Genomic DNA, 69988 nt, shown 5'->3' with positions numbered 1-69988 from the left:
CCCCACTTTCTCCCCTATTTCAGATGCCAAGAGTTTGGCCGAAATGCTCATCAGGTGGGTGACCCGTTCTCCTGGCTGTTTTTGGATCTGCGTGGGGCACATTGGTGCAAGTGGTGCGCTCTCAATGCGGTTGCCCTCCTGGCATCCATGGGCACTGTGTGTGTGTGTGGAGAGGGGGTCTGTCTCTGCCTCTGCTGCATTCTCAATGGGCCTCCCCACCCCTTCCTCTACTTTGCAGCAAGAACAACCGGAGCTTCGACACTCCGGTAAAAGGACCCCCGCAAGGCCCTCGTCTGCACATCGACATCCCCCGTGTTCAGCTCCTCATTGAGGACAAGGAAGGCATCAAGCAAATCGGTGAGTAGCGGTCAACTGCCTCTCTTTTGCCATGGCTACCTTACGGACATGAGAGCAGCCTGGGCTTGGGGGAGGGTCTGTACAGAGCCCACAAAGCTAAGCATCCCACCCACTTGGCATGCCTTCCATGTGTGGCCACCTCCCTGGACCAAACCTGCACCAAACGCTCCCACCTTGGGATGGTGGCCGTCTCCTGCACTCAGGTAGTCCTCTCGTTCTCATCCAGGAGATGACAAGGCCACGATACCCGTGACGGACACCGAGTTCAACCAGGCGGTCAACCCACAGAGCTTCTGCACGGGCGTTTCCTTGCACCACCCAGCACTCATCCAGAACACAGGCCCCCTGATCGACATGTCCGATATCCGCCCCGGGACCAGTAAGTGTGACAGCCTGCCTCCAGATGATTCAACATTCTGGAATTATCCATTTGTGGCTTCTTCCTGGAGGCTCTCCACCCTCATGAGATGCAGTGAGGAGGTGGTGGTAGCAGTGGGAAGGAAGAGTGGCCCACTGACTGCAGAAGGAAGCCATTTCTGGGTGGCTCCTTCTGTCCTTTGCACCATGCGATGACTGTGGTCTCTCTTGGGAGAACATCCAGGTTGCCTGTGCATAGGATGTCTGTGCACATACATCTTTACATGTACCATGAAACAGACTAAAGATGTGGTAAGCACATGGGATGACTGGCCCTCCCTGAAGATGGGGAAATATGGGAAAGAACAGTGTAAGACAGTTCTCTCCAGTAAGTGATTTTGAATGGGTTGTGTAAGTTTTTCAGACGGTCTGGCCATGTTCCAGAAGCATTCTCTCCTGACGTTTCGCCTGCACCTGTCAGGCATCCTCAGAGTTTGTGAGGTCTGTTGGAAACTAGACAATTGGGGTTTATATATCTGTGGAATGATGTCCAGGGTGGGAGAAAGAACTCTTGTCTGCTTGAGGCAAGTGCAAATGTTGTAGTTGACCATCTTGATTAGCATTTAATGGCCTAGCAGTTTTCAAGGTGTGGCTTCTTACTGCCTGGGGGAATCCTTTGTTGAGAGGGGATTAGCTGTCCCTGTATTGTTGAAGGCTTCCATGGCCGGAATCACTGGGTTGTTGTAGGTTTTTTGGGCTGTCTGGCCATGTTCTAGCAACATTCTCTCCTGATGTTTTGCCTGCACCTATGTTAGGCATCCCCAGAGATTGTGAGGTCTGTTGGAAACTAGATAATTGGGGTTTATATATCTGTGGAATGATGCCCAGGGTGGGAGAAAGATCTCTGTCTGCTTGAGGTGGATGTGAATGTTTCAGTTGGCCACCTTGATCTTCATTTAATGGCTTAGCAGTTTTCAGGGTATGGCTTCTTACTGCCTGTCATGTTGCCAGGGCTCTGCCTTATTTAAGTAGAGATGAACCAAACCCCCATTTTTATCAAACAGTTTAATTAAAACAGCACTTACTTGCTGGCTGTTTTTATACTCCAAAATATAAAACACAAAGATAGCTACAGAATAAACAAAAACTGATCGCAAAAATAATTTCGTAGTCAAAAGGGTCCGGTCCAATGGTCAAATGCCGAGAGTTCAATAAACAAAGTCCAGGGATCAAGAGTCTATACCATAGTCAAAAGCCAGTCCAAAGGTTCAAGGTTCCAGGATTCCAAGATTACAGGAGACAGGTCGGGATACCGAAAATCCAACAGACCTGGGGGGAAAACCAGCAGCATCCACCACCAAAATACAACAGATACTTTTCTCCCAAAGATCAGTCTCAAGGTTAGCTCCTTAAATCCAGGAACACCCAGCTGCAACCCATCTCCTGCACACCTCCACCCCTCATTGCTTTCACCCATGAACTCCCACTTACAGATTACCAAACCCTCTAGAACGAATACTCACATTAAACCTTCCATCACCAACCATCAACAGCAGAACATATGACACTGCCTGGGGGAATCCTTTGTTGAGAGGTGATTAGCTGTCCCTGTATTGTCGAAGGCTTCTATGGCCAGAATCACTGGGTTGTTGCAGGTTTTTTGGACTGTCTGGCCATGTTCTAGAAGCATTCCCTCCTGACGTTTTTCCTGCACCTATGGCAGGCATCCCCAGAGGTTGTGAGGTCTGTTGGAAACTAGGCAAATGGGGTTTATGTATCTGTGGAATGAAGGCCAGGGTGGGAGAAAGAACTCTTGTCTGCTTGAGGAAAATGTAAATGTTGCAGTGGACCACCTTGATTAGCATTTAATGGCCTAACAGTTTTCAAGGTGTGGCTTCATACTGCCTGGGGGAATCCTTTGTTGAGCGGTGATTAGCTGTCCCTGATAGTTTCGTGTCTGGATTTTGAATGGTTTCTCCATCCATTCTAGTCATTAGGAACACCTTTCGGGGGTCAATCTAGATTGCAAAGGTGGGTCACTCATGGTCACCTGCACCTCAGTTGTAAGATGCAGAAAGGCTTCAGAAAAGCTGGAGAGGTTCAAGCAGAGGCTGAGGCCCTTTCAGGGTGCATCTGTGGGGAGATGGGTCTCAAGGGATCCTAGCGGGGAGATGCTTTGTCTTTGGGGCTGACACCCCTCCCCACCTCTCCTCTGCCAGACCCCGTTTCCAGGAAAAGTGTGAAATCTGCACACAGCACCAGGAACAGATACTCCAGCCAGTGGACCCTCACCAAGTGCCAGGCCTCCACTCCCGCCCGCACTCTCACTTCCGACTGGAGGACTGTGGGCTCCCAGCATGGCATCACCGTCACGGAGAGCGACAGCTATAGCGCCAGCTTGTCCCAGGACACAGGTGAGCTGCGAGGGGCATTCCGGAGTGAGTGTGTCACGTGGAGTACTCCACGTGGCGCCCCAAAGACGGTCTTCCTTTTCCTTCCCCAGACAAAGGGCGAAACAGCATGGTCTCCACAGAGAGCGCCTCCTCAACTTACGAGGAGCTGGCGCGCGCCTACGAGCACGCCAAGCTGGAGGAGCAGCTGCAACACGCCAAGTTTGAGATCACAGAGTGCTTCATCTCGGACAGCTCCTCGGACCAGATGACCACCGGCACCAACGAGAACGCGGACAGCATGACTTCCATGAGCACCCCTTCGGAGCCCGGCATTTGCCGCTTCACCGCTTCACCCCCCAAGCCGCAGGACAGCGACCGGGGCAAAGGGGTGGCGGTGCCCATCCCTCACCGCGCCAACAAGAGTGAGTTCAATCAAACTGTTAGAGATTGTCCCAGTATGACCACGGCAGGTGGAGGTGGACTTGGAGCTTCAAGGACCTTTTGCTCCTGCCATGGTGCTGTTGCTTCACACACTTTCTTTAGCTAGAAGTGGGGAGGGAAACATAGACATTGGGGGTGGCACCTACCTGGCCAACATGAGAGGGAATTAGGAGAAGCCACTCAGGAACCAGGACGAGTGGAGCACCCATGTTCGCTGCGGGACTGTGCCAACTCCATCTGTACCACCCCATTTCCCTCTTGTTGCCCCTATAGCAGTGGTTCTCAACTTTCCTAATGCCGTGACCCCTTAACACAGTTCCTCATGTGGTGGTGACCCCCAACCAGCAAATTATTTTGCTCCTGTTATGAAGCATAATGTAAATATCTGAAGTGCAGGATGTATTTTCATTCACTGGACCAAATTTGGCAAAAATACCCGATACACCCAAATTTGAACACTGGTGGTGTTGGGTGGGGGATTGATTTTGTCATTTGGGAGTTGTAGTTGCTGGGATTTATAGTTCACCTACAATCACAGAGCATTTCAAACTTCACCAAAGATGGAATTGAACCAAACTTGGCACACAGAATACCAATTACCAACAGAAAATACTGGAAGGGTGTGATGGGCACTGGAGTTTTGGAGTTGTAGTTCACCTACATCCCGAGAGCAGTGTGGACTCAAACAATAATGAATCTGGACCAAATTTGACATGAAAATCAATATGCCCAAATGTGAACTCTGCTGGAGTTTGGGGAAAATAGACCTTGACACTGGGAGTTGTAGTTACTGGGATTTATAGTTCACCTACAATCAAAGAGCATTCTGAACTCCACCAAGGTTAGAATTGGGCCAAACTTCCCACACAGAACCCCCATGACTAACAGAAAATACTGTGTCTTTGGCGACCCCTCTGACACCTCCTCGCAGCCCCTCCTGGGGTCCCGACCCCTAGGTTGAGAAACGCTGCCCTATAGCCCTTTCCCTGGAGGATGATTCATGGTGGCAGCTCACCTTTCAAGGGACATGGGTTGCTGTAATGCTTCCTTAGGCCTCCTCTTCCATCTTTGGACTCAATAGGAAATAATAATAATAATAATAATAATATTGGGAAGCAACTGGAAAAGCTTACACGATATGAGGATTTAAAGATCAAACTACAAAGACTCTGACACAAGCCAGTCAAGGTGGTCCCAGTGGTGATTGGCACACTGGGCGCAGTGCCTAAAGACCTTGGCCTGCACTTAAAAACAATCAGCGCTAACAAAATTACCAAAAGGCCACCCTACTCAGATCTGCAGGCCTGTAGCGAGGGGGTGGTTTTAGGGGTTCAAACCCCCCTGAAATGTTTCAGATTTTTTTAAAAAAACCTGGTTTACTCATTAATTTTAACTGGGTAACCAATTCCCCATGCTAAGTCTATGAGATGCAAAAAATTAAGAGTCCCCCCAGAACTGTAAGCACTATCTCAAGCAAATATTGACAATTTATTCACACTGTCATTACTTGCAGCAATAGCCGATGTAGCAAAGCAACCAAGTTGGGGGCCAGACTTGGTGGAGGTGGTTGACAAGGGCAGAGCTGCAGGCTATTGAAGGTTGCTCTGCCCCCTGCTGTGCTCTTTGCTTCAGCGTGAGCTAGGAGGCAGGTTTCAACCCCCTCTCCCCGAAATTTTCAACCCCCCCCCGAAATTTTCAAACCCCCCCCCCGAAATTTTCAACCCCCCTGCCGAAATTGTCAACCCTCCCCGAAATTTTTTTCTGGCTACGGCCCTGCAGATCTGCATGCATTATTTGCCAATACCGAGGAAGCTCTTCTCTCACGCCCACCACCATCTTAGGGTCGACTGGTGGGGACGAGGGATTTAGGCCTGCATCAATAGGAGCCTAGTGTCTAGGTCCAGGGAAGTCATGCTCCCCATGCTCTATTCCGCTTTGGTTAGACCACACCTGGAATATTGTGTCCAATTCTGGGCACCACAATTCAAGAGAGATATTGACTCTAAGCTGGAATGTGTCCAGAGGAGGGAGACTAAAATGATCAAGGGTTTAGAGAACAAGCCCCATGAGGAGCGGTTTAAGGAGCTGGGCATGTTTAGCCTGAGGAAGAGAAGGCTGAGAGGAGATATGATAGCCATGTATAAATATGTGAGAGGAAGCCACAGGGAGAAGGAAGCAAGCTTGTTTTCTGCTTCCTTGGAGACTAGGACGCAATGGAACAATGGCTTCAAACTACAAGAGAGGAGATTCCACCTGAACATGAGGAAGAACTTCCTGACTGTGAGAGCTGTTCAGCAGTGGAACTCTCTGCCCCAGAGTAAGGTGGAGGCTCCTTCTTGGAAGCTTTTAAACAGAGGCTGCATGGCCATCTGTCAGGGGTGATTTGAATGCAATATCCCTGCTTCTTGGCAGAATGGGGTTGGACTGGATGGCCCATGAGGTCTCTTCCAACTCTTTGATTCTATGATTCTATGAGAGGGCCTTCTCGGTGGTGGCCCCTCATCTCTGGAAAACCCTCCCCAGAGAGAAAAGACAAGCCCCGTCACTTGCCTCCTCCCACAAGGACGTGAAAACTTGGTGGTTCCAGAAGACTTTTGGAAATGATTAACCCCAGGACTCTACCTGGCTATTAGTTAGGTCCCCGCTCTGTATTCTACACACTCCCCCGGCCCTTTGCTACTAGCCCTGGTCCAGCCCTATTATAGCTGGGTTGTTGTAGGTTTTTTCGGGCTATATGACCACGTTCTAAAGCCATTCTCTCCTGACGTTTCGCCTGCATCTATGGCAAGCATCCTCAGAGGTCGTGAGGTCTGTTGGAACTAGGAAAAAGGGTTTATATATCTGTGGAAAGACCAGGGTGGGACAAAGGACTCTTGTCTGCTGGAGCTAGGGGTTAATGTTTCGACTGACCACCTTGATTAGCATTTGATAGCCTGGCAGTGCCTGGAGAAAACTTGTTGAGAGGCGATTAGATGTCCCTGATTGTTTTCCCTCTGCTGTTTTGCTGTTTTAATTTTAGAGTTTTTTTCAATACTGGTAGCCAGATTTTGTTCATTTTCATGGTTTCCTCCTTTCTGTTGAAATTGCCCACATGCTTCTTGTGGATTTCGATTATAGCTATTTAGCAAGCCCTGGAAATGAAGAGCCCCAGGCACCACCCTGGCCATTAGTTAGAGCTTTGTCATGCACTTTACCCACTTCCCTGGGTCTATGTTTTCTCCATTGGTTATGCAGCAGACCTTGGAAATAAATAGCTCCAGGTCCCACCTTGACCATCAGGTCGGCCATGCTTGCACTTGACCCACTTGCTGGACCCTAGTCGACTTTGTCGTACTAGCCCAGCCCGCTCATAGTTGGAATCTTGACCATTGGAAGCTGAGCTGCCCAATATAATTAGTACTGAATTGTTTTTTAAATTTTAAATGTGTACGATTGGTATATAGTACTATGTTTATGTTTCCTATAATGACTTTTTGTATGTTTTTATGTCGGCAATTGCAATGCTTTACTATGCTGGAAATTCTCTTGCGCCCCCTTGTGGAGATAGAGCAGTATATAAACAAAGGTTTGTTTATTTACACAGTGTTCCTTCACTTATTGCGGGTGTTACGTTCCAGGACTAACCGCGATAAGTGAAAATCCGTGAATTAGGGACGCTATATTAATATAGGGCTTGTTCTCCAGACCCTTGATCATTTTAGTCACCCTCCTCTGGACACGTTCCAGCTTGTCAAGATCTCTCAACATCACACAGTCCTAGGCACTTGGAAGTTTTCGGCGTGTGTTCAATACAAAAGCCAGCATCGTGATCATGTTTGTTGTGGACTCTTATTGTTATGCATCAGATAATAATAATAATAATAATAATAATAATAATAATATGGAGCCCCTGGTGGCGCAGTGGGTTAAACCCCTGTGCCGGCAGGACTGAAGACCGACAGGTCGCAGGTTCAAATCCGGGGAGAGTCGGATGAGCTCCCTCTATCAGCTCCAGCTCCTCATGTGGGGACATGAGAGAAGCCTCCCACAAGGAGGATAAAAACATCACATCATCTGGGCGTCCCCCGAGCAACGTCTTTGCAGATGGCCAATTCTCTCACACCAGAAGCAACTTGCAGTTTCTCAAGTCGCTCCTGACACGACAATAATAATAATATTTTTTCAAATGTTGTTACTTAGTGTTACTAATTAATTAATAGGAGCCCTGGTGGGTTAAACCGCTGAGCTACTGAACTTGCTGACCAAAAGGTCGGTGCTTCAAATCTGGGGAGCGGGGTGAGCTCCTGCTGTTAGCCCCAGCTCCTGCCAACCTAGCTATTCGAAAACATGCAAATGTGAGTAGATCAATAGGTACCGCTTATGCGGGAAGGTAATGGCACTCCATGCAGTCATGCCAGCAACATGACCTAGGAGGTGTCTATGGACAACGCTGGCTCTTTGGCTTAGAAAAGGAGATGAGCACGACCCTCCAGAGTCAGATGCCACAAGACTTAATGTCAAGGGGAAACACACACAAAATCTTTTGTGTGTTATTGCTTATATGCTTATATGTTCCTGACACGACAAAATAATAATAATAATAATAATAATAATAATAATAATAATAATAATAATGTTTTTATTAATACCCCACCACCATCTCCCAGAGGGACTTGAGGCGGTTTACAAAGCACTCAAAGGTGCAAACACATAAAATGCAAAAATTGTTAATCCCCCACCACTCAAAAAATACCAAAATCAGCCCCAAAACAAACACCCCCTAAAGGACAACTGGTCAGGGAATTGGGGAGGGGGGTGTTGTGGCTACGGAAGTGCCCGAGTCCCTTGGGAAGCTCTTCACCTTTTCCTTCTTCTTCCTTTGACAGGCGATTACTGCAACCTGCCCTTGTACATGAAGTCGGAGACCTTCTTCCGCAAGCCGGACCTGCACGAGCCGTGTCCGGTGGTGCCGCCGCGCGAGGCCTCCATCCGCAACCTGGCTCGGGCCTACCACTCGCAGGCGGCCAGGCACCTGACTTTGGACTCTGGTGGCGCGAGTGGCGGCAGCGGCGGCGGCAGCAAGACTGTGGTGGTGCCGCACGCGAGCGCAGCCACAACCACCTTACCTCAGAGAACGCTCGCCATGCCAGGGCCGCCGGGCGCCACCGCCCCCTCCGCCCCTTCCGCCCCCGCGGCCGCCGCCGCCCCCACCATCACCGCCCCCACCGCCGCCGCCGCCACCGCCCCTGCCTCGGCCCCCACCTCCGCCCCCGCGGCGGCCACGGCGCCCACCCCCGCGCCCGCGGCCGAGTCACGCCTGCCCCACCAGACCAAGATGGGGGGCTCCAGGGACTCGCTACTAGAAATGAGCACGTCCGGCCTCGGCCGATCCCAGAAGCCCGGAGCCGGCGCCTACTCCAAATCCTACACGCTGGTGTAGCGGCGGACGGGACAGAAGGCGGCAGAGACTGGGCTCTTTCCCCTAGTTATTTATATTGAAATAAATGAAGCTCTTGTACAGAAAGGACCTTTTTTGGTATAAATGAACCTATTTTCTTCTCCTCCCAACACAAGGGGAACGTGATGGCGGGAGCCGAGCGCCCGGGAAACGCCCTCCGCGGCGTCTGGGCAGAGGCCCCCAGTCTGCGGCAGCGGCGACCCCCCTCCCCCCCCCCTGGCGGTTTTGAAGCGATTTCTTGGAGACACTGCATGTTGTTTTACTGTTTGGGAGACCGTGGGAATTTGCATCTGCCTCTGTGTTAATACCTTTTTCTATAAAAAACAAAAAGCCAGCGCAGTGTGCAATAAAAGCTATGTTTCTATACGACCCGAGCCCTTTGTTTGGGGTGGAGATCGAAGGAAGGCCAAGGGCAGGCCCCCAAAGAGGCCCCCAAAGAGGGACCTTTTTCCTTTCCTTTCCTTTCCCTTCCCTTTCTTTCCTTTTTCCTTTCCTTTCTTTCCCTTTCCTTTCCTTCTCTTTCCTTTTTCATTTTGTTTCCTTTCTTTCCCTTTCCTTTTCTTTTTCCTTTCCTTTCTTTCCCTTTCCTTTTCTCCTTTCCTGTCCCTTTCCCTTTCCTTTCCTTCCCCTTTCCTTCTCTTTCCTTTTTCATTTTGTTTCCTTTCTTTCCCTTTCCTTTCCCTTTCTTTTTCTTTCCTTTCTTTCCCTTTCCTTCTCTTTCCTTGTTCCTTTCCTTTGGTTTTCCTCTTTCTTTTCTTTCCCTTTCTTTTCCTTTCCCTTCCCTTTTTTCCTTTCCATTTCCTTTTTTTCCTTTCCCTTCCCTTTCTTTTCCTTTCTTTCCCTTCCCTACTCTTTCCTTTTTTCCTTTCCCTTTTCTTTCTTTCCCTTTCCTTCTCTTTCCTTGTTCCTTATCTTTGGTTTTCCTCTTTCTTTTGCTTCCTTTTCCCTTTCCTTTTCCCTTTCTATTTCCTTTCCTTTTTCCTTTCTATTTCCTTTCCTTTTTCGTTTCCTCTCTTTCCCTTTCCTTTCCTTTCCTTTTTCCTTTCCTGTCCTTTTCTTTCCGTTCTTTCCTTTTTCCATTCCTTCCCTTTCTTTTCCTTTTCCTCTTTCCTTTCTCTCTCTTCCCCTTTTCCTTTCCTTTCCTTTTCCTTTCTTTCCTTTTCCCTTTCACTTCCTTTCTGCAGGAGGCAAAGGAGCCCACGCCAGGCCAGGAGGGGGAATGTGCTGCCCGGTGTGCCCTGAGTGGCACCTGGACTCCTTCAGCCCACTTTTGGCATCCCTCGTGCCCCTTGCATCCATGCGCTGCAATGTGGAAGAGCACCCAACAACCTAGTGATGACTTTGCATAAGCGTAAGGCTCTTAAGAGAGGGCCTGAAAATAACTTAAGTGTTTTGATGGAAATTTCCATTGTGGGATCCGCGATGCCCAGTGGGGCAGGGCAAGAGAGAGTGCGAGCGCCGTTCTCCAAAACGATTTTCATGCGCAGGGATGCCATGAGTGCCCGCCGGGAGGGAGCCTTGCCTGTGTCCCAGAGAGCCAAGTGTGGGGCTGACTGCCCACCAGTCGGGTCTCTTGCTTAAGCACAAGCCGTGGCTCTTTCTGTTTTGCCATTATGGTGCTTGCTGAATGCTTAATTAGAGAGTGACGGGAGGAAACTTCCAAAATCGAGTGGGTGAGCAGGGCATGGCACAAGTGAGATACCAAACAGGTTTCGCAAAGTGGTTTAGTATGGATACAACGAAAACGCGTGCCCCACTGATCCATACTCACAACATCCTCATGTCCCTGCCTTTCAGAAAGGGCCAGGATGGGGGTCAGGGGGGGCTTGGAGTGGGGCTCTATCATTCATGCTGGTGTGGGTGGCGTTTCCAGTCCATTAGATGGTCGGAGGAGTCTTCTCGGATGGATCTCCCGGTTCGGCGCTCCCAGCGCCATAGGAGTCACCTGGGGAGACAGTGGGGAGAAAGACCGGCTCACCAGGAGGTCCAGCCAGGGAGGAAGGAGTGCATTCACACACGCGCCGCTGCCAAGCCGCCCACCTCCGCCGCCTCCTCTCATCCAATTATGGGGCAGTGGGCAGGCACCAAGAATAGCAGCAGGAAAAGCCTCTTTGCTCAGGTCATGACTCGGAATGGCCATTGAAAGAGTTCCTCTTCCTCCAAAGGTTGGAGCGAACCATTTCCCCAACTCCACCCCCTCCCAACTCACTGGCCCTGGATCGGGACCCTCCACTCACCTTTCCGCCCAGGGGTCCCATAGATGCTGTTGTGTCGAGAGCTGCCCGCTTTCTGGAAAAAGACAGAAAACCAGTTAAGGGAATCAGCCCTGAATGAAGCCCAGCAGACAACGCACGGCTTCCTCTGCCACCTTGCGCAAGGTGCTGGTTTGTCAAAGACCACCGTTCCTATATATAATAATAACTAGCCGTCCTCTGCCACGCATTGCTGTGGCCCACTCTGCTGGTCATGGGGGTTCTGTGTGGGAGGTTTGGCCCAATTCTATCATTGGTGGGGTTCAGAATGCTCTGTGATAGTAGGTGAACTACAAATCCCAGAAACTACAACTCCCAAATGTCAAGATTCTATTTTCCCCAAACTCCACCAGTGTTCACATTTGGGAATATTGAGTATTCGTGTAGAGTTTGGTCCAGATCCATCATTGTCTGAGCCCACAGTGATCTCTGGTTGTAGGTGAACTACAACTCCAAAACCAAATGACACTGCTCAGCAAACCCTTCCAGTATTTTCTGTTGGTTATGGGAGAACTGTGTGCCAAGTTTGATTCAATTCCATCTTGGTGGGGTTCAGAATGCTTTTTGATTGTAGGTGAACTATAAATCCCAGAAACTACAACTCCCAAATGTCAAGATTCTATTTTCCCCAAACTCCACCAGTTTTCACATTTGGGCATATTGAGTCTTCGTGTAGAGTTTGGTCCAGATCCATCATTGAGTCCACAGTGCTCTCTGGATGTAGGTGAACTACAACTCCAAAACCAAAGGACACTGCTCACCAAACCCTTTCAGTATTTTCTGCTGGTTATGGGAGAACTGTGTGCCAAGTTTGATTCAATTCCATCATTGGTGGGGTTCAGAATGCTCTTTGATTGTAGGTGAACTATAAATCCCAGTAACTACAACTCCCAAATGACAAAATCAATTTTTTTGAGTGAAGGGCATACATTGGGTTGTTAGGTGTCTTGTGTCCAAATTTGGTGTCATTTCATCCAGTGGTTTTTGAGTTCTGTTAATCCCACAAATGAACATTACATTTTTATTTATATAGATAATAACAATAATAATAATAATAATAATAATAATAATAATAATAATAACTTTATTTATACCCCGAAGGGACTCGGGGCGGCTTACATGAGGCCAAGCCTGTCAAATACAATACAACAATACATCCACAAACAAGCAAGCAAATAAAGCAATACAAATAATACAATTGAACATATAAGCAATAACACACAAAAGATTTTGTGTGTGTTTCCCCTTGACATTAAGTCTTGTGGCATCCGACTCTGGAGGGTGGTGCTCATCGCCATTTCTAAGCCAAAGAGACAGAGTTGTCCATAGACACCTCCAAGGTCATGTGGCCAGCATGACTGCATGGAGCGCCATTACCTTCCCGCATAAGCGGTCCCTATTGACCTATTGATCTACTCACATTTGCATGGGGCTAACAGCAGGAGCTCACCCCGCTCCCCAGATTTGAACTGCCGACCTTTTGGTCAGCAAGTTCAGTAGTTCAGTGGTTTAACCCACCAGTGCTCCTATTAATTAATTAATTAATTAACACGAAGTAACAAAATTTGAAAAAAAATTATTATTATTGTCGTGTCAGGAGCGACTTGAGAAACTGCAAGTTGCTTCTGGTGTGAGAGAATTGGCCGTCTGCAAAGACGTTGCCCGGGGGACGCCCAGATGATTTGATGTTTTTATCATCCTTGTGGGAGGCTTCTCTCATGTCCCCGCATGAGGAGCTGGAGCTGATAGAGGGAGCTCATCTGCCTCTCCCTGGATTTGAACCTGAGACCTGTCGGTCTTCAGTCCTGCCGGCACAGGGGTTTAACCCACTGCGCCACTGGGGGCTCATTAATTAATTAATTAATTAATTATTAACACTAAGTAACAAAATTTGAAAAATATTATTATTATTATTATTATTATTATTATTATTATTATTATTATATCAATCATGGCTTGGAAGTGTTATTTCCTGTTTGCATGTTTTCGAATTGCTAGGTTGGCAGGAGCTGGGGTTAACAGCAGGAGCTCACCAAGCTCCCCACATTTGAACCACTGACCTTTTGGTCAGCAAATTCAGTAGCTCAGCGGTTTAACCCACCAGGGACCCCTATCAATCAATCAATCAATTAATTAATAACACTAAGTAACAAAATTATTATTATTATTATTATTATTATTTCAATCATGGCTTGGAAGTGTTATTTCCTGTTTGCATGTTTTCGAATCGTTAGGTTGGCAGGAGCTGGGGCTAACAGCAGGAGCTCACCAAGCTCCCCAGATCTGAACCACTGACCTTTTGGTCAGCAAATTCAGTAGCTCAGCGGTTTAACCCACCAGGGACTCCTATTAATTAATTAATTATTAACACTAAGTAGCATAATAATAATAATAATAATAATAATAATAATAATAATAATATCCATCAATTGACCCCAATTATAATTTAAACAGCAATAAAACCCCTATTAATTTAAGAGATACTATAAAACCCAGGAAGCTACAAAAATAACGGCTGTATACAATAGCAGTGCCCACAAAGTGCAAAAGTGAAGCAACTTACCAAGTTCTCAAATACAGTAGTTAAGGCCATAATCTATAAACATGGTCAAAGGATTGTCTAAACAGCCATGTTTTCAGGTGTTTCTGGGAAAACTTAGAGAGTAGGGGCTATCCTAATCTCTCGAGGGGGGGGGGCATTCTGGAGGCAGGGAGCCACCACTAAGAAGGCTCTCTCTCTCTCGTTCCCACCAACCGTGTTTGAGACGGAGGTGGGATCAAGAGGAGGACCTCCCTGGCAGAACTTAGAGTCCACACCAGTTTTTAGGAGATGTGGTCTTGAAGATAGACTGGACCCAAACCATATAGGGCAGTTTCTCAACCTGGGGTCGGGACCCCTGGGGGGTCGCAATGGGATGTCAAACGTGTTGCTAAGACCATCAGAAAACACAGCATTTTCTGTTGGTCATGGGGATTCTGTGTGGAAAGTCTGACCCAATTCTATCTTTTTGGTGAACTATAAATTCCAGCAACTACAACCCCAAATGTCAAAGTCTATTTTTCCCAAACTCCACCAGCATTCACATTTGGGCATATTGAGTATCCGTGCCAAGTTTGGTCCAGATCCATCATTGTTTGAGTCCACAGTGCTCTCTGGATGTAGGAGAACTACAACTCCCAGACTCAAGGTCAATGCCCACCAAACCCTTCCAGTATTTTCTGTTGCTCATGGGAGTTCTGTGTACCAAGTCTGGGTCAATCCTATTGTTGGTGGAGTTCAGAATGCTCTTTGATTGTAGGTGAACTATAAATCCCAGCAACTACAGGTCCCAAATGTCAAGGTCTATTTATCCAAACACCACCAGCATTCACATTTGGGCATATTGTGTATCTGTTCCAAGTTTGGTCCAGATTTATCATTGTTTGAGTCTCTGGATGTAGGTGAACGACAATTCCCAAACTCAAGGTCAATGCCCACCAAACTCATCCAGTATTTTCTGTTACTCATGGGAGTTCTGTGTGCAAAGATTGGGTCAACCCAGCGTTGGTGGAAGGCTCTTTGATTGTAGATGAACTATAATGCTTTTTGATTGTAGATGAACTATAAATCCCAGCAACTACAACTCCCAACTGCCAAAAAAATACCTGACAAAAAATCCACCAGTATTCAAATTTGGGCGTATTGGGTATTTGTGCCAAATTTGGTCCAGTGAATGAAAATACATCTTGCATATCAGATGTTTACATAACGATATAAAAATTACAGTGATGAAGTAGCAATGTAAATGATGTTATGGTTGGGGGTCACCACAACATGAGGAACCGTATTAAGGGGTCACAGCATTGGGAAGGTTGAGAAACACTGCTATAGGGCTTCGTTAGGTAATCACCTGCACTTTGAATTGGGCCCGGAAACGCGTCGGCAGCCAGAAGAGCTGCTTTAGTGGGGGCATGGCATGCTCCCTATCACCAGCCTGTTAGTAATCTGGCTGACGACCTTTCCACTAATTGCAGTTTCGTTGCCGTCTTCAAAGCCAGCCCCACGTAGAGTAGGGACATGTTGGATATGCCACATCCACATCATGGGATTTGTAGCCCCCACTTTCTCCTCTTGCCAAAAGGCACCCATGCCACGCTCCTTCTGTTTTGCCAAATTCCCAGGACAAAACATGGAGCTGGATGGATCTCTCGTGCCACGTCCGGCCCCGACATCCGGCACTGGGCGTCAAGGGGTGTCCCAGGCCCAGAACCAAACTCTCTCCTCCCCCCACAAGTGCCTCCATTCTTGCCCAGACACCGGCCCCGAATGCCTGGGATTTGTAGCCCCCACTTTCTCCTCTTGCCAAAAGGCACCCATGCCACGCTCCTTCTGTTTTGCCAAATTCCCAGGACAAAACATGGAGCTGCCTGGATTTCTTGTGCCACGTCCGGACCTGATATCCGGCACTGGGCGTCAAGGGGTGTCCCAGGCCCAGAACCAAGCTCTCTCTCCCCCCCCCCCACAAGTGCCTCCATTCTTGCCCAGACACCGGCCCCGAATGCCTGGGATTTGTAGCCCCCACTTTCTCCTCTTGCCAAAAGGCACCCATGCCACGCTCCTTCTGTTTTGCCAAATTCCCAGGACAAAACATGGAGCTGCCTGGATTTCTTGTGCCACGTCCGGACCTGATATCCGGCACTGGGCGTCAAGGGGTGTCCCAGGCCCAGAACCAAGCTCTCTCCCCCCCCCCCCCACAAGTGCCTCCATTCTTGCCCAGACACCGGCCCCGAATGCCTGGGATTTGTAGCCCCCACTTTCTCCTCTTGCCAAAAGGCACCCATGCCACGCTCCTTCTGTTTTGCCAAATTCCCAGGACAAAACATGGAGCTGCCTGGATTTCTTGTGCCACGTCCGGACCTGATATCCGGCACTGGGCGTCAAGGGGTGTCCCAGGCCCAGAACCAAGCTCTCTCCCCCCCCCCCCCCACAAGTGCCTCCATTCTTGCCCAGACACCGGCCCCGAATGCCTGGGATTTGTAGCCCCCGTTTTCTCCTCTTGCCAAAAGGCACCCATGCCACGCTCCTTCTGTTTTGCCAAATTCTCAGGACAAAACATGGAGCTGGCTGGATTTCTCGTGCCACGTCCGGACCCAACATCCGGACGTGTCCCAGACCCAGAACCAAGCTCTCTCCTCCCCCCACAAGTGCCTCCATTCTTGCCCAGACACCGGCCCCGAATGCCTGGGATTTGTAGCTCCCGCTTTCTCCTCTTGCCAAAAGGCACCCATGCCACGCTCCTTCTGTTTTGCCAAATTCCCAGGACAAAACATGGAGCTGGACCCGACATCCGGACGTGTCCCAGGCCCAGAACCAAGCTCATTCCTCCCCCCACAAGTGTCTCCATTCTTGCCCAGACACCGGCCCCGAATGCCAAGCCATACCCCGCTGTCTCTGCGGCTCTGCGTCACGTACTGGACCTGCCAGGGCAAGGGCTGGTGGACCAGGTAGGGCAGCGGCTCCTCACGGATGAGGCTGTTGCCAAGCTGGAGAGAAAGTCAGAAAGCGTGGGTCAGAAAGAGAGGGATGCCCACCGTCCCCCAACACAAGGCTCAGGCCAAAGGCAGACCCTCCATGAAAGCAGCAAGGTGCAAGGAGGGCCGTGCCCCCCGAGAGAGGGGGAAATGGTCCCCGGGTCCCCTTTCAACTGTAGGTGGAAAGCAAGACAGAGACCAACCTGTCGGAAGGCTTTCACCATGAAGAAGAGTGCCGTCATGAGCGTTGCCAACATGGTCACAGGCTGGGAGCTGCCACAAGAGGAAGAGAGGTGTCTGCCGGCGCTGGGCTTCTGCTGCGACTGGCAAATGGCGGACAAATGGCCTAATGAGCTTAGGCTAGGGAAGGCCGGCGCTGCAGTTGCCAAACCGCTAAGCCCCAGCTCTAGCCTCCAAGGCACATCCCCATCCTTATCTCTCTGCCTGTTGTTGTTCATTCGTTCAGTCATCTCCGACTCTTCGTGACCTCATGGACCAGCCCACACCAGAGCTCCCTGTCGGCCGTCACCACCCCCAGCTCCTTCAAGGTCACTCCAGTCACTTCAAGGATGCCATCCATCCATCTTGCCCTTGGTCGGCCCCTCTTCCTTTTGCCTTCCACTTTCCCCAGCATAATTGTCTTCTCCAGGCTTTCCTGTCTCCTCATGATGTGGCCAAAGTACTTCAACTTTGTCTCTAGTATCTTTCCCTCCAGTGAGCAGCCGGGCTTTCTTTCCTGGAGGATGGACTGGTTGGATCTTCTCGCAGTCCAAGGCACTCTCAGAACTTTCCTCCAACACCACAGCTCAAAAGCGTCTCTCTTCCTTGGCTCAGCCTTCCCGAAGGTCCAGCTCTCACATCCGTAGGTGACTACAGGGAATACCATGGCTTGGACTAGGCAATGGATCTTGGTTGCCAGTCTGATGTCTCTACTCTTCACTATTTTATCGAGACTGGACATTGCTCTCCTCCCAAGAAGGAAGCATCTTCTGATTTCCTGGCCACAGTCTGCATCTGCAGTCATCTTTGCGCCTAGAAATACAAAGTCTGTCACAGCCTCCACATTTTCTCCCTCTATTTTCCAGTTGTCAATCATTTTTGTTGCCATAATCTTGGTTTTTTTGATGTTTAGCTGCAACCCGGCTTTTGCGCTTTCTTCTTTCACCTTGATTAGAAGGCTCCTCAGCTCCTCCTCGCTTTCGGCCATTAGAGTGGTGTCATCTGCATATCTGCATCTCTCTCTGCCTAGTCTAGTACTAATGCACTGGCAAGTTCTTGGTGGTATGTATGGGGATCCTAAGCCACCTTGTCTCTCTCCTGAGGAATCCGTATCAGGACCAAGTTGCAACAGTCAGAACTGACCATGGAACAACAGACTGGTTCAAGATTGGGAAAAGTGTACAGCAGGGTTGTCTACTCTCACCCAACCCATTCAAGTTGTATGCAGAACACATCATGCAATGTGCGGGGCTTGACGAATGCAAGGCTGGGGTGAAAATTGCTGGAAGAAACATTAACAACTGGGTTGTTGTAGGTTTTTCCAGGCTATAGGGCCATGTTCTAGAGGCATTTTCTCCTGACATTTCACCTGCATCTGCGGCAAGCATCCTCAGAGATAGTGAGGTCTGTTGGAAGTAGGGAAATGGGTTTATATATCTGTGGAATGACCAGGGTGGGACAAAAGACTTTTGTCTGCTGGAGCTAGGCGTGAATGTAAACAATCGTATTCGACCATGTTGGCCGAAACTAACAAAATGAAGTTCAACAGTGACAAATGCAAGATACTCCACTTTGGCAGGAAGAACGAAATGCAAAGATACAATGCCTGGCTCGAGAGCAGTACGTGTGAAAAAGATCTTGGAGTCCTCGTGGGGAACAAGTTAAACATGAGCCAACAATGTGATGTGGCGGCAAAAAAAGCCAATGGGATTTTGGCCTGCATCAAGAGGAGCCTAGTGTCTAGATCTAGGGAAGTCATGCTCCCCATGCTCTATTCTGCCTTGGTGGGACAAAAGACTTTTGTCTGCTGGAGCTAGGTGTGAATGTAAACAATCAGGCATATCAAATCACCTCTCAACAAAAGATTCCCCCAGGCACTGCCAGGCCATTAAATGCTAATCAAGGTGGTCAGTTGAAACATTCACACCTAGCTCCAGCAGACAAAAGTCCTTTGTCCCACCCTGGTCATTCCACAGATATATAAACCCTTTTTCCTACTTCCCACAGACCTCTCTACCTCTGAGGATGCTTGCCACAGATGCAGGCGAAACGTCAGGAGAAAATGCCTCTAGAATATGGCCATATAGCCCGGAAAAACCTACAACAACCCAGTGATTCCAGCCATGAAAGCCTTTGACAATACACTGAACATTAACAACCTTAGATATGCAGATGACACCACTTTGATGGTTGAAAGCAAGGAGGAGCTGAGGAGCCTTCTCACCAAGGTGAAAGAAGAAAGGGCAAAAGCTGGGTTGCAGCTAAACATAAAAAACCAAGATGATGGCAACAAGACTGGTTGAGAATTGGCAAATAGAGGGAGAAAACATGGAAGCAGGGGCAGGGTTTGTATTTCTAGGTGGGAAGATGAGTGCAGAGGCAGTGAAGCCAGGAAATAAGGAAACGTTTCCGTCTTGGGAGGAGAGAAAGGAGCAATCTCGATCAAAGGGTGAAGAGTAGAGACATCACACTGGTAATGAAGATCCACATAGTCAAGGCAATGGTATAATAATAATAATAATAATAATAATAATAATAATAACCCAAAATGCAGACTGTGCAAGGAAGTTGATGAAACCATGGACCATGAAGGGTGCATTCTTCCTTCTCACAAACCTCAAGCAGGAGGACAAGGACCAACAGGGCCAGAGAGGTACAAAAAGTAGCTTTATTTGATATGCAAAACGCAGCCAAAGGCACACTCCGTCCCACCCCAGTCATTTCCCGTCCCTCCTGCTGCTTTTCCATGAGATCAGACAGATAGAGAGGGCAACGCTGTTTGGAGACAATGTTGTTGATTATGATGACGGCCGGCCGGTGCAGAGAGTGCCCCAAACGCCACTGCCCTTCCAGGGGCTCAGAAGCCAGGGCCTGCCCCCCTGAGACTGGGTCACCCTCAAAGAGGTTGAAGGGGGTCTGGCGGAAGACCCTCGTTGTCCTGCCAGCAGAATGGAGGGCCCTTCCTGCATCTTGGGGCCACTTGTGCCACCGTAAGCACCACAGGGTACCCTTGGGCAGGCAAACCGACACCCCCTGCCAGTCCAACCAGCTCTATGTAGTGAAAGGTGAAGGGACCTGAGCTCAAAGGAGAACTCTGGAGACTGGGACAAGACTGGAGATTTGACTAAAGAGTGGCCCCACAGGCTCTGGGCCCCATGCTCTCTGCTTCCCGGTCCCTGCATTTGCCACTGGGCATCGTAGCTGAGCAAAGCCAAGACCAAAAGCTCCTCCCGCCCCAAACAAAGCCTGTTTTCAGCAAACAGGAAATGTGAATGACCCAACCAAGGCTCTCAGCCCTAAGTCCAGCACTTGAACCCGCTACCACCATCCATGCGCATGGACATGCGTCTTGGGCACCCCAGAAAGGCTGCCTTCGAAGGCACTGGGAAATGAGCGCAGGGGCTGCTTGCGCTGTTGCCCCGACTGCTCCCCAAACCAGGACCCGGAAGAGGGCTCTGGGGCCCGAGGAAGCATTCACGGAGGCCGCCTCAGAGGAAGGAATGCCATGTATTGCCAGCCAAGTGGGGAGCAAGCGGGCGCTGCTGCTTGGGAGGAGGAGCGGCCCTCTCGGCTAGAAATGGTAGGCTTTGATCTGGTTGTTCTCGTCCAGGCCGAGCTGCACCACGCCAGGATGGGCCCCGAGGGGGGACTTGTGCCCGCTCGGCAGGAGGGGCCTGCAGGACGGGTGAAGGAAAAGCTAGGTCACAACTCTTGGAACTCAACCCCACGCTGCCCAAGTCTCAAGTCCTCAACGAGGAGCAGGTAGTTAGTTTACTACAGACTAAGAGTTTCCCTTCCTCCATGTCTCCTGAATGACAATTGGGAACATATCTTCTTCTTCTATCTGTTTCTGCTCTCATTCCGATTGGTTGTTTAAAATGAGTACTTTTCTATTGCAAGCCTTTTTAAATCTGCCTTCTGCTTTCTTACACTTCAGTAAAGAGAATATGGAGAGCATGTGCTGTGTGCTTTGAGATCTCTCTCTGCGTGTGTGTCAGAGAGGTGTTTCTTCCCTCTCTTTGAAACCTTAGACGAGGTGGGTGTTGGAGGAGCTCAGACTCAGTTCTTGACTATTAAGAAATGCAGTTCTTTCTTATTATCTCCATAAATAAAAATGTAATGGTCGTTTGTGGGATTAACATAACTCAAAAACCACTGGACGAACGGACGCCAAATTTGGACACCGGTCAGGCCAACAAATGACCATCACTCATAAAAACACAGAAAAACAGAGTGGAAGAGACTTAAAAAGCCAAAAAACAAAAACATTACAACACATGCGCAAAACCACACACACACACACATATGCAAACAGACGTATATACACATATACACAAATATATACTCTCTCTCTCTCTCTCTCTCTCTCTCTCTCTATATATATATATATATAAAATGTAATTTTCGTTTGTGGGAGAAATATAACTCAGAAACCACTGGAAGGATTGACATGTAATTTTGACACAATACACCTAATAGTCCAACAAGTGTCCATCACCCCTAAAAACACACAAAAAACCAGCAGAACAGACTTAAAAAACCCCCAAAATAAATCATATACACATATATTCATATACATATATATACACACACATATATTTGCAAGCACACACAAATATGCACATATATACACACCCATGCACATACATATACATGTACATACACACATATATGCATATCATTGGATGCTTATGTAAGGCCACCCTTGTGGGGAGAAGGGTGGGATAGAAATGTATGTAATAATAAATTAATAATAATATACACAAGCACACACATATACACAATATACATATACACATATGAACACAGAAATACACAAATATATATACACACACATATATACACACAAACACACATATATACAAATATATAAACACACATAAACACACACAGAGACATACATACATGCATACAGACTGGGCCACATCAATGTGTGGTAGGGGATGGCTAGTCGTAAATAAACCTTTTGTGGTATTTTTAAAGATTGGACTTTCCATGTTTGCCTCCTTATGCTCTAAACTCTTTGCAGCCACATCACAGGGCACTTCACACTCTGCTCGCTAATGAGCTGAAGCTCAACTTTTGTATCCTGTTTGTTTTTGGGCGCTCTGCTGTATATTTAGGGTAGTTTTTCCATAACAACAACAGGTCAGGCAGGACCCAACTGCATCGCTGGGTCCATCATGACCATGGGAAGATGGGGGGGGGGGGCATGTTCTAAGAGCAAGTGCCACCAGGCTTGGGCCAAAGGATACGCCCGGGAGTCCTGCTTGACGCTCTCCAGCCACTTCCTGTTGGCATCGATCATGCCCTGGATGTTCTGCTTCTCGGCCTCAGAGCCACGGAAAGGGGGCTGCGGGAACAGGCGCAGGGGGTCGCTGCAGGGAAGCAAAAATGGGGAGGGGGATGTTGTCAATGGGAGACACAACCCTAAGGAGGAGCTCCCACAATCCCCAGAAGGAAGGGTGAGTGAGGTGAAGCCCCTTCTGCCCACCATACAACCTGTGGCCAGTATTCATGGGGTGCGGGTGGGATAGACTGCCCCCAGGGGACCCTCTCTGGGATGCTTTGGAGATGAGCAAGGGAGCGAGAGGGAGGCGCAGGAAGAAGCCTTACTCGGGCGTCACCAAAGACAGCTTGCCACTCAGGGCGCCGGGACCCCCACGGGGCAAGGGGAAGACACCTGGAAAGAGAAGAAAGGGTGCGCTTGGAAGCTCAACTGGTGTCACTATTGTATCCGTACATCCTGCTGTGAATCCAGGTGCCCATTTTCAGATATTTCTGGAGGCATCCAATATTTTCCCCTGGGGCCTTACTCAGAGCCAGAGCTCCCATCAATTTATTCACCTTGGGAGTTGACACAGGGGACCAATAAGGCAAACTGGTGGAATTGGGAACACTAGTTAAAGGTAAAGGTTTTCCCCTGACATTAAGTCCAGTCGTGTCCAACTCTGGACATTTCTATGCCGAAGAGCCATCGTTGTCTGTAGACACCTCCACTGGCATGACTGCATGGAGCACCATTACCTTCCAGTCAAAGCGGTACCTATAGATCTACTCACATTTGCATGTTTCCTAACTGCTAGGTTGGCAGAAGCTGGGGCTGACAGCAGAAACTTGTGCTGCTCCATGGACCTTTCAGTCAACAAGCTCAGCAGCGCAGTGGTTTAACGCACTGCACCAATTTTTTTATTTGTTTTATTTGTTTGCCTTCTATGTGAAAGACCTATGGTCTAAGCATCGAATAACCACCAACTCAGGTGCCATTTTCTTCTGGAAATACAACCAACTCAGGGACCAGGTTGTGGCGCAGCTGGCTGGGAGTAGCTGCATTAAAATTACTACTGACTGAAAGGTCATGAGTGTGAAGCCAGCCTGGGCCGGAGTAAGCTCCCGACCATTTGTCTAGCTTGTTGTCGATCTTTGCAGCCCGAAAGACAGTTGCATCTGTCAAGTAGGAAATTTAGGTACCACTTATGTGGGGATGCTAATTTAACTAATTTACAACACCATAAAATTCTCCAGCAGCGTGCAAAAGAATGAGGAAGTACTCCATTGGTGGCACAAGTGAAGCAACAGCTCCCCCGGTGGTTGGAATTCGAAGCATCCCCTCATGAAGCCGGAAAGTTAAATAGCCTCTGTGTGTCTGTTTATATATGTTGTGTGTCTATGGCATTGGATGTTTGCTATGTATATGTGCATTGTGATCCGCCCTGAGTCCCCTGCGGGGTGAGAAGGGCGGAATATAAATACTGTCAATAAGTAAATAAATATTTTTTCCTCTTTTTGTGGAAGAAAAAGTAATCTCCCAGCAGTGGTGCTCCTCCTACGAAGTATATTGTAGCCTCAAGGAGAAGGCACAGCCCAAACAAGAAAGCAGTTGTCTCCCAGAATGGAGCAGGAGAGGCCTTCCACTCCCAGGACCCCAAGGAAAACGTCCCTTCTCTGGTTCAAAAGGCCGTTCGAGAGTCAGAGAGTCAACCCCTTTGGCGCTCTTGTTCCTCCAGAGAAAAGGGAGGAATGCCTGGCTTCTTACTATCAATGCAATCAGACAAAGATGCCCGCTGACCAGGACTGCATCCTGCTGGCTGACCCAACCCTGGGAGGCCAGATTTCACTGATGGAGCGGGCCTTTCTCCAGTTGCAATGACCAACAGGATCCAGGCCTTGGTCCGTGCTGGGCTTTGCTTTCCTGGACAAGCAGCCCAGGACAGATGCACCCACTGTGTTGTTGTAGGTTTTTCGGGCTGTCTGGCCATGTTCTAGAAGCATTCTCTCCTGATGTTTCGCCTGCATCTGTGGCAGGCATCCTCAGAGGTTGTGAGGTCTGATAGAAACCGCTGAGGATGCTTGCCAGAGATGCAGGCGAAAGGTCAGGTACAAAAGAAGGCAGTCCAATAAAAGCTAGTCAGGAGCAAAGGTTCAAGAGCTGCTGCTAAAGCGGCGGATAAAGAGAACTGGTGGCTAGCTCCGCCCATGGGCTATATATACTCAAGGGGGGTGGGCGGGGCTAGCCGGGGACTAAAATGTTTATTTTATCTTCTAGATCAGTGGTCCTCAACCTTCCTAATGCCGTGACCCCTTAATACAGTCCCCCATGTTGTGGTGACCCCCAACCATAATATTGTTTTCATTGCTACTTCATAACAGTCATTTTCCTACTGTTATAAATCACAATATAAATATCTGATATGCAGGATGCATTTTCATTCACTGAACCAAACCTCGCACAAATACCCAATACACCCAAATGTGAATGCTAGTGGGGTTGGGGGAGGATTGATTTTGTAATTTGGGAGTTGTAGTTGCTGGGATTTATAGTTCACTTATAATCAAAGAGCATTCCGAACTCCACCAGCGATGGATTTGAACCAAACTTGGCTCCCATGACCAATGGAAAACATTGGAAGGGTTTGATGGGCATTGACCTTGAGTTTGGGAGTTGTAGTTCACCTATATCCAGAGAGCACTGTGGACTCATGCAATGGTGGATCTGGACCAAACTTGGCATGAATACTCAATATGCCCAAATGTGAACACTGGTGGAGTCCGGGGAAAATAGATCTTGACATTTGGGAGTTGTAGTTGCTGGGATTTATAGTTCATTACAATCAAAGAACATTCTGAACTCCACCAACAATAGAATTGGCTCAAACTTCCCACATGGAATCCCCATGACCATCAGAAAATCCTGTGTTTTCTTATGGTCGTTGGTGACCCCTCTGACACCCCCTCGCGACCCCCTCAGGGGTCCCGACCCCCAGGTTGAGAAACACTGTTCTAGAAGGTTCCGAAAGCTGTACTGCGCAGGCGCAGAGATACCATATGTGTGTATTCACAGTTGACTACGACAGGAAAGGCTTCTAGAATATGGCCAGTCAGCCCGAAAAACCTACAACAACCCAGTGATTCCGGACATGAAAGCAGTCGACAATACGTTGCTCCTACTGTGCTCCTCACCTGGGAAATACTTGCGCCACTTCTCCGTCAACATGTTGTCCACCGACTGGCCGGCCGGAGCAAAGGAGGGAGCGGCAGGTGCTGAGCAGATGCCCCAGGCCCAGTGGGGCCCGGCAGAAGTGCGGGGCAGAGAGGGGTAAGCGGCCAAGGGAGCACCCTCCTTGGGCAGTGGGGAGGCCGGCCCCCTCCCGGGCGCGATGGGCAAGGGCTGCTGGGCGCTGAAGGTGCTCAGGAGGCCCAGCACCCTGTTCAGCTCGCTGGTGATGCGCTGCAAGGAGTCGGTCAGGCACTGGATCTTGTCCAAGGGGGGCAAGCGGAGCTCCGGTTTCAAGCCAAGCGCTGTGGGAAGAAGAGGAAGAGATGGAAAGAAGTCTGTTGAGACCCAGGACACATATGCTGCAAATGCCCTTGTTCTGGGAAAGTCCAGAACTCAGCAAGCTGAGCCACAAATGGCAGCCTCAGAAGAGACATGGATAAAGAAAGGAAAAAAAGGGTCAGAAATATTAAAAATTAAATGGGTATTTTGATTACTAAAGTATGAGTCAAGCACTGAAAGGGTGAGTAGGTCTGTTAGAGTAAGTGGGCCAGAGGTAGTGTCGTCCTGAGGTGTGTGAGGCAAACCTCGGCGTGAGAAGCTTTGGTGAAAGAAGTGTCAGTTTAAAGCCTTTGGGTGTAAAGCTACTATGTGAAGCTCCTGTGTAATTTCGGTGTGAGAGGAGGCTCTGTGAGAGCGAAGGCATCAGTCTGAGAGAGCCCTCAGTGGGAGAAAGGCCTCAGTGTTAGTAGTCTTCAGCATTATGAAGCCTGCTGTGAGAAGCTTTGGTGAGAAAAGACTCAGGTTAAAGCCCTTGTGTGTAAAGCTACTATGTGAAGCTCCTGTGTAATTTCAGTGTGAGAGGAGGCTCTGTAAGAGCGAAGGCATCAGTCTGAGAAAGCCTTCAGTGTGAGAAGGCCTCAGTGTGAGGTAGGCTTCAGTATGAGGAGGCCTGGTGTGAGAAGCTTTGGTGAGAGAAGCCTCAGGTTAAAGCCCTTGTGTGCAAAGCTACTATGTGAAGCTCCTGTGTAATTTTGGTGTGAGAGGAGGCTCTGTGAAAGCAAAGGCATCAGTCCGAGAAAGCCCTCAGTGGGAGAAAGGCCTCAGTGTTAGTAGGCTTCAGCATGAGGAGGCCTGGTGTGAGAAGCTTTGGTGAGAGAAGCCTCAAGTTAAAGCCCTTGTGTGTAAAGCTACTATGTGAAGCTCCTGTGTAATTTTGGTGTGCAAGGAGGCTCTGCGAGAGCGAAGGCATCAGTTTGAGAGAGCCTTCAGTGTGAGAAGGCCTCAGTGGGAGAAAGGACACAATGTGAAGAGGCCTGGTGTGAGGAGCTTTGGTGAGAGAAGCCCCAGGTTAAAGCCCTTGTGTGTAAAGCTACTATGTGAAGCTCCTTTCGGTGTGAGAGGAGGCTCTGTGAAAGCAAAGGCATCAGTCTGAGAGCCTTCCGTGTGAGAAGGCCTCAGTGTGAGGTAGGATTCAGTATGAGAAGGCCTGGTGTGAGAAGCTTTGGTGAGAGAAGCTTCAGGTTAAAGGCCTTGTGTGTAAAGCTACTATGTGAAGCTCCTGTGTAATTTTGGTGTAAGAGAAGGCTCTGTGAAAGCAAAGGCATCAGTCTGAGAGAGCCTTCTGTGTGAGAAGGCCTCAGTGTGAGGTAGGCTTCAGTATGAGGAGGCCTGGTGTGAGAAGTTTTGGTGAGAGAAGCCTCAGGTTAAAGCTCTTGTGTGTAAAGCTACTATGTGAAGCTCCTTTCGGTGTGAGAGGAGGCTCTGTCAAAGCAAAGGCATCAGTCTGAGAGAGCCCTCAGTGTGAGAAGGCCTCAGTGTGAGGTAGGCTTCAGTATGAGGAGGCCTGGTGTGAGAAGCTTTGGTGAGAGAAGCCCCAGGTTAAAGCTCTTGTGTGTAAAGCTACTATGTGAAGCTCCTTTCGGTGTGAGAGGAGGCTCTGTGAAAGCAAAGGCATCAGTCTGAGAGAGCCTTCAGTGTGAGAAGGCCTCAGTGGGAGAAAGGCCTCAGTGTTAGTAGGCTTCAGCATGAGGAGGCCTGGTGAGAGAAGCTTTGGTGAGAGAAGCCTCAGGTTGAAGCCCTTGTGTGTAAAGCTACTATGTGAAGCTCCTGTGGAATTTCGGTGTGAGAGGAGGCTCTGTGAGAGCAAAGGCATCAATATGAGAGCCTTCCGTGTGAGAAGGCCTCAGTGTGAGGTAGGCTTCCGTATGAGGAGGCCTGGTGTGAGAAGCTTTGGTGAGAGAAGCCTCAGGTTGAAGTCCATTGTGTGTAAAAGCTGCTGTGTGTCAAAAACTACTGTGTGAAAGTTAGGGAAAGTTGCATCAACACAATGAAAGATGGTAGTGTGCCCAGCAGTACCTTCCAGCCACAGATACCCCTGAGGGCCAGGGAGGGAAAGCAGAGCTGCAGGAGAACACATCCAAAGGGATACTTCATACTACGGAGGGTCACAGGCCAGGCCCCCTGAGGTAGGAAGGAGCCCAGAAGTCTCTCTGGGCAACCTGGAGGGAGGGCTACCCTTGGCCCCCAACCCATCCCTTACTTTTGTGGGAAGAGCCATTGCCGCTCATCAGGCTGCTTGTGTCTTCGGAATCACTGAGGTCGAAGGTCACCACCTTCTTGCACGCCCCTCCTTTGAGCGTATCTTCATCGGAGAGCTGGGAAGGGAAGGAAGAGGCCAGTTATGCATTTCCTGCCTCTGCACCCCAGGAATGGATGCAGCTGTGCCTTCCCAGAGGCAACAGGGACCGCTGGGACTAGGGCCCACTTCTGGACCTCAAGCATGGCTTGTGCGGTCCCTCCTGAAGACACAAAAAGGGTTGCCAGGGAGAAGGGCTGGGCACTTGGGTTTCCACAGCCCCACGAGCCCCACTCCATCTCTGCCTCATTGGGAGAACCAGTCCCAAGGGGGTGTCATCTGGGAGCCGGTGTTGGCACCTATCTGCCAGTCCCTTTCCTGGGTCACAGCCTTTGGCCCCAGAAGCCAATGGGAGAGCACGGTCACCTCTTCCATCAGGGAGGACTCCAGCTGGGCCAGCCGCTCCTCCTTCTTCCTCAGCAGGGCTTGGCCCTTCCGCACCGCAGACCTCACCTCCTCCAGCTGCCTGGCTTCCTGTTGGAGGGAAAAACAGCCTATGACTCTCTCTGTGGAATATATCTGTGGAATGACCAGGGTGGGGCAAAGGACTTTTGTCTGCTGGAGCTAGGTGTGAATGTTTCAACTGACCACCTTGATTAGCATATAATGGCCAAACAGTGCCTGGAGCTAGGTGTGAATGTAAACAATCAGGCACATCAAATCACCTCTCATCGAAAGATTCCCCCAGGCACTTCCAGGCTATTAAATGCTAATCAAGGTGGTCAGTTGAAACATTCACACCTAGCTCCAGCAGACAAGAGTCCTTTGTCCCACCCTGGTCATTCCACAGATGACTCTCTCTGTGGAATATATCTGTGGAATGACCAGGGTGGGGCAAAGGACTTTTGTCTGCTGGAGCTAGGTGTGAATGTTTCAACTGACCACCTTGATTAGCATTAGTGGCATGATCAGTTTCTCGATCGGAGCAAGAACCCACAATGAGGGCTACAAGCTGTTAGGGAAAATTACCCTAATTCTCCGCCGTGGTCAGTGTGAATTGCACATATGGCTTCTCTTCTGATGCCGGAGCTCTCGGCGCCATCCTTGCCTGCCCACTGAGCGGCCGAGGTGCAGGAAGGGCCTGTGGAGGTCTCCTTAATACCACTTCCCCACCATCAGGGCCCTTCCTGGCTTCGGCCTCGGTATCGCTGAGCCCGACGACCCAACGGCACGTGCGGGTCCCCTCTCGGCGCCGAGTGCATCCACCACATCAATGTCGCTACAGATTGACATTGAGAAGTCGATCATCGGGCAAGGATGGCACCGAGAGCTCTGGCATCGGAAGAAAAGCCGTGTCCAGAGGAGGGTGACTAAAATGATCAAGGGTCTGGAGAACAAGCCCTATGAGGAGCGGCTTAAGGAGCTGGGCATGTTTAGCCTGAAGAAAAGAAGGCTGAGAGGAGATATGATAGCCATGTATAAATATGTGAGAGGAAGCCACAGGGAGGAGGGAGCAAGCTTCCTTGGAGACTAGGATGCAAAGGAACAATGGCTTCAAACTACAAGAGAGGAGATTCCATCTGAACATTAGGAAGAACTTCCTGACTGTGAGAGCCGTTCAGCAGTGGAACTCTCTGCCATGGAGTGTGGTGGAGCCTCCTTCTTTGGAAACTTTTAAACAGAGGCTGGATGGCCATCTGTCAGGGGTGATTTGAATGCAATATTCCTGCTTCTTGGCAGAATGGGGTTGGACTGGATGGCCCAGGAGGTCTCTTCCAACTCTTGGATTCTATAATTCTATGATTCTATGTATGTGCGAATTCACAGGTGACCACTCAGAGAAATACGGTTACAGGTAAGCAGCCCAGACATATAGCAGAGCATCCAAAAACAAACAGGATACAAAAGTTAAGCAACAGCTCTCAGCAAGCACAGCGTGAAGTGCCACGGGATGTGTCTGTAAAGAATTCAGAGCTTAGGAGGCAAACATGCAGAGCCCAATCTTAAAAATCACAAAAGGTTTCTTTACAATAATAAGAAATAACGGCATTTCTTAATAATCAAGAGCTGGTCCTGAGCTCCTCTCACACCCATCTCTTCTAAGGATTCAAGAGAGGGGAAAACTCAATCACGACACCTCTCCTGACACACAAGCAGAGAGAGACCTCAAAGCACATAGCACATACTCTCCATACCAAAAAAAGTAAGAAGGCAGACATCAATGTATTGTCGAAGGCTTTCATGGCCGGAATCACTGGGCTGTTGTACGTTTTTTCGGGCTATATGGCCATGCTCTACAACATGGCCATACAGCCCGAAAAAACCTACAACAACCCAGGCAGAAGTCAGATTCAAAAAGGAAAGTATCTAGTTTAAACAACCAATCAGAATGGGAGCAGGAAGAGAGGGAAGGGAGAAGACAAATATACCTTCCCAATTGTCATTCAGGAGACATGGGAGAAGGGAAAACCTCAGGCTATTCTATTTTTTAAATTTTCTGGTTTTATTATGTTTTTGTGTATATTGAATTTATTGTACTGATGGGCGTGGCCTCATGTAAGCTACCCCGAGTCCCCCTGGGGGAGATGGAGCGGGGTATAAATAAAGTTTTATTTATTACTAGCCCTCCCCTGTCACACGTTGCTGTGGCCCACATTGGGGTTCTGTGTGGGAGGTTTGGCCCAATTCTATCGTTGGTGGGGTTCAGAATGCTCTGTGATTGTAGGTGAACTATAAATCCCAGCAACTACAACTCCCAAATGTCAAGATTCTATTTTTCCCAAACTCCACCAGTTTTCATATTTGGGTATATTGAGTATTTGTGTAGAGTTTGGTACGGATCCATCATTGTTTGTGTGCACAGTGATCTCTGGATGGAGGTGAACTACAACTCCAAAACCAAAGGACACTGCCCACCAAACCCTTCCAGTATTTTATGTTGGTCATGGGAGAACTGTGTGCCAAGTTTGGTTCAATTCCATCCTCGGTGGGGTTCAGAATGTTTTTTTGATTGTAGGTGAACTATAAATCCCAGCAACTACAACTCCCAAATGTCAAGATTCTATTTCCCCCAAACTCCACCAGTTTTCATATTTGGGTATATTGAGTATTTGTGTAGAGTTTGGTACGGATCCATCATTGTTTGTGTGCACAGTGATCTCTGGATGGAGGTGAACTACAACTCCAAAACCAAAGGACGCTGCCCCCAAACCCTTCCAGTATTTTCTGTTGGGCATGGGAGAACTGTGTGCCAAGTTTGGTTCAATTCCATCGTCGGTGGGGTTCAGAATGTTTTTTGATTGTAGGTGAACTATAAATCCCAGCAACTACAACTCCCAAATGACAAAATCAATTTTTTTTGAGTGAAGGACATACATTGGGTTGTTAGGTGTCTTGTGTTCAAATTTGGTGCCAATTCATCCAGGGGTTTTTGAGTTCTGCGAATACCACAAACGAACATTACATTTTTATTTATATAGAGTATTATTAATGCTAATTAAGTTCTCCTAAGTCTTGAGCAGCGTGGGGTTGAATCCCACCACAAGCTCCAAGCTGGATGTCATTCTTGTTGCTACTAAGAGGTTGCAACGTACTTTATCTAAGTTGTAAGGATCAATGTTGTTTGTGCTATAACTTTAAGTTGTTGTAAGGTTCAAGGCTGTTTGTGCTACAGCTGTTTCAGTTAATTGAAGAGCTAATTGAGAGCATTATTTTTACGTGTATAAAGATAGTTACTAGGCCTGGGCGGTTTCATTTCGTTAATTTGTAATTCGTTAATAATTCGTTAATTTTTCCAATTACAAAACGATAACGAACCATTCTGGAGCAATTATTAAAAAAAACGAATTTTTAAATACGTTTTGTAAATGCTTCGTATTTCGTTATTGTATTCGTTTCGTTATTGTTCCGAGATCGTTTTGTTATTATTTCCACATGTCTGGGCCAGTTTTATGGTTTAATTAGTGAAAAAAATTATAATATCACACCAACAGTCAAGAACAGTGGGAGAGGGAAGCTTCAGAAGTTTTTGGAGGTTTTTTAGCATATTTCGCGGTCGCGTCCGCCATTAATGAATCGATTCGTTATTGTTTCGGAAAGCGATTCGTTAATTTTTTACCATTTACGAAATTTCGTAAATATCGAACTTTTTAAGAGGAAAATTTTGTAATTATTTTAAATATCGAAACAAAAAAACCCCCCAAATACAAATCGATTTTAGAAACAAATTTTTCCGTTGTTACCCAGGCCTAATAGTTACTGTGTTTAGTTTCTTCGCCATTGTGCCTTTATGCCTTTGTGTGTCTAGGCCTCTGCGCATTTTTGCTTTTGTGTCACTTTGCCTTGTGTAAGCCGGGGACTATGCTGCAGATGTCCTGCGAAGACACAGCCATGTGAAGAGGACAAGGATTCCTGCTTATCACAGCTGAGTAATGATATCTCTCAGAAGATATTGTTTTATGTTACTTTTGTGGAAAGAGCAGTCCTGCTATTTTGTTTTGTATGCTGCCAATACTATAATATTTTTCTTTTCTACTTTAAGCCGAAGTCTCATGTGTTTTTCTTTTATGAGCCAAGTCATCACACACAAAGTTAACTGGGCTAGAGTCAATCTGCATGCTACTCATGCTAACGCATGACAATTCTGTAGTGCTGCCATTGTAATGTTACTGTGTTTTTATTTTTGTCCGAATGGCCTTTGTGCGCTGTGCTGTAGGGAGGCAATCGCGAGACAATAATATGAAAACAAAGCACGGGGTTTGCTCTTGCCAATGATGTGTGCTGAGCCAGAGTTCAACCTGGTTGGTGACTTGCGCCCCTCTCCCGCCAAACACACTCCCAGGGACTGTGTTTGGTGCCCCTTCCAGGGCATCCCCGTATCCCAGGGTCGCACACCCCTCCTCTTCCTTTGCTCACCTCTTCCAGGCTCCTGCGCACTCCCTCCAGCACCTGAGAGCGGCCCGGATCCTGCAGGTCGTGGCTCCAGTGTTGCTTGGCCGCCCTCAGGACCGTCTGCCTTTTCCTCATAGAGTGCGTCTGGCGCACCAAGAACTCTTTGGTGGTCTTCAGAGAGGAGCCCTCTGCAGAAATGTAGTGCCGGACCCTTCAGGAGGAAGAAATTTGGGTGAAGAAGATGAACCATGCCATCCTTTTGGAAAGTAAGAGAATGCCGCGGGTCCACAGCCCACTGGTCGCACTCCCCTTGCGTCCATCTGAGCCAGGGCACACACAATGCACCAAGGGAGCCCAAAGTCTTGCGCCACTTACTGATCCAGGAGGCCGTTGCTCTCCTCGTTGTCCTTTGGAGCTTTGCATTCCATCTCTCTGGGGGAAGCCTTGAGGGTTCAATCACGGTTAAAGTCTGTTAGTTATACGCAGCTGAGGCCTGAATCCCATGAAAGCAGAGCCTGCTCCTTCCTGCCCCAAGCGCTCTCCTCTCAAGCCAAGCCTGAGGGGCCGAGGAAGCCATTGAGGGATCTCCTCCCCCAAGTGAAAAGGAGGAGCCCTCCTTGCCTTTCACTCAAAAGGTTCCTGTAGCACAGTGTTTCTCAACCTGGGGGTTGGGACCCCTGAGGGGGTTGCAAAGGGGTGTCAGAGGGGTCGCCAAAGACCACCAGAAAACACAGTATTTTCTGATGGTCATGGGGATTCCATGTGGGAAGTTTGAGCCAATTCTATCATTGGAGGAGTTCAGAATGTTCTTTGATTGTAGTGAACTATAAATCCCAGCAACTACAATTCCCAAAAGTCAAGGTCTATTTTCCCCAGACTCCACCAGTGTACACATTGGCGCATATTGAGTATTTGTGCCAAGTTTGGTCCAGATCCACCATTGCATGAGTCCACAGTGCTCGCTGAATATAAGTGAACTACAACTCCCAAACTCAAGGTCAATGACCAACCAAACCCTTCCAGTGTTTTCCGTTGGTCATGGCAGTTCTGTGCGGCAAATTAGGTTCAAAATCATTGCTGGTGGAGTTCAGAATGCTCTTTGATTATAGGTGAACTATAAATCCCAGCAACTACAACTCCCAAATTACAAAATCAATCCTCCCCCAACCCCACTAGCATTTACATGTGGGTGCATTGGGTATTTGTGCCCAGTTTGGTCCAGGGAATGAAAATACATCTTGCATATCTGATATTTATATTATGATTTATAACAGTAGGAAAATGATTGTTATGAAGTAGCAACAAAAACAATGTTATGGTTGGGGGTCACCACCACATGAGGGACTGGATTAAGGGGTCACGGCATTAGGAAGGTTGAGAACCACTGCTGTAGCACCTTCCCTTTTGTGGGAGGCTTTCTGAGAGCTCCCTTCATGCTGATGGTACTAAAAACAGGACTGTACACAAAACGTGGCATGTGTCCCTCTTCCTTGTCAGAAATACTAAGAATTAACTAGGTATTTTTAATTACAAATATGTGAGTCAAGCACTGAAAGGGTTAAATGGTTGCAATGACTCGGCAAATGCTACAGTTCAATATGAGCAGGTGTGACTGTAGCTTAGTAGCCCCTCAATCTGTGAGAGGTCTCTGTGGGAGAGGGGTCTCAGTAGAAGTAGACCTCAGTGTTAGTTCACCTCAATGGGAGAAAGGTGCCAGTCTGAGAGAGAGCCCTCAGTGTGAGAAGACCTCAGTGTGAGAAAGGCCTCAGTGTGAAGTGGGACTCAGTGTTAGCAGGCTTCAGTATGAAAAGGCCTGGTGTGAGAAGCTTCAGTGAGAGAAGCCCCAGGCTGAAGTCCATTGTATTTGAAGGCTTCCGTGTGTAAAAAAATGTGTGAAGCTCCTGTGTAACTTCAGTGTGAGCAGAGGCTCTGTGAGAGCGAAGCTATTTATCTGCATGAGAAAGAAGCCCAGCGTGGAAGGAAAGAAGGAAGTGTTTTGCAGATATTGCCTAGCCAGGCCGAATCCTCTTTTGTGCAGCCTGGCTACGTCTTCATCCTTCAGTGGAATCCCAGGCTGAGCCCAGCAGCCGAGCAGCCACCCGTAAGACCACAAGCAGGAATTGAAACCCCTCCCCCACCCCACCCCACCAAAACAGATTTTGACTGACCACTGAGCTGCTGTCTTGCAGGTCCTCCAGCCTGAGCTCCTCCTCTTCCTCCTCCTTTGGGGAGGGTTTGGGGCTGCCCCCTTCACCTGGACTCAGCAGCCCCTGCTTGCCCTTGGCGGCCTCCTCAAGTTCACTGCCAGTGACAAAAACAGGGAAAGAGAGAAGGAAAAACAAGACCATCTCTGAGAATCTGGGGGTTTCTCTCAGTCCAGGAGGGGAGTGTTTTTTTTTGGGGGGGGGGGCATCCCATAAGGAAACCCAAATGCGCTCTCCTTGAAACTCTCCTCCCGCCTGCGCAGCACATGCACCTGGCCTCCTTCCGCAGCTGCTCCACCTGGGAGCCCAGCACTGCTTTCTGCTTCTGGATCTCTGCCACCTCTTGCAGCAGCCGCCGCACGGTCTCCGCAAGGCTCTCCTGCTCCTTCCGAGACTCCTCAAGGGCCAAAGCCACTTCCTGGGGAAGCAAATCAAGGGAGGCACTATTTTTTTGTTGACACACAAGAAGGAAGTGACGACATACCTGAAGAGTCAGGAAAGAGCCTCCAAACTCATGTCTCTGCCAGCGAGAAGCCCTTTCATTGCCTCTCAGTCTCAACATGGAGGGAGATGGCAGGGGTGGAAGGGGCAGCTGTTGGCCTTTAAAGCCCTAAACGGTTCCGGCCCAAGCTACCTATCTGACCGCATCTCTGCCTATGAACCCACCAGGACTTTGAGATCTTCCGGGGAGTCCCTGCTCTCGATCCCGCCTGCCTCACAGGCACGGCTGGCGGGGACAAGAGATAGGGCCTTCTCGGTGGTGGCTCCTCGGCTGTGGAACGCCCTTCCCACGGACATTAGACTAGCACCATCTCTAATGGTATTCCGCAAAAAAGTGAAGACCTGGCTGTTTGAGCAGGCGTTCGAATAATTAGTGCAATGATTGGTTAATGAACATAGGAACGGAACAATGGATGACAAATTTGGATCATGTTTTCTGATGATGAGACGATAGTGAATAGTTACTGTAGTAATTGTTTACTAATTGTGTAATGTATTAGGTAGTTAACTGTTTTTTATATTATATCGTTGAATTTTTGCTGTTCTTATTGTGTAAACAGCTGTGAGTCGCCCTCGGGCTGGGAACGGCGGTATATAAGCAGAGTAAATAAATAAATAAATGACTGCCCACAGCAATTGTTTTCTTCCCCTGGCCAGCAGGGCACTTCCTCTACTCCAGAGCTGTAGGGGGTGTGAGACCCAAGGCCTAGCTTGGAGAGGCAGGTGGATGTCCTGGCCACTGTTGCCCCACCCTTGTCAGAGCTGGAAGAATGGACACACCTTCCTCTGTTGCTCCAGTTGCTTCTCCTCCTCCAAGAGCTGCTGTTTCCTTCTCTTCCAGGCCTCTTCCTGCCCAGAGAAAGAGACAGGGAGTATGCAGTGGTGACCAAAGAGTTTGCCAGTTTGGTGGGCCTCCAGGTTCTGTCACCATAGCCACTTCCTTCCCAAAATGAGGCAGCAAGATGCTGCAAGGGGTGCCTGGCAATACTTCCATGACAAAGGACTTCTGTGCAAGGGCAGCAGCAGGAGGAAGGGAGGCTCCAAAAGAAGGATCCTCCCCCAAAGGCCCCAGACCCTCTCACCTGGGCTTGGAGCTGGGCAGCTTTTGCCTGCGCCTCCTGAACTCGGAACTCCCTTTCCAAGGCCGTCTTTTCCTCCTGTGTAAAGAGATCCAAGGGAGAGCCTGAGCCTCTGCCGGGGGGGGGGGGGGGGGGTGGATTCCCATGTTCTCCAAAGGAAGCTGGCCTGCCCCCGGCCCCCGGTACCTCTTCCTTTTGGCTCCTGCACAGGTCCCTCAACTGCTCGGCGTGCTTCCTCCGCAAGGCTTCCACCTCAGCTTCGTGGCTGGCTCTCAGGTGCTCCCGCTCCTCCTGCAGCTGGCTCTGCAGTTCCTCCCGCCGCCTCCTCTCCTGCCACAGACAGAGCACAGTGGTCCACTCTCAGTCAGGAGGCCAGCCGGTTTTGCTCCTGACCACCCCCTCCCCCCAATTTCTGGGCCTCACTGTCCCACAAGGAATCATGGCACCCACTTCCTTGCTGGCAACAAGACCCCTAGGTCTTGTCCGAAATATTAAATATTATTTTTAGTTACAAAAACGTGAGTAAAGCACTGATAGGGTTAAATGGATGTAATGACTCAGAAAAAGCTGCAGTTCAATATAAGCAGGTGTGCCTGTAGCTTAGTAGCCCTCAGTCTGTGAGAGGTCTCTGTGGGAGAAGGGCTTCAGTGTGTTAGTAGGCCTCAGTATGGGTAGGCCTCAGTGTTAGTTAGTTCACCTCAGTGGGAGAGAGGCGTCAGTCTGAGAGAGCCCTCAGTGTGAGAAGGCCTCAGTGGGAGAAAGGCCTCCGTTTAAATGCACCTCAGTATGAGAAGGTGTGGTGTGAGTAGTTTTGGTGAGAGAAACCCCAGTTGAAGGCCATTGTGTGTGGAGCTTCAGTGTGAGAAGGCTGTTGTGTGTATAAAGCTCCTGTGTGAAGCTCCTGTGTAAGTTCAGTGTGAGAAGAGGCTCTGTGAGAGCGAAGCTATTTATCTGCATGAGAACGAAGCCCAGTGTGGAAGCAAAGAAGGAAGTATAAAGAACTTTGTTTGTGTTATGGGAACCTTGTTCTTGTAAATAGTGCAACCATATTATTTTCTATAATGAAAAGCCTCCTACAGAAGATATAATGTTAGCCTGTGTATTGTTGTTCTTTTAATCACATTGGCTACCGGTGCTGGGTCATGCTGCTACTAATAAGTGGGAAGTGTCTTTTGTCAATAAGCCCACTCGCTCAACAGGTCTGCCCTCAGGGCTCACCTCCTCCTGGTGCTGCACCTGGATCTCTGCCAAGGCCTCCCGGTGTGCCTCCTGCACCTTCTCCAGCCGCTTCGTGTGATCCCGCTCCACTTCCTGCCGCTTCTCCCTCAGGAGGTCACTGAGCTGAGGAGGCAGCAAAACACAAGGCCTTCCTGGGCGAATGGCACTTTCTTCCTCACAAAAAGCCACAGGAGAGACCAGACCAGGTCCCTTCCAACTTTAGGATTCTCCAAGAAGCAGGTGGTCTTCAAGGGCCTTTATGGTGTCACTCCTCTGAGACCCAGCACAATGGCCCATGGATCAGGAGTAAGGGGTGTCTCTTGCACAAGCTGTGCCACTCTGAGACCACTGGCAGTGCCCTGGGCAACCACGGAAGGACACTACCGCTGTCCTGCAATGGTGCAAGGGCCTCGTCCTTCCTGCTGCTTCCCTGCAGTGCTTCGTAAGTCCCTGTGCTTTCAACTGGCATTCCTCATCTGACTGGGATCCCACAAGAGGATTCCAGGCCTCTCTCTCACCTCCTTGATGGCACCCTCTTTGGAAGGAAGCTCCCAGGTCTTTCTGAGACCCTCTTGGACACCCAACCCAGATGAAAAGGCTGTGAGGGACAATTCTGTTGCCTTGACCTCAGTGGACAGTTTAGCCAGGTGTCACAGATGTCACTCCAACTCAGAGCCGCTGAGCTGTGGGATGGCAATGCGCTTTGGTCCAGCCCTCTTTACCTCTCGGTCGTATTCTGCCACTTGATGCCTCTTCCGCTGCACTTGTTGCTCTGCGCATTCCAGCTCCTCCTGCAATTCTGCCTCTGCCTTTTGCTGAGCCTCTGCTATCTGCCTTTGGAGTGCAGAGAGGGCCTGTGCAAAGAGCACAAAGAGGATCAATGGAGGCTTGGGCCTGGAAACGGAAGGAGGCAAAGGCCACCAGCACTGTACCTTCTCGTGCACTTCCTGGGCCGCCACTCTCTGCAGCTCGGTCTCTACAGCAAACTGGGCTTCTAGTTGTTGTAGGGCCTGGAAAAGAAGAGAGGATCCCACATCAGCGGCCTGTTCCCAAAATGGAGGGGCAGGGTTGCAAGGCCCTCTAAGGATTGTCCCTTGGGCAAAATGACCGGGAGTGATAGGTGAGAACAAAAGTAAAGTAGTGCTATAAAAAGAGGCTATGGGTGTGGAAATGGCCAAAGCGTTCAAATAAAACTGGCGAGTGCTGTACAGTTGACTCAAACACACAACACACACACAAACTGGGTGGTCAACTCCCAATCTTCCAGAGAATGACAGGATCCTTTCACATAGCCCTCAATGTTCAAGTTTCCATCTTTTGGGGGCCATTTAAGACCATTTCTATCACATTTGGAGATGTTATGAGGCATAATACCCCTTCAAGGGTGTTTTATAGGCAATTATCACCGCATTTTTTTTAAAAAATGGGGCTGACTTACATCTCAAACAAAAAGGAGATGGCAGAGCCAGACGAGATTTTCAACATTTACCAAAAAGGAAAAAAACAAGTTGGTTTAAGAGGTATAATCTACAAGAAAGCCTGCTTGGACCTTTTGAGAGCCCTTTCCAATGGGATAAACATGTTAAAATTAAATGGACATATTGTTACTTTAATGATGGCCTGACCTAAAAGAAAAACACTGAGACTGTACCAAGCAGTTATGGGACTGAACAACTGTCCTCTGAGAAAAGGCAATGATATTTGGAGGACCTTAACTCACAATTAGAAGGGCCAAAGAGTAAAATGGAAGAAAGTCACCCACTAAAACAGTACAGGGATGAAAACCAGATGGCACCATGCTAAGTGGAAATTATGGAATTCCCTGCCAACTCAGAAAATGGTTTATGAATGAAGACGAGAGCCAAGAGAGAGCCCTGGCAGTGCTACTATATGTGACAGCCTGTGCCTCTGGGGCAGCCATGCCCTCTCTCTGGTGGCCAGCTTCCGGGCTTCTTATGGGCAATGCTCTGGCATGGGGCAGGCAAGCAGACAGAGATGAAGAACCTCCTCACCGCCTCCTTTTCCTGGCACAGTCTTTCCTTCCGCTCGCTCACGGCTTTCTGGAGGTCCTGCTCCAGCTCTGCCTCCTGGGCCTCCTGAGCAGCCTCCGCCTCTCGCTTCATCCGTTCCAGGGAAAGGCGCGCCTCCTCCCTCAGTGCCTGCTCCTCCGACCGCCGAAGGGACTCCAGTTCCTCCCTGTCAGGAAGAGAGTGGCTCAGGAAGAGAATGTCTCCTCTTCAGCACCAGAGGACAAGTGTCCGGAGGCTGAAATATGGGGCCCAGCTTCTGCTGTCAGAAAAGCAGCCTCTTAACACTGACAATGCCTTTAACAAGCAGCACCACCCATTGCCCGGCTGCTGGAACACCTGCGCGGGGTGTCTCCATGGCCATGGCACCCATCATTTGGACACCGAAACACCTGTACAGGGGCTCGTTTTCGGGGTTCTCCCGCCTCGCCTGTTGCTTCTGTGGAAAGGTTACTGTGGCTGCTGCCCTTCCTCAGGCAGCTGGCAAAGGCTATGCATGTTTCCCACTTAAAAGGATGCCCTCCCTTACAATTACCAGTTGGAAGGTTCATCAAGGGGCTGTTGGGTTGCAAGGAAATAGAAAGATATACTGTCATAGATAAGAGATGGAATGAAGGAAGGAGATGCCAGGCAATGTTACAGCCAACTGAGGTGGGTACCTGAGCCTCTCCTTCTCTGCCTCCGTTTCAGAACAGATTTGGGTACGGAGTGCCTCTAGCTCCTGAAGGGCCTTCTCCCGCAGGCTCCGCTCTTCTTCCCGCCTGGCATTCTCCAGCTCACATTTCAAGGATCTAAGGGACAAGGAGGAGGGTCTCAGCTTGAAGCCAGCTCCTTGCTGCCACAGGAGCACAACGCTGAATGTGGAGGAAGACCAAGCGCTGTGTCCGCATGGCTCTCCTTTGATTGGGGCCCATCATCCAAGCCCCTTTCCCAAGGAGTTGGGGTGTGTGTGTGTGTCTGGAGCTCACTGAAGGGCCTCCTCCTTCTGCTGATGGAACCCCTGAGTCTCTTCCTCCTCTTCTTGCCGCAGCTGTTCCGGGAAGCGCTGGATCGCAGCTTGTTTTGCATGTTGCAAAGACAAGGCCTGTCCTTTGCCAGCGGAAGCGTCCTCCACTTTGTCTTCTGCGGAGCCCTCTTCTTTCCGGGGCATCATTGGTTTGGCCTCAGACTCAGCATTTCTATCACCAGGGGAAACAGATCCACAATAACGGCCACTGGGAACAGACTGGGCAACGAGGAGACCCCAGGCACCACCCTCCACTGCAATAGTTCAACCAGGAGAAAAAGCAAGAGGTGCAGAAACAATCTGCCACAGCACCAGAGCTTAAAGGCTAAAGAAGAGAGGGAAGAAAGGGTTCATGCACAGCTCAAGAGAACCAGACATCCAATCAGAGGGTTCTGCTCTTGTGGGCACTCTGTCTGTGCTCTCTGGGGGGGGGGGGGTACCTTTTGGGTGCCTCGACTGACCCTTGGCTCCGGCCCTCTTCCACGCCGCCTTCCGTGAGTTTTACTTCGTCTCCGGGCAGCCAGACTTCTCCCTGCAAGAGGAAGCAACACACCGCAGGGTCTGCCAAAGCCTTGCCTTTCTGGAGGGAAATGGGAAGCAGCCAGAGCCACCCTTTGTATATTAACTTGGGCATCATGCCCGTCAGAAATATGAAAAATTAACTAGGTATATTTAATTACAAAAATGTGAGGGTTAAATTGATGCAATGACTCAGGAAAAGCTGTAGTTCTATATAAGCAGCTTGGCCTCAGACTCAGCATTTCTATCACCAGCCCTCAGTCAGAGGGAGCGCTCAGTGTTAGCAGACCTCAGTGAGAGAGGCTTCAGTATGATAGGCCCTAGTGTGTTAGTAGGCCTCAGAATGAGAAAGCCTCCGTGTGAGAGAGGAGTCAGACTGAGAGGCCTCGGTATGAGAAGGCCTCAGTGTGAGAGAGGAGTCAGACTGAGAGGCCTCGGTATGAGAAGGCCTCAGTGTGAGAAAGGAGTCAAACTGAGAGGCCTTGGTATGAGAAGGCCTCAGTGTGAGAGAGGAGCCACTGAGAGGCCTCAGTATGAGAGAGAAGTCAGACTGAGAGGCCTCGGTATGAGAAGGCCGGTGTTCAGCGGGAGAAAGGCTTTAGTCTGTCAGAGGTCTCAGTGGGAGAAGAGCCTCAGTGTGTTAGTAGGCCTCAGTGTGAGGTAGGCCTTGGTGTAAGTAGGTCTCAGTTTGAGAAAGCCTGGTATGAGAGGCTTTGGTGAGAGAAGCCTCAGTGTGAAGACTGCTGCGTAAAAAGCTACTGTATGAAGCTCCTGTGTAACTTTGGTGTGAGGAGAGGCTCTGTGAGAATGAAGCTGTTTATCTACATGAGAAAGAAGCCCAGCGTGGAAGCAAAGAAGGAAGTATAAAGAACTTTGTGTTACTGAAACCTTGTTCTTGTAAATAGTACAACTATATTATTTTGCTATAAAGAAAAGCCTCCTATGGAAGAGAAAACATTGGTCTGTATGTTTTTGTTCTTTTTATTACTTTGGGCTACTGATCCTGGGTTACGACACTGTTAATAAGTTACTCTGCTATACATTCATGGGGAGGGCCTTCGTTGATAAGCCTTCTCACCCAACAATGCCTTTTAATTATGTGTGTATTGGAATATGTGCTGTTACAGATGTATTTTCACAACGTTGTGCCCTGCCTCGAGCCATAAGGAGAGGTGGGTATTATTATTATTTCCAGTCTTAGACACACTTTCTTCCCTAGACAAACATCTCTCAAAATGGGGTGTATCTTAGAATTGCAGGTGTATCTTACAACTGAAGAAACACATTATTATAATTATAATTGTTATCATGATCACCCGCGACCTTGAGAAGCCTGGCTCAGCAAGGGAAGGCACTCCCTCACCTCTGGACACAGGAAGCACCCACCTCATCGTCGGAGCCAGAGCCCAGGGCACTGACGTCCACGTGGAGATTCCTGAGGAGCCGGGCTCCTCTCCGCGGGCCCTGAAAGGCGAGGAGGGTCTGCTACTGCCTGCTCCAAGCCCCTCTTCTCCAAGAACGGACCCAGAATGATACAAAAGAGGCTCTCCACCTCACCCTGGGGTTGTTGTGTGGGGAGAAAGCCCTTCCAGTGGATTTGCACCCACTGGTCTCCCACCTCTGAAGCAAGGATGCATCTGCAAGAGATCAGCCTGGAACCAGGGACCAGAGAAGAAGGGGGACCTCCATCCAAAGGCTATTGGGAGGATGAATGGGACAAGGCTCCTCTACCTCACTGATGCTGTCGTCTTCCTTCTCCACACTGTTGTCGGACAGCAACAGGTCCAAGGCAGAGGCTGCTTCTGCTGCTTTTTCCTGGGCCACTGATTCACACACGCCTCTTCTGCAGCTGTCAGGCTACGGAATACAAAGAAAGTGTCAGAAATATTAAATATTAGCAAGGACTCAGCCTGAGAGAGCACCCTGTGTGAGCAGGCCTCAGCGGGAGAAAGGCCTCAGTCTGACAGAGCGCTCTATGTGAGCCGGCCTCAGCAGGAGAAAGACCTCAGTCTGAGAGAACACTCTGTGTGAGCTGGCCTCAGTGGGAGAAAGGCCTCAGTCTGAGAGAGTGTCCTGTGTGAGCACGCCTCAGCAGGAGAAAGACCTCAGTCTGAGAGAGCGTTCTATGTGAGCCGGCCTCAGCAGGAGAAAGGCCTCAGTCTGAGAGAGCGCTCTATGTGAGCAGGCCTCAGCAGGAGAAAGGTCTCAGTCTGAGAGAGCGCTCTATGTGAGCAGGCCTCAGCAGGAGAAAGGCCTCAGTCTGAGAGAGCGTTCTATGTGAGAAGGCCTTAGTGGGAGAAAGGCCTCAGTCTGGGAGAGCGCTCTATGTGACCCGGCCTCAGCAGGAGAAAGGCCTCAGTCTGAGAGAGCGCTCTATGTGAGCAGGCCTCAGCGGGAGAAAGGTCTCAGTCTGAGAGAGTGCTCTATGTGAGCAGGCCTCAGCGGGAGAAAGCCCTCAGTCTGAGAGAGCGCTCTATGTGAGAAGGCCTTAGCGGGAGAAAGGCTTCATTCTGAGAGAGCACCCTGTGTGAGCAGGCCTCAGTGGGAGAAAGGTCTCAGTCTGAGAGAGCGCTCTGTGTGAGAAGGCCTTAGCGGGAGAAAGGCTTCATTCTGAGAGAGTGCTCTATGTGAGCAGGCCTCAGCGGGAGAAAGGCCTCAGTCTGAGAGAGCGCTCTGTCTGAGCAGGTCTCAGTGGGAGAAAGACCTCAGTCTGAGAGAGCGCTCTATGTGAGAAGGCCTTAGCGGGAGAAAGGCTTCGTTCTGAGAGAGTGCTCTATGTGAGCAGGCCTCAGCGGGAGAAAGGCCTCAGTCTGAGAGAGCGCTCTGTCTGAGCAGGTCTCAGTGGGAGAAAGACCTCAGTCTGAGAGAGCGCTCTATGTGAGAAGGCCTTAGCGGGAGAAAGGCTTCATTCTGAGAGAGCACCCTGTGTGAGCAGGCCTCAGTGGGAGAAAGGTCTCAGTCTGAGAGAGCGCTCTGTGTGAGTAGGCCTCAGCAGGAGAAAGGCCTCAGTGTAAGGGAGACCTCAGTGCTACTAGGCCTAGGTTTATTTATATATTATATTTCTATACCACCTTTCTCGAACTCAAAGGTGACACAAGGCAGCTTACAATCAGGCAGCACTTCAATTTGAGAAGTCCTGATGTGAGGAGCTTTGGTGAGAGAAGCCCCAGGTTAAAGCCCTTGGGTGTAAAGCTACTATGTGAAGCTCCTGTGTAATTTCGGTGTGAGAGGAGGCTCTGGGAGAGCGAAGGCATCAGTCTGAGAGGGCCTTCAGTGTGAGAAGGCCTCAGTGGGAGAAAGGCTTCAGTATGAGGAGGCCTGGTGTGAGAAGCTTTGGTGAGAGAAACCTCAGGTTAAAGCCCTTGTGTGTAAAGCTACTATGTGAAGCTCCTGTGTAATTTCGGTGTGAGAGGAGGCTCTGGGAGAACGAAGGCATCAGTCTGAGAGAGCCTTCAGTGTGAGAAGGCCTCAGTGGGAGAAAGGCCTCAGTAGGAGAAAGACCTCAGTGGGAGAAAGGCCTCAGTGTTAGTAGGCTTCAGTATATAAATGCCGCAAATAAATAAATAAATAAATAACTGTGCAGTACTTTGATCCAGGAAGTGAGCATGCAGCTACCTTTCCAAAGGAACTCCTAAAATGAGAACCCATCCCATCCAAACCTTCTTCTCTTGAAAACTCCTCTCAAAAGAGGTTAACAATGAAGCCTTAACAACAGGGAGGACCCATCAGGCATCATTCCTGGGAGCAAGATCAGGGGGAAACCAGAAGCCAGCCTGCCCTCCCTCCCAGCTCCTGGCTCTTAACAGAAGGCAGGAAAGAATACCTGAGCCGCCTACCTCTTCGCCTTTCTCTCCTTGCGGTGCAAACGCAGTCCGGCTGCCCTTCTCCGCGAGCGAGGGCTCCCTTTCTTCCGGCTCCTTCGCAGCAGAGAGCGGCCCTCTTGGACTCCCAGTCCCAGAGACCACAGCTTCCCTAGAGTCTTCCTGAGCGGCGCCAGGCGATTGGCTGAAGGGTTTGGCCAAGGGGTGCTTTACCCTCCGCGACCTCTTGACCATGTGCAGCATGTGCTGGTGGAACTTCTGGTCCTCGGAGAAGCACTCGCTTTCGGAGAGGTCCTCCGAGGAGCTGTGGGTCTGCGAATGAAGGGCTTGCAGGAAGGGCCTCTTGGCCGCGGGATCTGCAGGGCGGTCGGTGTCGTGGGAGCTCTGCAGGTCCCAGGAGAAGTTGTCCACCTCACCCAGGACCTGGGAGGCCAGGTGGTCCACCAGGCTGCTGCCCACACTGCCGCCACCAGAGTCCACCTTGGTGCTGGGAAAGGGCTCAGGACTGGCCTGCGCTCCAGCCTCGGCCTCCACCCGCAGTCCGGGGACAGCAACCGGGGCCGCCCCCTGCTCCCCGGCCTCCCCTCCACTTCTGTCGAGTTCTGTGGCATGCCGTTGCTCTGGGAGTCCTTTCCTCCTCCTTCCGTCAAGCAGCCGTAGCCCATTCCCCAGAGAGTGGGAGACCCCGTCTTCGTCCTGGGCGCTGCTGGGCTGGAGGGAAGCCGCAGAGCGAGCGGTCGGGACTTCCGCGGCCACAGCAGGCCGGAGGCTCCCATCTCTCTCTCCCGAGAGGGCATCGACAGGGCTGTGTCCTTCGAGAGCACTGATGTCCCCTTGCTCTTTGCCCAGAGTCACAACCTCCAGCAAGAGGCCTCCCCTTGGGGGTGACTCCGTGCCCAGGGAATGGTCATCAGCTGGAGCCCCACGGAGAGGCTCTTTCAGGGTCCGGAAGTGACGCTGTGCACCACGGGGGCTCTCGGTGTCTTCGAGCTCCGAGTCTGAAAAGACCCCGGCGGCCGCACACCGGACCTCTGTGGCGGCGTCTTGGCGGGGCGGATGGCCGGCATCGTGCCTGCCGGCGGACGACGAAGCTCTTCCCAGGATCTTCTCAACGTCTGCGAGGATCTGGTGTGTGCGGCTGGGCTTGGCTAGCGAGAGTGGCTGCAGTTTGCCCGAGGCACCGGCCGGGAGGAGCCTCAAAGGGTCGCTGGGCTCCAGAGGCACCGCAGAGGATCTCCCCTTCGGGCCCCTCAGGAAGGGCTCCTGCCTCGCGGTCAGGCTGCCCTGCGGCTCGAGGTCGGGGCTGGCCCTGCCCGAGGAGGAGGCCGGTGAGAGCGTTCGGTAGAAGGAGGCCGAGGGGAGGAGACCCGACTCCGACTGCACCTCCTGGGCAGAGAAACAGGCAAAGCACAGGTGTATTGGGTTAGGAAAGGTCCCTAAAATAAAGGAGAGCATCCAAAAAACTAACAGAATACAAAAGTTGAGTATCAGATCCCTACTGAGCAGAGCGTGAAGTGCCCTGTGATGTGGCTGCAATGAATTGAGAGATTAGGAGGCAAACATGCAGAGTCGTCACAAAATGTTTATCTATATAAATAAAAATGCAATGTTCGTTTGTGGGATTAACAGAACTCAAAAGCCACTGGACCAGTATTTCTCAACCTGGGGTCCCCAGATGTTTTTGGCCTACAACTCCCAGAAATCCCAGCCAGTTGACCAGCTGTTAGGATTTCTGGGAGTTGAAGGCCTAAAACATCTGGGGATCCCAGATTGAGAATCACTGCACTGGACAAATTGACACCAAATTTGGACACAAGACACCTAACAATCTACTTTACCTGGAATATTGTGTCCAATTCTGGGCACCACAATTCAAGAGAGATATTGACTCTAAGCTGGAATTTGTCCAGAGGAGGGCGACTAAAATGATCAAGGGTCTGGAGAACAAGCCCTATGAGGAGCGGCTTAAAGAGCTAGGCATGTTTAGCCTGCAGAAGAATAGGCTGAGAGGAGACATGATAGCCATGTATAAATATGTGAGAGGAAGTCATAGGGAGGAGGGAGCAAGCTTGTTTTCTGCTTCCCTGAAGACTAGGATGCAAAACAATGGCTTTAAACTACAAGAAAAGAGATTCCATCTGAACATGAGGAAGAACTTCCTGACTGTGGGAGCCGTTCAGCAGTGGAACTCTCTGCCCTGGAGTGTGGTGGAGGCTCCTTCTGTGGAGGCTTTTAAACAGAGCCTGGATGGCCATCTGTTGGGGGTGCTTTGAATGGGTTGTCCTGCTTCTTGGCCGAATGGGGTTGGACTGGATGGCCCACCAGGTCTCTTCCAAGTCTAGGATACTATGATCTAAGAGCTTCCTGACTGTGGGAGCTGTTCAGCAGTGGAACTCTCTGCCCCGGAGGGAGTGTGGTGGAGGCTCCTTCTTTGGAAGCTTTTAAACAGAGGCTGGATGGCCATCTGTCAGGGGTGCTTTGAATGCATTATTCCTGCTTCTTGGCAGAATGGGGTTGGACTGGATGATGGCCCAGGAGGTCTATTCCAACTCTAGGATTCTATGACTCTATGTCCAAATTGCCTGGAGGATGACAGAAGTTGGCCCATGCCAACACAGAGGACAGCCTGGCTCACCCGCTTCAGCAGCAGTATTTCCTCGCCCTTCTTCTTCCGCTTGTCCTTCTTGCGCTGTTTTCCGGGTCTCTTCTGGAGGCCGCCTCCCCCTCCCCCTCCTCCCCCGGGGTCCAGGCGCCGCTCCCGCTCTTGGGCCACCAGCTGCCGGTAGCGTTCATCGCAGGGATGGTCCCAGCTGGACTGGCCGGTGGCGAAGTTGAAGTAGTAGATGTCCCCCGTCACGTCCTGGCTGCAGAGAGAGTGAAGAAAAGGGGCAGGCCATGACCAACTCCGCATTCTTGGGACACCCCAAGGATATCATTGACATGATGGCAAGAGTCTTGGACAGCAATGGCTCCCAAAGCGACCCATTTAAGGTGGAATTGGGTGTCAAACAGGGATGTGTTCTTGCCTCAACCTTATTCTCCATCTTCATTACTATGATACTTCATCTTGTTGATGGGAAGCTTCAAACCAGAGTGGAAATCATCTATTTATTTTATCTATTTAACCTCAGCAGACTGAAAGCCAAAACCAACGTTACAACAACATCTGTTATAGAACTCCAGTATGCTGATGACAACATCGTCTGTGCGCATTCAGAAGAAGACCTACAAGCCACTCTAAACACCTTCACAGAAGCATCCGAGAAGCTCGGCCTGTCATTGAACATCGAGAAAACCAAAGTGCTCTTCCAGCAGACACCAGCCAACCCTCTCCAATGTCAGAGATACAGCTTAATGAGGCGGGATGGACGCCCACCTGTTGAGAGTGATCTGATTGTGCTTCTCCTTCCTGGCAAAATGGGGGTTGGATAGGATGGCCTTTGGGGGACCCTTCTGACTCTAGGATTCTATCCTTATTTGCAAAGCTTGGATGGCCATCTGTCGGAAGAGCTTGGGTGGTGTCTTCCAGCCCAGCAGGACGGGGATTGGCCTAGATGGCGTTTGGGGGCCCCTTCCATCTCTAGAATTCTATTCTTATATCAACAGAGCTTGGATGGGCATCTGTAAAGAGGGCTTGGGTGGTGCTTTCCCTGCCTGGCATGGTGGGGGTTGGACTGGATGCCCTTTGGGGGACCCTTCCAACTCTAGGATTCTATCACTATTAGCAGAGCTTGGATGGCCATCTGTCAGGAGGGCTTGGATGGTGTCTTACAGCCTGGCAGGATGGGGGTTGGACTAGATGCCCTTTGGGACCTCCAGGATGCTATCACAATTAGCAGAGCTTGGATGGCCATCTGTCGGGAGGGTTTGGGTGGTGTCCTCCTTCCTGGCTGGATGGGGGGTTGGACTGGATGCCTTTTGGGGGGCCCTTCCAGCCCTATGATTCTATTATTATTAGCAGAGCCTGGATGGCCATCTGCCAGGAGGGCTTGGATGGTGTCCTCCTTCCTATTTATTTTACTTATTGTGTCAGGAGTGAACCAAAACAGTTGTATTTTCTTTATTTTTCTATCATGATTAGTAGAGCTTGGATGGCCATCTGTCAGGAGGGTTTGGGTGGTGTCTTTACGCCTGGCATGGTAGGGGTTGGACTAGATGCCTTTAGGGCCTCTAGGATGGTATCAAGATTCGCAGAGCTTAGATGGCCATCTGTCGAGAGAGCTTGGGTGGTGTCATCCTTCCTGGCAGGATGGGGGTTGGACTAGATGCCCTTTGGGGATTCTAGGATTCTATCATTATTATCAGACCTTAGATGACCATCTGTCAGGAGGGCTTGGATGGTGTCTTACAGCCTGGCAGGATGGGGGTTGGACTAGATGCCCTTTGGGACCTCCAGGATGCTATCACAATTAGCAGAGCTTGGATGGCCATCTGTCGGGAGGGTTTGGGTGGTGTCCTCCTTCCTGGCTGGATGGGGGGTTGGACTGGATGCCTTTTGGGGGGCCCTTCCAGCCCTATGATTCTATTATTATTAGCAGAGCCTGGATGGCCATCTGCCAGGAGGGCTTGGATGGTGTCCTCCTTCCTATTTATTTTACTTATTGTGTCAGGAGTGAACCAAAACAGTTGTATTTTCTTTATTTTTCTATCATGATTAGTAGAGCTTGGATGGCCATCTGTCAGGAGGGTTTGGGTGGTGTCTTTACGCCTGGCATGGTAGGGGTTGGACTAGATGCCTTTAGGGCCTCTAGGATGGTATCAAGATTCGCAGAGCTTAGATGGCCATCTGTCGAGAGAGCTTGGGTGGTGTCATCCTTCCTGGCAGGATGGGGGTTGGACTAGATGCCCTTTGGGGATTCTAGGATTCTATCATTATTATCAGACCTTAGATGACCATCTGTCAGGAGGGCTTGGATGGTGTCTTACAGCCTGGCAGGATGGGGGTTGGACTAGATGCCCTTTGGGACCTCCAGGATGCTATCACAATTAGCAGAGCTTGGATGGCCATCTGTCGGGAGGGTTTGGGTGGTGTTTTTTTCTGCCTGGCAGCATGTTTTCCAGCCTGGCAGGACGAGGGTTGGACTAGATGCCCTTTGGGGACTCTAGGATTGTGTCACTATTATCAGGGCTTGGATGGCCATCTGTAGGGAGGGTTTAAGTGGTGTCTTTCCGCCTGGCATGGTAGGGGTTGGACTGGATGCCCTTTGGGGTCTCTAGGATTGTGTGAATATTATCAGGGCTTGGCTGGCCATCTGTGGGGAGGGTTTGGGTGTTGTTTTCCTGCCTGACTGCATGGGGGTCGGGCTAGATGCCCTTTGGGGGCTCACCAGGGCTTCCACTCTGCGGGCAGCGGGGCGACGATGCCCTCCCGTGCCAGCCACAGCAGCTCCGGCTCGGCCTCCGGGTCGATCCCGATCACGCGCGCGAACTCCTGGATCTCTGCGGGGAAAGAGCCCGGTTAGCACCGGAAGTGGGGAAGGGAGGAAGGAAGGCGGAAGTCAGTCAGGCAGGCAGGCAAGGCAGGGCAGGCCGACCTCTCTGGCTGGGGATGTAGGCCTCGTCGTAGTCCTCCTCCAGGATGAGCTGGTCCCCGATCCGTAGCGCTGCCGCCGCCGCTACCGGGCCCGCCATGCCGCCTCTCCTTGCCGCCGCTCTGCGCCGGAAAGGAAGGAAGGCAGGGAGGGAAGGCCAGCGGGAAAAGGAGAGGAGGGGCGTCGGTTGCTATGGCAGCGAGGCGCTTACTTCCGCGCAGGCGCACTGGCTCTCGCGAGGCCAGGGAAAGGAGGAAAAGGGGGCGGGGCCACAACACCCAGGAAAGACATGGCCCCGCCCCCTCCCCATTGACCTCCCCCTCAGAGGCGATCCCAGCCTTGGGCAAACTTGAGCCCTCCCTCCAGGCGTTTTGGACTATTTGTTTTATTTATTTCTCTTGTCAGGACAACCAGCCAATTATATTACATTTCTAACAGAACAAAACAAACAAACAGACAAAACACAGAATTTGCAAGTTTGGTAGTTGATCCAATGTCCTACCATCTCAAAGCCTGCCACTTTTGGACTCTCACTTGCTGAGGTGTTCCAGCAAGTGTATCTGTAGCTCTTAGAAAACTATTTCTTGATTTAAGTCGTTGACGTGCTGGCTGATACCCAAACTGGGGATGGAGTGCCTCTCGTGTTGCCGCAAGAAGGTCCTCCATCCATGGTGCATGTGGCAGGGCTCAGGTTGCATTGCAGCAGGTGGTCAGTGCTTGGCTCTTCTCCACACTCGCATGTCGAAGATTCCACTTTGTGGCCCATTTCTGAAGGTTGGCTCTGCATCTCGTGGTGCCAGAGCGCAGTCTGTTCAGCGCCTCCCAAGTCGCCCAGTTTTCTGTGTGCCCAGGAGGGAGTCTCTCATTTGGTTCTAATTCTGGATTTGAGCTTGCCACTTTTGGACTCTCGCTTGCTGAGGTGTTTCAGCGAGTGTCTCTGTAGATCTTAGAAAACTATGTCTTGATTTAAGTCGTTGACGTGTTTGCTGATACCCAAACAAGGGATGAGCTGGAGATGTCACTGCCTTGGTCCTTTCACTATTGGCTGCCACTTCCCGGCGGATGTCAGGTGGCACGATACCGCCTAAGCAGTGTAATTTCTTCAGTGGTGTAGGGCTGGGTTTGAGCCTGCCACTTTTGGACTCTCGCTTGCTGAGGTGTTCCAGCGAGTGTCTCTGTAGATCTTAGAAAACTATGCCTGGATTTAAGTCGTTGACGTGCTGGCTGATACCCAAACAGGGGATGGGCTGGAGATGTCTCTGCCTTGGTCCTTTCACTATTGGCTGCCACTTCCCGGCGGTTGTCAGGTGGTGCAATACCATCTAAGCAGTGTAATTTCTCCAGTGGTGTCGGGCGCAGACACCCCGTGATAATGCGGCATGTCTCATTAAGAGCCACGTCCACTGTTTTAGTGTGGTGAGATGTGTTCCACACTGGGCATGCATACTCAGCAGCAGAGTAGCACAGCGCAAGGGCAGATGTCTTCACTCTGTCTGGTTGTAATCCCCAGGTTGTGCCAGTCAGCTTGCGTATGATATTGTTTCTAGCGCCCACTTTTTGCTTGATTTTCCGGCAGTGCTTCTTGTAGGTCAGGGCACGGTCCAGAGTGACTCCCAGGTATTTGGGTGCGCTGCAATGCTCCAATGGGATTCCTTCCCAGGTAATAATTCTCAGAGCTCGGGATGCTTGTCTGTTCTTGAGATGAAAGGCACATGTCTGTGTTTTAGATGGGTTGGGGATCAGCTGGTTTTCCCTCTAATAGGCAGTAAGGGCACCTAGAGCTTGGGAGAGCTTCTGTTCAATCATCTCAAAGCTCCCTGCTTGAGCAGTAATGGCACGATCATGAGCATAGATGAAACTATGGACTACATAGTTGTATTTTGGACTACAACTCCCATAATTCCTAGCAGCCTCAGGCCCCTTTTAACCCCTGGCCCGGATTCTACAGCTCCAAGGTACGGTCCTCCGCCGCCCTCTAGTGGCCGCATCGGGGAGTTGCACCCTTTGACTGGAGCTGGAGGTCTATCTATGGCCACCCTGTCTGTCTGTCTGTCTGTCTGTCTATCTCTATCTATCTATCTATCTATCAATCAATCATCTATCTGTCTATCTATCTATCATCTATCTGTCTATCTATCTATCTTCCTATCTATCATCTGTCTATCTTCCTTCCTTCCTTCCTTCCTTCCTTCCTTCCTGTCTGTCTGTCTGTCTGTCTGTCTGTCTGTCTGTCTGTCTGTCTATCTATCTATCTATCTATCTATCTATCTATCTTCCTTCCTTCCTTCCTTCCTTCCTATCTATCTATCTATCTATCTATCTATCTATCTATCTATCTATCTGTCTATCTGTCTATCTGTCTATCTGTCTATCTGTCTATCTGTCTATCTTCCTTCCTATCTATCTGTCTATCTATCTATTTGCTGTCCCCTGTCATGCATTGCTGTGGCCCAGTCTGTGTATATGTGTTTTGTGTGTGTTTGTCTATATGTGGGGTTTTGTGCGTGTGTTGTAATGCATTTTTAAATTTTTTGGCCTTTTGAGTCCCTTCCGCCGTGTTTGCAGTGTTTGATGGTCACTTACTGGCCTGATAGCTGTCTTGCATCCAAATTTGGGGTCAACTCGTCCAGCGGTTTTTGAGTTATGTTAATGCCACAAACAAACATTACATTTTTATTTATATAGATTTATTTATTCGTTTATTTATTTACGACATTTCTATGCCGCCCTTCTCACCCCAAAGGGGACTCAGAGCGGCTTACAAGATATATATACATACAATATATTATTAGCATAGTGCAATATCAGTATTATATATTACTAAATTTGGTATAGTACAATATAGTAATATTACATGTAATATAAAATATATAATTGTGATATATTATTAGTATTATATATATATGTATATGTATGTGTGTGTATGTGTGTGTGTGTATGTATATATATATCTCATTATATTATTTCCACCAATAGCACTCCTTCACTGAACTCCTTTGGGATTTGGCTGCAACCTCTGAGCATGTGCAGAGTGCAACCTCTCCCTTGAAGAAGCAGTTCAGGGTGTGCATCAGAAACACAGAGTGGGCCAATGCACTCCAGACATGGAGAAAGGATATATCAAAATTATCATACTGTCTGCTCACACCTGAGGCTAGGGATTGTATGTAGCCATCACTTCCCTTATACATTTCCCAGGGTTGGATTTGGCTGCAGTGGCAACCTCTGAGCATGTGCAGAGTGCAAATTCTCCTCTACAGAAGCAGTCCTGGGTGTGCATCAAAACCACAGAATGGGCAAATGCACTCTGGACATGGAGAAAGGATATATCAAAATTATTGTTTTTTAAAAAAGAAGCTAAGCAGGAACAGCCCTAGTTAGTACTTGGATGGGAGACCACTAACTAATGCTGCTCCTTTGCCGAAGAAAACCCACTGAAATGGTTTCCCCATAAGTCAACAGGAGGCATGAAAGCACATAGATGCACACACATGAAAAAGTATATATTTTATGTTTAATCAAATTATAAATCTTCCCATTATTGTTATTATATTTATTTATACTCCATTTCATCTCCCGAAAGCGACTTGACATAAAAGCATTGGTATCCAATTTAAAAATGTACAAATATACATACAGAATTCAACACAAACATGATTAAAAATTCAGATCAAATCCATCAATCCTATTGTGTGATGTTTGGGAAAAAGGCACTTGATCCTGCAGCAGGAAATGCTGCACCATTCATTTTGATATCATTCACACAATATATTCAGATTCTTAGACATTTCAGGAAAAACCAACCACAATTGTTGGTTGTTAGAAAACTCGATTGGGGAGGGACTCCCAAGGGCCATCTAGTCCAACCCCCTTCTTTTGGGCAGGAAGACACACTCTAAGCTTTCCCAACAGATGGCCACCCAAAGACCTCCAGAGTGTTGGAGCATGTCAAAAAAAATCAGTTGGAAGTGTGTTAACTCAAAATGCAAAGCACGAAGCTGATTCGTGCCCAAGAAGCTAGCAGAGCCTGGAAATTTTGGCAACAGTTACATATTCAGACTTCAGCTAGCAGAGCCTGGGAATTTTGGCAACACTTACATATTCAGACTTTAGCTAGCAGAGCCTGGGAATTTTGGCAACAGTTACATATTCAGACTTTAGCCAACAGAGCCTGTGAATTTTGGCAACAGTTACATATTCAGACTTTAGCTAGCAGAGCCTGGGAATTTTGGCCACAATTACATATTCAGACTTTAGCTAGCAGAGCCTGGGAATTTTGGCAACAGTTACATATTCAGACTTTAGCTAGCAGAGCCTGGGAATTTTGACCACAATTACATATTCAGACTTTAGCCAGCAGAGCCTGGGAATTTTGGCAACAGTTACATATTCAGACTTTAGCCAGCAGAGCCTGGGAATTTTGGCAACAGTTACATATTCAGACTTTATTCAGACACAGAGAGAGCCCACTATAGCAACCCCCTGCCATGCAGGAAGACACAATCCAAGCACTCCCAGCAGACGTCCATTCAGCCTCTGCTTCAAAGCCTCCCCCAAGAATTAGCATAAAAATCAAAGAAATAGAAGAGACCCCAAGCGCCATCCAGTCTAGTCCTTCTGACATAAAGGAAGACACAATCAAAGCACCCCTGACAGACGGCCATCCAGACTCTGCTTATTATCCTTCACAGAATTATTATAAAACTAGAGGATACCTCAAGGGCCATCCAGTCCAGCCCTTCTGACATAAAGGAAGACACAATCAAAGCATCCCTGACAGATGGCCATCCAGCTTCTGCTTATTATCCTTCGCACAATTATTATAAAACTGGAGGATACCCCAAGGGCCATCCAGTCCAGCCCTTCTGCCATAAAGGAAGACACAATCCAAGTCTTCCCAACAGATAGCCACTCAGCCTCCTGCTTCAAACCCCCAAGAGAAGGAGGTTTAAACTATTTGGTTAAGTAGTTTCCAAAAGGGAATGTATTCTCACTGAAATGAAACACATGAGGAAGAACTTCCTGACTGTGAGAGCTGTTCAGCAGTGGAACTCTCTGCCCCGGAGTGTGGTGAAGGCTCCTTCTTTGGAAGCTTTTAAACAGAGACTGGATGGCCATCTGTCAGGGGTGCTTTGAATGCAATATTCCTGCTTCTTGGCAGAATGGGGTTGGACTGGATGGCCCAGGAGGTCTCTTCCAACTCTAGGATTCTATCTTTGTCTGTATTCTGTCACAATAAGCAGCCCAAGTCCCTCAGCATTGTGGCTATGGGCATCTCCTTGGCTATTGTATCCTCCGCTAGCCCCTAACACTGTTTCTGGGCCACTAGAACGGCCACGTGGTGAACATCGGTGATCTCTGGCGGCAAATGCGCCTCGACCATTTCAAACCAACGAATGCAAAACCCGGCCTCTTTCACGGCCTCTTCGACCCTGTCTTTGGTCAAGTAAAGGCAGGAGAAGCGGTGTGGGCCAACCATGTAGAAGGTCTCCTCAGTGACCACCGCAAAGACGAGGTGGCCCCCGGGTTTGACCAAGGAGCCCACGTTCCTCACGGCAGAACGGTACGTGGGAAGGTCTTGGCAGGCCGCTTCCAGGCAGAGAGTGGAGAGGACACAGTCGGCCGGAGGGACCACCAAAGGATGGAAAGGGTTGGCCAAAGTCACGTCGCATTTCAGGACTTGCTTGACGGTCCTCCGGAGCTTCTCTTCCTTTTCCACCCACTTCTCCCTGCAAGGAAGGCCATCATTGGGAAACACTTCTTTTCCAAAGCTGGAAAGCCATGCATTACATTGAAAGTGGCTTTGTTTATTTGTTTACATTTCTATGCCACCCTTCTCACCCCGAAAGGGACTCAGAGCGGCTTACAAGATATATATATATATACAATATATTATATTATTAGCATAGTACAATATCAGTATATTACTATATTGTACTATACCATTATATTGTAATATTAGTAGTATTACATGTAATATAAAATATATACTTATAACATCATATCGTTATTATTATTAGTATTATATTATATTATTATATATTATTATTAGGCTTGGGCAATCCATGGTTCTAAATAGTTCTAAAGTACTTACAAAACTAAAGTTCTGGTGGTGAAAATTTCAGAACTCTAACAAAACTTTCAAAATGTAATTATTTCATTCTTGGTGATTTTTATGACAGAACCAATTTTGTGCACCAGTTGCGCCCGTACCTCGGGAAGTATGACCTGGCCACGATGGTCCATGCTCTTGTTACATCCCGAATAGACTACTGCAATGCGCTCTACGTGGGGTTGCCCTTGAAGACTGTTCGGAAACTTCAACTAGTCCAGCGAGCAGCAGCCAGATTGCTTACCGGAGCGAAATACAGGGAGCATACCACCCCCCTGCTGTGCCAGCTCCACTGGCTGCCGATTCAGTTCCGAGCACAATTCAAGGTGCTGGGTTTGACCTACAAAACCCTGTACGGTTCCGGTCCAGTGTATCTGTCCGAACGTATCTAACTCTACGTCCGACCTCGGAGTTTGAGATCATCTGGGGAGGCCCTGCTATCGACCCCACCACTGTCTCAAGTGAGGCTGGTGGGGACGAGGAGCAGGGCTTTCTCAGTGGTGGCCCCTCACCTGTGGAACTCACTCCCGGGAGAAATCAGGGCATCATCATCCCTCCTCGCCTTTAGGAGAAGGGTGAAGACTTGGTTATGGGACCAGGCCTTTGGGCACTCCAGCAATTAAATCAGACAACCGGGTGAGTAAGATCAACAGGATTGATGAAGTGGAACGTAAAACTAGATCTATGAGTAGCGAACGCTGACCATGTAAGAGGAGAAACTAGGTTTGTATTTGGTTTTTTATTGATTTTATGGTTATAATGTATATTTGGTGTTAACTGTGTATTGATGTAATTTTGTGTTTGATTGTCTTTATGATGCAGGCATCAAATTGTGCCTTGCTTTTGTAAGCCGCCCTGAGTCCCCTTCGGGGTGAGAAGGGCGGGGTAAAAGAACCCCAAATAATAAATAAATAAATAAATAAATAGAAACTGCCATTTATTATGAAATTTTGAGAGTTTTGTTAGAGTTTTGAAATTTTCATCACCAGAACTTTCGTTTTGTAAGTACTTTAGAACCATTTAGAACCATGGATTGCCCAAGCCTTATATCTATATATGTGTGTGTGTGTGTGTTAGTTATGTTATATTATATTATATTGCTTTCTTCAATGCATCACTAATTCATATTTCAAGAGCGATGCAGGAAGAGAAGAGTAACTTCATTGCTGCCACATAGGCAGATTCAGAAATGTTCTTGCAATTCACAGGATCCTAGAATCAAGGGCCATCTTGTCCAAACCATAAAGGGAGACACAATCAAAGCCCTCCCCACAGACGGCCCAGATGTTTAATGTCCACAGAGAAGTATTTTTTAAACCAAGGGCAGATGTCTTTAAAGCAGTGTTTCTCAACCTTCCTAATGCCGCGACCCCTTAATGCAGTTCCTCATGTGGTGGTGACCCCCAACCATAACATTATTTTCGTTGCTACTTCATAACTGTCATTTTGCTACTGTTATGAATCGTCATGTAAATATCTGGCATGTATTTTCATTCTCTGGACCAAATTTGGCACAAACACCTAATACGCCCAAATTTGAATACTGGTGGGGTTGAGAGGATTAATTTTGTAATTTGGGAGTTGTAGTTGCTGGGATTTATAGTTCACCTACAATCAAAGAGTATTCTGAATTCCACCAACGATGGAATTGAACCAAACTTGGCACGCAGTTCTCCCATGACCAACAGAAAATACTGGAAGGGTTTGGTGGGAATTGACCTTGAGTTTGGGAGTTGTAGTTCACCTACATCCAAACAGCATCATGGAGTCAAACAATAATGGATCTGGACCAAACTTGGCACAAATCCTCAATATGCCTAATATGTTTGGGGAAAATAGCCCCTGACATTTGGAAGTTGTAGTTGCTGGGATTTATAGTTCACCTACAATCAAAGAGCATTCTGAACTTCACCAACGATGGAATTGAACCAAACTTGGAACACAGAACTCCCATGACCAACAGAAAACACGAGAAGGGATTGGTGGGCATTGAACTTGAGTTTTGGAGTTATAGTTCTCCTACATCCAGAGCACTGTGGACTCAAACAATGATGGATCTGGACCAAACTTGGCACGAATCCTCAATATGCCCAATATGTTTGGGGAAAATAGACCCTGACATTTGGAAATTGTACTTGCTGGGATTTATAGTTCACCTGCAATCAAAGAGCATTCTAAACCCCACCAACGATAGAATTGAGTTGCCCAAGGGCTGAGAAAAGTGGTATATAAATGAAGTAAATAAGTAAATAAATAAAAAATTGGGCCAAACTTCCCACACAGAACCCCCAGGACCAACAGAAAATACTGTGCTTTCTGATGGTCTTTGGCGACCCCTCTGACACCCCCTCACGACCGCCTCGGGGGTCCCGACCCCCAGATTGAGAAACACTGCTTTAAAGCCTTGCTGATGACTGCAATCCAAACCCGCCAAGAGGGCCCCAAGCTTCCCTTTCCTTAATGAACGGATATGGAAGGGCAACCATGAGATGCCAAGGCTCTCCTCCGTACCTGTTCCCCTCCAGCTGGCAGACATATTTCACGATGGGACTCCAGTCAAACGCTTCCGGGTCCTTCTTCAGCCATTTCTGCATCTCCTCCCGGTTTTGCTCAAGGAAATCACTGGCAATGATCTCCTTGAAGGACTCACAGGCGGAGAGGAGCTGGTAGATGGAGGGACCGCTGCCGATATCAATCAGGGTGTCTCCTTGGATACTGCCTGTGTTATATGGACATTGTGAGATTCCCCTGGATTGAATCTTTACACCCCATTTTTTTCTGACCCTTGACCCATCTGTGACCCACTGTTTAGCTTCTTTCAGACCAAGCTTTCAATTAAACTGATTTGACATTCAGCAACACTGGGATTATTCTTGGTCCTTAAATGAGGCCTGTGCTTCCCCCTAAAAACAGGTTATACAAAATGAGAGGAGGAATAACTCCTGGATTAAGCCCTGATCTACATTCCTTTTTTAGACCCCCCCCCCCCCAAATTATCATCATTTTCTCATTGACATGCATTGGAGTTTTTAGACCTCCAGCTGTTGTTGTTATTATTATGGGCTATTGACATGTATTGGAGTCAGGAGCTCTCCAGTTGCTTTGAATACGACTTTCCTGCTTCTTTGCAGAATGCGGTTGGACTGGCTGGCTCAACAGGCCTCTTCCAACTCTAGGATTCTATGAGTAATTATTGATACCCAGCTTTTTCTCTCGACAAAGGAAACACAAAGCTAATTATTGTAATTATAAATAATAACAATAATAATGCTTATTGATACCTGCCTTTTTCTCTCTACAAAGGAGACTTAAATCTAATTAATATGATTAATAATAATAATGCTTATTGATGCCTGGCTTTTTCTCTCTACAAAGGAGACACAAAGCTAATTATTGTAATTATAAATAATAATAATAATAATAATAATAATAATAATAATTTTTATTGATACCTGGCTTTTTCTCTCTACAAAGGAGACACAAAGCTAATTATTATAATTATAAATAATAATAATTCTAATTGATACCTGGCTTTTTTTCTCTACAAAGGAGACACAAAGCTAATTATTATAATTATAAATAATAATAATAATGCTTATTGATACCTGGCTTTTTCTCTCCACAAAGGAGATTTAAAGCTAATTATTATAATTATAAATAATAATGATAATGTTTATTGATACCCAGCTTTTTCTGTTCACAAAGGAGACTCAAAGGTTATTATAATTATATAACAATAATAATAATAAAGTTTATTGATACCCAGCTTTTTCTCTCCACAAAGGAGACTCAAAGCTAATAATAATAATAATAATAATAATGCTTATTGATACCCATCATTTTCTCTCTGTAAAGGAGACTCAAAGCTAATGATGATGATGTTTATTGATACCTGTCTTTTTCTCTCCACAAAGGAGACTCAAAATTTATTATTATTATACTGTGTATTGATGCTCAGCATTTTCTCTCCACAAAGGAGACTCAAAGCTTATTATAATTATTATTTTATTTTTTTGTCGTGTCAGGAGTGACTTGAGAAACTTCATGTTGTTTCTGGTGTGAGAAAATTAGCCGTCTGCAAGGACGTTGCCCAGAGGACGCCCAGATGTTTTGATGTTTTATCATCCTTGTGGGAGGCTTGTCTCATGTCCCCGCATGAGGAGCTGGAGCTGATAGAGGGAGCTCATCCACGCTTTCCCCAGATTCGAACCTGCGACCTGTCGGTCTTCAGTCCTGCCAGCACAGGGATATAACCCAATGTGCCACCAGGGGCTATTATTATATAATTCTAATCTATATGAATAAAAATGTAATGTTTGTTTGTGGGATTAACAGAACTCAAAAACCACTGGAATTGACACCAAATTTGGACAAAGGGAAAATTGGCTGTCTGCAAGGATGTTGCCCAGGGGACGTGCGGATGTCTTGATGTTTTATCATACCTAACAACTCAATGTATGTCCTTCACTCATAAAAACACTGAAAAACATGGCAGAAGGGACTTAAAAAGCCCCCAAATGCTAAATGATGAAAAGCTAAACGACAACACAGAAAAAAGGGAAGAAAGAAGGAGGGGAGGGGAAGAGAAAAAAGAAAGAAAGAAAAAAGAAAGAATAGAATAGAAAGAGGGAGGGAAAGAAAGAAGGAAAGGGAGAAGGAAGCATGGAAGCAAAGAGAGAAGGAAGGAAAGTTAGAGAGGAAGGAAGAAGAGAAAGAAAGAAAAAAGGGAAAGAGGAACGAAAGAGGGAGCGAAGGAAGAGGGGAAAATGTAGAGAAAGAGGAAGGGAAGGAAAGAAGGAAAGAGAGAAGAAAAGAGCAGAAGAGAAATAAAAAGGGGAAAGGAAGGAAAGAGATAGAGAGGGAAGGAAGAAGAGAAGGAAAGTCAGGAAGGAAGGAAAGGTGGAATGAAGGAAGGAGGGAAAGAAGGAGAGAAAGAGGGAAGGTTGGCCACAGCAAAGCGTGGCGGGTACAGCTAGTATGCCTATAATAAGAATACTCTTGTGTGCTGATGCTCAGGGTTTTCTCTCCACAGAGGGGCCTCCAGGCGAATGATTATGATCCTAGGGCAGAGTAATTCACTGGTTCTCTCACTGAGGAGGAAGGCCTGGTGCAGCTTCTCCAGGACGAAGGAGAAGAGGGCCTCGCAGCCGGGCGCGCTCCCGCTCCCAAACGGCAAATGCATGCTGAGATAGTCTTTGGGGCTGAAGTGCTGCTGGTAGACCTCTTTCCCTGTGAAGCCGACCTCCATCTTGGATCTGGAAAAAACAACAACAGAGCAGGAAGCCAGAACAGCGCATGCGCAGATACACCGGGGGGGGGAGCCTCTTCTCTACATTACGCTTGCGCCACTTCCGCTCCGCCCACTCAGGAACAACTGGCGCCTCTTGCCTGCCGCTCACTTTGCGCATGCGTCGCGCCTTGGCTTTCTTTCTCGCAGGCCTGGGCCAACTTGGGCCCTCCCTCCAAGGGTTTTGGACTTCAACTCCCACAATTCCTAGCGGCCTAGCAGGCAAATGGGTGAACTCTCTGGCCAGAGTGAAGAGAGAGAGAGGGGGGCAGAAGACAGTTCCTTCTTGTCTCCTGTATTTTACTAATATAATATAATATAATATAATATAATATAATATAATATAATATAATTAATATAAAATAAAATAACATAAAATAAAATAATATAAAATATAATATAAAATAAAAATATAATATAATGTATATAATATAATGTATATAATATAATTAATATCACATAAAATAACATAAAATAAAATAATATAAAATATAATATAAAATAAAAATATATAATATAATATAATGTATATATTATAATTAATCTATACATATAATAAAAGTAAAAGTTTGTATGCGGCGGACAAAAGTGTGGCGGTGCGACGGGAGGAGTATGTGCCAGCGTTCTGATTGGCTGCCACTGTGGTGCTATTTGCATATGGTCTCTAATTGGCCAGCTTCAATAGGAGCCCCTGGTGGAGAAAAGAGTTCATGATAGAAACGGAGGCATGAGAAGGAAATTTGCATATGGTCTCTGATTGGCCAGCTTCAATTCCAAGATTCCGAGATGACAAAGAGAGGAAAAGAAAAGGCCAGGGGGGGCTGAGTCAGAAAATTACCAATACAGACCACACTTGGCACACAGAGCCCCCATGACCCACTCGACATCCTACTGCAATCATGGATGATGGGACTTGCAGCACCATCACTCACATTCTGAGACCGCTGTTAACCTCATCCAATGACTGATCAGGACCAAACTTGGCACATAGACCTCTCATGATCCACTTTATGTCCTGGTGTGGTTTGGCCAGGGATGGACCATTACAACTGCCAACAAGGATGGATCAGGATTACCATTCACACAGAAAGCCCGCATGACCCACTCTACATCCTGGTGCAGTTTGGAAGAATTTGACAATGGATGATGGGACTTGCAGTCACTTCACTCACTTCCTGAGACCACTGAGACCCTCACCAATGACTGACCAAGACCAAATTTGGCACACAGAGTCCCCATGACCCAATCTACATCCTGGTACACTTTCGAGGAGGACAGACCATGGATTATGGGACTTCAAGTACCTCCACTCCCTTCCCAAGATGGCTGCAACCCTCATCTAATGTCCGATCAAGACCAAACTTGGCACACAGAGCCCCCATGACCCACTCTACATCCTGATGCTGTTTGGAGGAGGACGGACGATGGATGATGGGACTTCCAGTACCTTCTCTCACTTCCTGAAACCACAGCGACACTTATCCAAATACCAAGAAAGACCAAACTTGGCACAGAGAGCCTCCTTGGCCAACTCAACATTCTGGTGAGGTTTGGAGGAGAACAGACTATGGATGATGGGACTTGCAGTACCTAAACTCACTTTCTGAGACCACTGTGACCCTTATGCAATGATTGATCAAGAACAAAACTTGGCACACAGAGCCCCCACGACCCACTCTCCATTCTGGTGCAATTTGGAGGAGGATGGACCACAAATGATGGGATTCGCAGTACCTTCACTAACTTCCTGAGACCACTGCGAGCCATATAAATAACTGATAAAGACCAACCTTGATACACAATTCCTTTCTCAAATAACCCGGGCAGCGCCGGGTCCCCAAGCTAGTATAATATAAAATAAAATAATATAAAATAATATATAATATAATATAATGTATATAGTATAATATAATATAATATATTGTATATACATATAATATTGATAATATTATAATGTAACACAATATACTACTACTAATATACTACTAATAATAATAATCCAATATTGTAATTATATATTTTATATTACATGTATTATAATAATATTATAATATAATGATACTAGCTGTCCCCTGTCATGCGTTGCTGTGGCCCAGTCTGTTGATCTGGAAAATAAAATAATGAGAAAGTGTTTGTTTCTAATCTATGTCATATCTTTCTGTTGCTGTTCATTCGTTCAGTCGTCTCCGACTCTTCGTGACCTCATGGACTAGCCCACACCAGAGCTCTCCGCCGGCCGTCACCACCCCCAGCTCCTTCAAGGTCAGTCCAGTCACTTCAAGGATGCCATCCATCCATCTTGCCCTTGGTCGGCCCCTCTTCCTTTTGCCTTCCACTTTCCCCAGCATCATTCCCTTCTCTAGGCTTTGCTGTCTCCTCATGATGTGGCCAAAGGACTTCCAGTTTGTCTCTAGTCCCTTCCCTCCAATGAGCAGTCAGGCTTTATTTCCTGGAGGATGGACTGGTTGGATCTTCTCACAGTCCAAGGCACTCTCAGAACTTTCCTCCAACACCATAGTTCAAAGGCATATCTCTTCCTTTGCTCAGCCTTCCCAGCTCTCACATCCGTAGGTGACTACAGGGAAGACCATGGCTTTGACTAGGCAATGGATCTTGGTTGCCAGTCTGATGTCTCTACTCTTCACCATTTTATCGAGATTGGACATTGCTCTCCTCCCAAGAAGTAAGCATCTCCTGATGTCCTGGCCACAGTCTGCATCTGAAGTAATCCTTGCCCCTAGAAATACAAAGTCTGTCACGGCCTCCACATTTTCTCCCTCTATTTCCCATGTCAATTTCCCTCTATTTCCTATGTCAATCATTCTTGTTGCCATAATCTTGTTTTTTTTAATGTTTAGCTGCAACCCGGCTGTTGCGCTTTCTTCTTTCACCTTGATTAGAAGGCTCCTCAGCTCCTCCTCGCTTTCGGCCATCAGAGTGGTGTCATCTGCATATCTGAGGTTGTGAATGTTTCTTCCAGCCATTTTCACCCCAGCTTTGTATTCCTCAAGCCCCGCACATCCTCGCATGATGTGTTCTGGATACAATTTAAAAAGGTTGGGTGAGAGGATGCAGCCTTGCCGGACGCCTTTCCCAATCTTGAACCAGTCTGTTGTTCCATGGTCAGTTCTGACTGTTGCTACTTGGACCTTGGGATGCCCATCCCGCCAAGAACTTGCCACAATTTATTATGATCCACAGTCCTGCACACAACATATGATGTGTGTGCAGCATGTATCTTTATGTAGGAAAAATTATAAATATAAGAATGATCTTAAATCCTACAGTGTATCTATATCTATATAATTTTATATATATAGATATTAAATTATATAGATATAGATACATTGTAGGATTTAAGATCATTCTTATAATTTTTCCTACATAAAGATACATGCTATGGGACTTTGAACTGCCTTTGATACTGAGAGCAAATTCCACTTTAACTGCCATGGCAACAACATCCAGTCTCCAGAAATGCAAACACAGGCCAAGCAAAACCAAACTGGCTATGAAGTGAGCTTACCATTGGATACTAAAGTTAGGATTGTCCATCGTATGTTGTGTGCAGGACTGTGGATAACAGCAAATCCTATTGAAGTGAAAAGCCTTTTGGACCAAGAATATCATAAGTCGTATTGGAAGACCAAGGAAATGCCTAGAGAAGATGTATTTTTGACAGACATGTTGTATTTCCAAATGTGATGTTTTGTTGGCGGCGGCTGGGCCGTGAAGACATCTGATGGAAAGACAATAAATGGATTCAAAATGTGTTGCTAAAGAAGAGTTTTGGTAGAAGTCAAAATAAAAATAATTGACCCCTCAAGTTGCGAGGAAACTCCCCGTGATCGCTTCATTCCAAAATGCCTCGAAGGCACACAAGAATCAGTTGATATCGATAGACAAAAGTGCTCTTTCAAATTGTATTCCAGAGACATACCGTTGAGCAAAAGGTTTGTCCCCGTGGACAAAAAGATTTCTGTTTCCAATTGGAAAAACAAACCTAAATGTCCAAAGGCAAGATGGGCAGCAAACCAGAGGAATCCAATGTCAAAATATTCTGGGATGTTAGACCTTTAAAAAATCATTTCCCAAAAATCTGCTGTCCCAACTGCTGAAAAAGACATGATGCAAAGATGATTTTGTTTGGTATTTTCCCCCGAAGTGTGTTCGAACCTCTTGCATTGATCGTTTGAGGCTGAGAAGAACAAGGCAGGCATTCACTCCAAGTCCGGCTCAAGTCAGGCATCGCTTGCTTTCCCATTGCTTCTCCAAAGCTCTCCGAACTCAAAACGCAAAGGAAGACGTTCCAAAAACTCCACCAAAAATGCCTTCTTCGGAGAACAATCCCCCTTCCTACCTTATACTTTCCATCATCAACCTTCTCTTTTGCTGTTTTCCCCTCGGATTTGCGGCCATCATCTACTCTTGCAAGGTGAGTCCATCTTTTTATTTCATTTTTCAATTGGAATTATTCACTGGAAAAATAAATATGTCAGGCACATTGAACTGGATTATACGACAGTGTGGACTCACATAACCCAGTTCAAATCAGATATTGTGGATTATCTGCCTTGATACTCTGCATCCTGTGGCTTTTTTTTTTTTGGTCGTGTCAGGAGTGACTTTGAGAAACTGCAAGTTGCTTTTGGTGTGAGAGAATTGGCTGTCTGCAAGGACGTTGCCCAGGGGGGACGCCCGGATGATTTGATGTTTTTATCATCCTTGTGGGAGGCTTCTCTCATGTCCCCACATGAGGAGCTGGAACTGACAGAGGGAGCTCATCCGCCTCTCCCCGGATTTGAACCTGTGACCTGTCGGTCTTCAGTCCTGCCGGTACAGGGGTTTAACCCACTGTGCCACCACTATGGCCTTGCAGCTTCAAAGCCTGGCTTCTTACTGCCTGGGGAAATCCTTTGTTGGAAGGTGATTATCTGTCCCTGATTATTTCTTGTCTGGTATTCCCATTTCTGAGTGTTGTTCAGCAACACTCCCAACACTCCACCTCCTAGGTAGACTTGCTCACAGCAGTAGACTCCTGCAGTGGTTAGAGGTACCCTCTCATCCTTTGCTGAATGTAGCATTTGTTGAATTTTTACCCATACAGGGGATGCCTCCAAGCAACAAAGGCCAGGCTACGTCTATGCAGAAAACCCTCACTGATTGACTTTGCATGGATACTCAATGCTGTTCAAGCTTGCTAATTGCAACATTCACACTTGCTTTAAACAGGCAAGGGTTCTTTCTCTCACTCTGGACATCATTCCACAGAGGGTGCCTCCAGGCTAAAGAAGCCAGGCTGCCTCTATGCAGATACTTTCACTGATTGAGTTGGCAGCTTTATGGCTACTCAATGCTATTCAAGCTTGCTATTTGCAACATTCACACTTGCTTTAAACAGGCAAGGGTTCTTTCTCCCACTCTGGACATCATTCCACAGAGGGTGCCTCCAGGCAACAGAAGCCAGGCTACCTCTATGCTGTCCTTCTATGCTGATACCTTCACTGATTAAGTTGGCAGCTTCATGGCTACTCAATGCTATTCAAGCTTGCTAATTGCAACATTCACACTTGCTTTAAACATGCAAGGGTTCTTCCTCTCTCCCTGGTCATTATTCCACAGGTATTTATACACTCCACTTGTCTCGTCAAAAGAACCTCTGAAGATGCTAGCCACAGATGCAGGCAAAATGTCAGGAGAAAATGCTACTGGAACATAGCCAGACAGCCTGTTACAGCTAGTGTTCTTCTCACCCTACCTTTCTTCCTTCCTTCAGGTGAACACGGCCAAGAGTGCAGGAGATGCAGACCTGGCTGCCAAATTGTCTCGCAAGGCCCGCCTGCTCAATGGTTACGGGATTTTATGTGGCATGATCCTTATTGTCGTGGTGGTGGTATATGCCTTTTGGGTTAAGTAGTTGGTCCTGCCTGGCTTTGGAAGGCAGCCTGGGCTCAAGATGTATATCCATAAGTGTGCCACCTTCCATGGGAGACAATGCTTTGCCCTCCTTTGGGTGCCTTGAAAGCCATTTTCAGAGAAGCCAATAAAAAACCCAAATGCCTTGCAAAAGGCCCACTGCACACTCTTGTATCTCTTTGTTTCCAAAGTTGCCTCCATGTGCATTAATACACTATGTGACCATAACTATATGAATTATAAAGCAGTGTAGATGGGGCATTAACATCCTTAGATTGGCTAGGGGAAGGGATGCTGGCGCCTGTCTTTTGCCTTTAAGAGCCAGCTTTCACGGGATACAATAAAATGATATAGTGCAATATACTATATAATATATAGTATAATATATTGGTAGTGTATTATATATATATATATGTTATAAAATTTTACTACAATATAATAACATAAAATAATACAATAATTGTCTATTACAGTGTTTCTTAAACTTCCTAACGCCGCGACCCCTTAATACAGTTCTCCATGTTGTGGTGACCCCCAACCATCACATTATTTTGCTACTTCATAACTGTAATTTTGCTCCTGTTATGAATGGTACTGCAATTATCTGATAAGCAGGATGTATTTTCACTGGATCAAATTTGGCACAAATACTCAATATGCCCAAATTTGAATAGTGGTGGGATTGGGAGGAGGGGGTGCTAATTGATTTTGTTATTTGGGAGTTCGAGTTGTTGAGATTTATAGTTCACCTACAATCTGAACTCCACCAATGATGAAATTGAACCAAACCTGGCACACAAAACTCCCTTGGCCATCAGAAAACACTGGAAGGGTTTGGTGGGCATTGACCTTGAGTTTGGGAGTTGTAGTTCACCTATATCTAGACAGCACTGTGGACTCAAACAATGATGGATCTGGACCAAACTTGGCACAAATACTCAATATGCGCAAATGTGGACACTGGTGGAGTTTGGGGAAAATAGACCTTAACATTTGGGAGTTGTAGTTGCTGGGATTTATAGTTCACCTACAATCAAAGAGCATTCTGAACCCCACCAACAATCGAATTGGGCCAAACTTCCCACACACAACCTCCATGACGAACAGAAAATACTGTGTTTTCTGATGGTCTTTGGTGACCCCTCTCACACCCCCAGTGACCCCCTCAGGGGTCCCGACCCTCAGGTTCAGAACCACTGGCCTATTATATATTACATGTAATATTATTAATAATATTGCAGTATAGTAGTATAGTACAATATTTATTTATTTATTTACTACATTTAAATACCGCCCCTCTCACCCCCCCCCCCCCCCGGAACAATATAGTCATATATTATATCAATATTATTGTATACTATTATAATATATTATATATACATATAATTATATATAATACTAATATTGCAATATAATACTACTAATATATTAAATATACTACTGATAATACATAGTAATATATAATGATAGTATAATTAATATAATCAAAAACATTACAACTTTATTTGTCATGTCAGGGCAACCAGTCAATATGTAATATTGACTGTAATAAAAAACCAGTAATAATGTAATATACTAATACTAATATATTGAATATAATTTATATAATTATATAATGATATACTTTTTAAATTATTGTATATTTGTATATTTTAAGTTGTAATATTTCTGGTCCCCAGAAGTGACCAGAAACATTACAACTTAAAATATACAAATATACAATAATTAAAAAGTATATAATTATAGAATTATATAAATTATATTCAATATATTAGTATTAGTATATTACATTATTATTATTATATATTAATATTATTACATTGTATTATTATTAGTAT

The 69988-nt window shown here is 47.9% G+C and overlaps 3 protein-coding genes across 7 annotated transcripts in view; 1 reads left to right on the top strand and 2 right to left on the bottom strand.

Moving 5' to 3' along the window:
- Positions 1 to 9054, top strand: part of DSCAML1 (DS cell adhesion molecule like 1) — a 154076-nt gene extending 145022 nt beyond the window's left edge. The window contains exons 28-33 of the mRNA XM_067470822.1: positions 24 to 54; positions 239 to 357; positions 584 to 736; positions 2934 to 3128; positions 3218 to 3529; positions 8414 to 9054. Coding sequence (XP_067326923.1) covers positions 24 to 54; positions 239 to 357; positions 584 to 736; positions 2934 to 3128; positions 3218 to 3529; positions 8414 to 8967 — 1364 coding nt within the window. The 3' untranslated portion in view covers positions 8968 to 9054. The remainder of the gene's footprint in view (positions 1 to 23; positions 55 to 238; positions 358 to 583; positions 737 to 2933; positions 3129 to 3217; positions 3530 to 8413) is intronic.
- A 10562-nt stretch (positions 9055 to 19616) lies between these two features.
- CEP164 (centrosomal protein 164) lies at positions 19617 to 51059 on the bottom strand. Of its 5 annotated transcripts, XM_067470821.1 has the most exons (27): positions 50839 to 51059; positions 50632 to 50743; positions 47940 to 48168; positions 45320 to 46690; positions 43215 to 43340; positions 42870 to 42947; positions 41405 to 41496; positions 41043 to 41136; positions 40927 to 41003; positions 40618 to 40749; positions 39944 to 40127; positions 38864 to 38941; positions 38654 to 38785; positions 37932 to 38054; positions 36900 to 37043; positions 36717 to 36791; positions 36415 to 36483; positions 35406 to 35551; positions 35098 to 35230; positions 33305 to 33372; positions 32954 to 33140; positions 28466 to 28573; positions 28004 to 28118; positions 25428 to 25766; positions 22584 to 22650; positions 22223 to 22345; positions 19617 to 20641 (listed from the first exon to the last, which is right to left on the bottom strand). In XM_067470821.1, the coding sequence occupies exons 1-27, from the start codon at positions 50933 to 50935 to the stop codon at positions 20539 to 20541; spliced, it is 4602 nt and encodes a 1533-aa protein (XP_067326922.1). In that variant the 5' UTR covers positions 50936 to 51059; the 3' UTR covers positions 19617 to 20538. The 5 variants fall into 5 exon arrangements, with proteins under 5 accessions (XP_067326922.1, XP_060643534.2, XP_067326921.1 ...); XM_060787551.2 differs by having other exon boundaries at positions 40927 to 41136; XM_067470820.1 differs by having other exon boundaries at positions 40927 to 41136; positions 41426 to 41496.
- A 3270-nt stretch (positions 51060 to 54329) lies between these two features.
- Positions 54330 to 62232, bottom strand: LOC132782589 (nicotinamide N-methyltransferase-like). The gene is made up of 3 exons (XM_060787421.2): positions 62039 to 62232; positions 59459 to 59666; positions 54330 to 56564 (listed from the first exon to the last, which is right to left on the bottom strand). Exons 1-3 carry the CDS (start codon positions 62193 to 62195, stop codon positions 56141 to 56143), a joined length of 789 nt encoding a protein of 262 aa, XP_060643404.2. The 5' UTR covers positions 62196 to 62232; the 3' UTR covers positions 54330 to 56140.
- Between the last annotated feature and the right edge of the window lie 7756 nt (positions 62233 to 69988).

The sequence above is a fragment of the Anolis sagrei genome, chromosome 7 (genome assembly GCF_037176765.1).
Source record: "Anolis sagrei isolate rAnoSag1 chromosome 7, rAnoSag1.mat, whole genome shotgun sequence".
NCBI lineage: Eukaryota > Metazoa > Chordata > Lepidosauria > Squamata > Dactyloidae > Anolis > Anolis sagrei.
The sequence above is the reverse complement of the archived record's forward strand: the minus strand, read 5'-3'. Positions and strand labels throughout refer to the sequence as shown.

Bases quoted from the DNA above. Each gene is read 5' to 3' on its own strand.
- CEP164 (XM_060787551.2), bottom strand. From the start codon at position 50,935: ATGGCGGGCCCGGTAGCGGCGGCGGCAGCGCTACGGATCGGGGACCAG. The intron at 50,744-50,838 runs GTCGGCCTGCCC...CTTTCCCCGCAG, and splicing joins CTACATCCCCAGCCAGAGAG to AGATCCAGGAGTTCGCGCGC. The intron at 48,169-50,631 runs GTGAGCCCCCAA...CTCTCTCTGCAG, and splicing joins CCCGCAGAGTGGAAGCCCTG to CCAGGACGTGACGGGGGACA.
- LOC132782589 (XM_060787421.2), bottom strand. From the start codon at position 62,195: ATGGAGGTCGGCTTCACAGGGAAAGAGGTCTACCAGCAGCACTTCAGC. The intron at 59,667-62,038 runs GTGAGAGAACCA...CATATAACACAG, and splicing joins GCACCAGGCCTTCCTCCTCA to GCAGTATCCAAGGAGACACC. The intron at 56,565-59,458 runs GTACGGAGGAGA...CCTTCCTTGCAG, and splicing joins TGCCAGCTGGAGGGGAACAG to GGAGAAGTGGGTGGAAAAGG.